The sequence below is a fragment of the Macrosteles quadrilineatus genome, unplaced genomic scaffold (genome assembly GCF_028750875.1).
Source record: "Macrosteles quadrilineatus isolate MER2022 unplaced genomic scaffold, UCM_ALF_1.0 Scaffold_7__1_contigs__length_78375512, whole genome shotgun sequence".
In the NCBI taxonomy this organism is placed as follows: Eukaryota; Metazoa; Arthropoda; class Insecta; order Hemiptera; family Cicadellidae; genus Macrosteles; species Macrosteles quadrilineatus.
In genome coordinates this window covers 27115932-27188020 of record NW_026542600.1, presented here as the reverse complement: position 1 = coordinate 27188020, position 72089 = coordinate 27115932, and the positions used below count along the sequence as shown (strand labels likewise).

The 72089-nt window shown below is 38.2% G+C and overlaps 1 protein-coding gene across 1 annotated transcript; it reads left to right on the top strand.

Moving 5' to 3' along the window:
- Window positions 1-34861: 34861 nt before the first annotated feature.
- On the top strand, window positions 34862-37455 carry LOC128998879 (THAP domain-containing protein 1-like). Its single transcript, XM_054425235.1, has 6 exons — window positions 34862-34933; window positions 35157-35218; window positions 35420-35657; window positions 36152-36310; window positions 36542-36684; window positions 37389-37455. The coding sequence occupies exons 1-6, from the start codon at window positions 34862-34864 to the stop codon at window positions 37453-37455; spliced, it is 741 nt and encodes a 246-aa protein (XP_054281210.1).
- The last annotated feature ends 34634 nt before the right edge of the window (window positions 37456-72089 follow it).

The following is a 72089-nucleotide window of genomic DNA, read 5'->3' as shown; positions in this document are numbered from 1 at the left end:
AGTCGGTTAGTGTATTGTTTATTTATTACATTAAAACTCTAATATAGTGCATTAAATAGAATTTTTGAACTATTAACAACTGAAACTATTATAATCAAATGCTTTTAGCGATTGTCAATCGCTATCAATCGTCACACTTCGTTAAGGAATGTGTAAAAGGAATTATATATTTTAAAATGGTAACATAATGTATACTAAAGGTAGACAAACGCGGCAGAAGCTGTCTCAATCAACATTAGACGACGTAAAGCTTGTCAAAACATTTACTCTTCTCAACGACTTATAAGTGGCTTTGAGAGCTCAATAGAAACTTTTAAAGGAAATATTTAAATTCCTTAACTTATTTTTACTTAAAGATTTCTTTTATATTATTTGACTGATATAGAACCAATTCGTGGCCTCGATATTAACATCAGAAATTGCAAATAAACTTAATTCATTGTGTTTAATTTTAAATTTGCAAATAAATTTTTAGACTAGTGTGCTTCAAAGTTTTTATGAAAACATGTTGAAGGTGTTTTAATAATAAGGATGTTATTATATGTTATGATTAACATATGTTGGCGTATTTACTTCTAAATATTTATATTTTTAATGTTCATTCATTGTAACTTAATCTCAGTTAAATAATATATTTTTGCATAAAGTCTAATCGATTTTCAATAACACACACATTAAAACAATTAAAACACACGACATTATAACAATGGGAAATACAAACATAAATTGATAAAAAAAACGTATATACTTATTCAGTTGATAAAGATTATTTGGTCATAATATCTTTCCCTTATTAGGTTTTGGAAATTCATTATTAACTAAATTACTTTCTGTCAATGTTTATCAAATAAAAAAAACTAAACGAATGCATCGTAACCCTACTCATTATTATAACTAGAGCATTTCAGTTCAAATTCGAAGCTTGATGAGCATTATTAATATGTCCACAGTTATGCCTGTATTGAATTTGTATGTAGATCTCTATATCTGCTAACTTTGTGGGATTAATAAATTTTGTAAGGAATTTCACAATCAATTACTGTTATATACTCGGGAAAGTGTCAATAAAGGCGAATAAAACCAGAGGATCAATGGATATTGTTTGTCTGTGAATACGCTTTGAATTTTAATTGAAATAAATAGCCCTTTTTCACGTAATTTTTAATTTTAATAAATAATAATATTATAACAAAGGAAAATATTATGAAAAAAATTCTTCTGTATCTTAGAAACATATGTGAAACATTTTTCTTTGAAAACCACCACACCAAACACAAGCCGTGTTATAAGAATAAAACAAAAAAGAAACTTTTTGCTAAAACAAAATCAAGCAAAGTCAAACATCAGAAGGACAAATTTAAAAAAAGCTACTACAGGAACTCAAATGGAAAAAACTGCAAACCAGTTTTCAAGACATAATATACATGATGATGAAAGTCGATATAGAATTTGTGAAGCTCGCGGTTGCATCGAAGAAGAAATCTTTGCCGCTTGCCCCAGATGCATAACTTTGTTATGTTGGGAGCATTTTACCAATTATGATAACTGCAACAAACACTACATAACACCATCAGTGTCACCCTAGGGTCATTGTACATAGTCTAGTTTATCAGCGAAAGTTGTCGCTCTTCATTTTTTCTGACAAAGGTCACGCCCGCAGTTCGGCTGGGGCTCCCAGCCTCCAACCGACATGAAAAATTCAAAGGAGGAGCTTCAGAAGCTCTTTGGCAAATCAGCGAGGGTGCGTCACTCGCCACCTCACTCGCCTAGCAACATTCATGATGATCAACAACAGGAGGACGATGACATGGCAGGACGTGAACGATCACCGCTCAACGCTGCTGCGGATCTGGCAGTCAAAAAAGCTGCGGAGGCGGCTCGTGTAAATCTTGAAGCCAGGGAGGCTGAAGAGGAGTTAAGGCGCCTGCAACACGAAGAAGCTAGGTCAAGGATGTGGCAGTCTGGTGTGGCTTCTATCTCAAGCCAGTCTGGATTAAGTGAGACTTCCAGTTTCAAGAGGAAGAGGGACAATGATGAGGAAGGTCCGGATGACTTCAGGTACTCGGAGGGGCCAGGTGACCAGCCGCACTTTGAGGGTGCCGCTAGGGACATTGTCTTCCACTGCGAGAAGCTGACGGCACCAAAGAAAGCTGCCATCATGGACAGGTCCATCCATCATTTGGATTTGGATTTGGTGGAGGTTTCATGTCCTCCATCGTGAGCCGGCAGGCCAATGAGATAGTGTACCTCCGTGGGCTGGTTGATGGGAGGGCCTCGATTGAAGCTGAGATGAAAAAATAGCTGGTTCTCTGCCTATGGCTGCTCCTATGGTCGTTTGCGGATGCTGCCAAGGCCAGTCAAGTCACAAGGTCCAGCGCCATTGTTATAAGGCCAGGGATAGACGAGCAAGGTAAGCCGGCCTTGTCCTCAGAAGGCACCAGGAAGGCAATCGCAGCGGCCCTGAACCCGAGGGAAGAGAACATTAGGATTGCTAGGATTCGATCTGGCAAGGAGGGCTCCATCATTGTTGAAGCTGCGGACAAAATCAGTGCCACGAGAATTCTTAACAGCAAGGCAATCTCTGCGGCTGGCCTTACATCACGGAGGTCGGAGGGCAAGAAGCCAAAAGTTACTGTATACGTCGTACCCATTGAGGATGGTAATGGGGATGAGGCACTACTCAGCATCTTCCATCAAAATATGGAAGGGATGGAACTGGACCAATTCAGGGCAGGGTTCGTTGTTGTTAAGCGGTTAAAATCCAGGAGGGAAGACAAAGAAAACTGGGTGGTGGAGCTGAGCGTTCCCTGCTTTAGGGCTTTGTCAGGAAAGGAGAGACTATTCATTGGCTTTGAGTGTTGCCGTATTAAAGATTACATTGAGGCCACGCGGTGTTACAAATTTTTAAAGCTATGGGCACGTGGCTAAGTACTGCAAGGCGACATCCCCTACCTGCGGTCATTGTGCCGAGGATCATGAATTCAGGGATTGCCCTAACAAGGACCGAAACCCAACATGCGCACCTTGTAAGAGGGCCAAGCGTCTACATGACCACAACATCGTCAGCAATGCGTGCCCCGCCAACTTGAGAGCTCTGGAGGAGAGCAAAACGAGAATCGATTATGGCCCAAATCCGTGAGAAAGTAAGGTTGCTCATCTCCAGCGGAATCCTGATCAGGCATGGGAGAGTGGTTGAAGCTCGGGAAGAGGAAGATGACGTAGTAGAGGCCAATGTTCAGCCGGGGTTGGCTGAGGGAATCTCAGGGACGAGGTTCCTGAGACATTCGCAGATGCCGCTGCGGGTGAAGCAGTGGAGGTGTCATTCAACACGGGGGCAGACATGGCTGCCGCCGGCCTTCAGGGGCATTGGGAGGAGGATCCTCGTGCAGCTTGGCTAAGGAAAGAACCAAATTCGGACTTGGCTAGGGAGCTATATGCCAAGTGGGCAGCTGAACCAGTGCTTGACTGGGATTGGATTGAAAACCTTATCATGAAAGTAACATCCGCAGTCATGAGTCAGGCTGATAAAGGCAGGGATCTGAGAGGCAATGGAAGAGGTCGGAGTGCCAAAGGGCGTAAGAGGCAAGAGTATGTTGAGATTCAGGAACTATACAAGGCAGACCTAGCTCGATTGGCTGAGCTCATCCGCACCAATAGGCTTGAGAGGGCGCTTCAAAGGCAGGGGATCGAACCTCCAAAACATGAGTTGGAGGGAACATACTTTTAGCTCTGGGGTGCCGCCCAGTGTGATCCGCCTGCCAGACCTGTTTTTGATGTGGAGATATTTTCTTTGAGTCCGATTAAAGCCTCAGACATTAAGTTGAGGATTAAAAAGATGAAGCCTAAGGGAGCGCCGGGTCCGGACGGGATCAGAAAGGAACACTTGACCAAATTCCAAGGGCTCACCCACATATTGGCTGGAATTTTCAATGCAGTTCTTCTAGCGGGGAAATACCCCAATGCCTGGTCAGTCAACACCACATCAGTCATCCCCAATGAGGGAAAGGACCTTGCATGGTCCAGTTTGGCTGCAGCGGTGCTTGACATCTCCAAGGCCTTTGATTCGGTTCCGCATTGGGCAATTTCTGAAGCGTTGGAGGGAAGTGGCGCTCCACCAGCTCTCATCAGGGCCATAGACGGGATGTACGGCAGCTCTAGGACCATCTTCAAGAACTGTGGCGAATTTCAAGTAAACATGAAAAGGGGAGTCAAACAGGGGGACCCACTGTCACCGCTTCTCTCCAACATGGTCCTGGATCCATTGTTGCGGATGCTCGACCAGTCTGGGCTCGGCATGGATGTTGACGGGATGGGTGTTGCTGCCCTGGCGTTCGCCGATGACATGGTATTGTTAGCCAACAACGAAATTGATCTGCAATCGCTTCTCACCATGACCTGTCGGTTTTTGAATCGATTGAACATGAAGCTTTCTCCGGAGAAATGCTTTGCATTTGGAGTCAAGGCGGTCAACTAGTCTTGGAGAATGTGTCAGCCGACAGTCAACATTGATGGCCACCAATTGCATTGCGTGGATCATACTGAATCCTTCAAATATTTGGGGGGATACTTTTCAGTGAATAGTGGGTTGGAAAGTTGGAATAACGGCATGAGACTTGTCGAAGCGGTTGCTCGAGCACAGCATTTGCTCCTGAAGCCACGGCAAAAACTTGAACTCTTTTGCAAGTTCCTGATTCCTTCTTATCTTCATCTGTTGATCGGAGATCCTCCGGGACTGGGAAAGTTGGAGAAGCTTGATCTGGAAATTAGAAGGATTGTCAAGGAAACTTTTCATCTGCCTATACATACATCCAGTCAATTTTTGTACCGCTCAAGAAGGGATGGTGGCATGGGCGTCCTAGAGCTTAGGGATATTGTCAGGGCGGCTAACCTCAAGGGCCTGGCATCTTTGATAAATTCTGACGATCCTTTGGCTGAAAGGCTCTTCAGAGGACGGATAGAGACAATAGCTGTCAGAACGGCAAGATCGATGGGACTACAGTGGCCTTGCACCGGTGCTGAAGTAAACAAATGGAAGGAGAGAAGGAAAAAGGAGTGGGCGCTTGATTGGGCAAGGCAACCAACCCAGGGCAAGGGAGCTCAGTTCTTTCGGGGCAACAAGATTGGCAACAGGTGGCTTGTCAGGCCCGATCTAGCTCCGGGAGAAGAGATTGATATGCTACGCATGAGGACTAACACCTTCCCAACAAGGGAATATCTGGCGAGACATGAAGAGATTGACGCCACATGTCGTCGCTGCCGTTCTGCACCAGAGTCTCTTGGTCATGTTTTGGGGGCGTGCCCAGCAGGGAGAGCGGCCAGAATTGGGAGACACGATGATATAGTTTCGTCGATTGAAAATCACCTCACCGGTTGCGGCCTGACCTGTGCGAGAGAACAACTGTTTGCCACCAGCGAGGCATTGGAAGGTGATGAGGATGAAATGGCGAGTTGGCTGCGCCCTGACCTGGTGGTCAAGACACCGGGGGGGGGCATCATACTCGATGTCACCGTTCATTTTGAACAAAATGAATCTCTCAGAGAAGCTTCCAAGGAAAAGAAGGACAAATATAAACGCATCGCTGATGCTGTGAAGAGAGACATGGGAGTTGGCAAGGTATCGGTATTACCAATTGTATTCGGTGCCAGAGGCTGTTTGCCAGCGGAAACAGAAAGGAATTTTGTTACACTCGGCATGGGAGACTTAAACACGTTGAGTTCCCTAATGACTGGAGTTCTCAGAAGTTCGGTAAGGGTAGCCAGGGCTCATGTTGATTTGGCGAACCACTGAACCAAAGGGGTTCACTCCACATGAACTGCACATTTTGTTATGTTTGCCACAGTTATAAAAAGGTTAAGAAAAAGAAAAAGAAAGGAAAAAAAAGCATGCAAATGATCTCACCGCATGCCTTCTTCATAGTTACCAGCACCAAAGTTACCATCATTCACAACACACCGTCATCAACACCAAGTTAATTCTACAGTTGTTAAGTTTGCTACGTTATAATTTATCCTCGTCATTGTTATTGTTGCCAACAGACTAATCTATTAAAAAAAAGGGGGGGGAAAAAAGAAAAACAAATTTTTGCATGGGGAATCATCAGATTGCATGTGCTTTCACAATCATCACAACATCATCGTCATAGCACCACAATCATTCATTGCAACGTCACCACATCATTCAGTTAGGTTGTCCACATCATCCCATTCATCATCAATCATTCAGCATTAATCATTTATTGTTGAGGATCAAACTCATCGCATTGCATATTTTTCTCAGTATTAATCAACATTCACCACCAAGACCACAAACATTCATCAATGTCACCAGCTGTCAAGGACATTCATTATTGCATGCGTTTTCTCACAAGCACCAAAACACCATCACTCAGCTCATCACAATCAGCATTGGATCTTCACCACTCTGTCAAGTCATCCACATCAGTCTCAATCATCATTCATCATCCATCATCCAGCATTTTTCACAACATTCAAGATCATGACATCGCATTGCATGCCTTGTGAAATCAGCAGTGCCACCAAGACCACAAACACTGATCAAAGGCATCAGTTGACCAGTCACAACAATCAAAGGAGGGAACCCACCCCACCAGTGGCGTGAGAAAATCACTGGTACCGAGGGTGTCAGGAGCCCAACACTGGATTCTCCAGCCAGTGTCCTGACTACATGGTGTTGGCTTCGCGGGGGCAGTGGTTGCTCCCTTTGGGCGCTATGGTAGGGATAGGACAGATAGGAAGTGCGTCAAGATCTGCACAACATGCGCGTCACTGAGTCCGCCACGGCGGCCATTTCTCCACCCAGCTTGCTGGGGAATCAACAAAACTCAAACACTCACCCAAGACGGGGAATTGTGGGCTATTGCCCCCTAGGTTTTCGTAAAATTGGGCCTTTAGAGAAGACAAGCTATACACCAGGAAGAGCACCAAAGAAGGAAGGATGGTGGATCCAGCGATAGTTTGGAAGCTCTGTGTCAAGCCTGCCGATAGGGATTTGGTCCTCCATCAAAATCACGACCTCGAGATCGCCGGACACCTCTGGGTACGGAAAAATGCCAATCAAATACAACAGAGATACTATTGGATCGGGATGTTGAAGAGTGTACGATCCTACGTAAAGAGTTGCAAAGTATGCCAAGCTCACAAGGCAGAACAAACGAAGCCTGCGGGCAAGACGGTCTTCCGTAAGCCACAGGGACCGTGGTACACGGTTACAGCCGACTTGATCGGGCCCCTGCCATGTTCAAAGAAAGGGGCAAGATTTGTGTTAGTTGTTCAAGATGTTTTTACGAAATGGATAGAGCTGGCACCCCTCCGAGCCGCAACCACTACCGCTGTCTCCAGTGCGTTTTGAAATATCACATTACTAAGATATGGTGCTCCCGAGATAGCGATCACTGATAATGAATCCCAGTTTACGTCAAGCATTTTATTTGGTGAGGTTTGCTCAACGGTTGGAAGATCAAACCACAGGCAATGGAAGAAACCCTATGTCTGTGATCGAACACCAACTCACGGTGCCATATACCCCCCAGGAGAATCCGGTGGAACGCTCGAATAGAGTACTCAAGACCATGATAGCACAGTACGTAAAGGAGGATCACCGGACCTGGGACGAGTTTCTCAATGAATTTCGATACGTGATAAACACGGCAACGCACGACGCCACTGGTCTCACGCCAGTTGAATTTTGGTCGGGAGCTCAGGACTCCTAACGCCTTTCACGGTCCCGTTGAAGTTTCGTCAACAGACGAAGATACGGACCCAGCGGTCATCTATCCGACAGAAAACCGTAAAGAATGGAACGTTTCCAGCACCTCGTGAGGAAGTGTAGGGTTAATATAGAAAAAGCGAGCCATCAGCATGCGAAGTATTATAATTTACGCTTCAAAACATGTATTTCACTTTGACTCTCTTAAGTATACCAACTCAAACACAGCTAAAGAAGTTGCAAATAGGCCTTTTTCTGAACAATGTATTTTTACAGAAGTGACTTGCAATCAGCAAAACAATGCTTTTGAGTGTGGGCTTAGTGTACTTTTTAATGCTAAGTTTATTTATGAGGGGTTTTGTAAGAGGGAGAGTCCCTGTCATTTTCAGTTCCTTGAATGGTGCAATTGTATTATTGGGGAATGTGTTGGTTGTAAGGTGATGACAGCCAATGTGAACTCCTTTCAAGGGAAGGAAAGTAATGCCGAGTGTGGTATTAGAGGTGGCAATGGTGGTACTCCTTCTGAGTCCACAGATTTAGTACATATTGATATCATGCCTGTAACAAATATTCTAGCTGATAGTGATGCAGACAATGTTAGTATAAGTGGGTCACCTAACAAAGGGTTGAATCAAGGTAAAATTTATTCTTCTGATGATAACTGGAATGTAAATCATAACAAGCGTAAGAGCAAGAGTAAGAATAAATCAATGAAGAGTCAAATGTATCAGAAGGGGAGGGTTAGAAATAATACTAGCTTAAGAAAGAAAAATAATGTAAAAAGTAAAGTACACGTTTTAGCAAAAAACAAGGGTAAGCCTAATCTTACAACTTCTGATGTCCATGTAAGAAGAGACAGTGCTTTTGGTCAGCGGGTGGGTAATGCCAACAAGGGAGTTTCGCTGGCAAACACGTTGATAATTGGGGACTCACTTTTGAGATTTTCAGGGTTAAAATTAGCTGACAATGGGGCTTTGATTGACGTATATCCAGGGTCAAAAATTAGACACATAAAAGAGAAACTCATGAATTATGTTACTCGTCAACCAAAATGCATTTATTTTCATGTTGGTACGAATAATCTGAGGTATGGCTACAACGGTGGTCCAGGTTATAATGGTGGCTCGGGCAAGCGTGAGGCCTTGCATGAAATGGCAGATCTCTTAAGTACAGCTAGGCAGAATTTCCCACGATCAAAACTTATTGTAAGCAGTGTCCTTTGTCGTAGGGACATAGGCAACTCATCACTTGCTTATTTCAATGATCAGCTTTACCTCATGTGTAACAACTTTGGAGTAGTCTTTGCTGATGGAAACACATCAATTCGCAGATACCATCTGTCTCGTGATGGGAGGCATTTGAATAGAGTAGGTGTAAAAAGATTGGGAATTTTGATATATAACTGGGTTTCAAAGGATGGGCTTAGGGAAGTAGGATGTGAAGTAAGTGATGCGGAAAATCGTGTCAAACCAACTCAATGTAAGTCTGGTGAACCCCAGCAATCATGTGTAAACACTGAGTCAGTGCCTCAGGGGCAGTCTGTTTCGGGAAACGGGGAAAACGTCCCGTTGATGGTTTCAGGATAGGACATGTAAATATAAGATCCCTAAATGCAGGTTTCCCTGAGTTCAGTTCTGTTTTTCAGGATTTTGACTTTGACATGCTTGGGGTGTCGGAGACTTGGCTTAACCCAGAAATTAACTCAGACTGTTTTGAATTACCGGGATATACATTTCTGAGGAGCGATAGGAAGTCTCACACCTCTGTATCCGGTCAAGGAGGAGGTGTTGCAACCTATGTGAGATCTAAAAAAAATGTAAACCTGATGCAACTAACTGATATTGATAATCGTATGGACTACATATGCATGAAAGTTGATATTGGCAACAAAAAGATTTGCGTTTGTTTTCTATATAGATTCCATATAGTTACCTGAAATCTGTTTTATACTCACTTTTTATTGACACTCTCCCACTAGTGGACTCTGTAATATTATTAGGGGACTTGAACATAAATCTATTCGGAGAAAAAAAGAGCGATGGCAAGTTTTTAAGTAATCTGTTGGAATACCTGAGCTTATCGCAGTTGGTAATGGAGCCAACTAGAGTAACATAAATGTCATCGACACTCATAGATCACTGAAAATAGTAAGGAGATAAACAAGGTGGGAGTGATTGACACTTCCCTAATTTTAACGAGCTTTGGTAAAAAACTAACTGACCACAAACTTGTTTATTGCGACTTTCCGTGTAGCAGATTAAAGCGGAATGCCGAATATATTTTTTTATCGAGACTTCAAAAAGTTTGACATGCCTCACTTCATTTCATTAGCTTCAAAAACCAACTGGGCAGCGATCGCTAAGATTGATGGTTTAGAGGAAATCTGTACCAAACTTACTAATTCAATAATTCAGATTTATGATGGGTGTGCGCCTGTAGTTAGAAAAAGAGTTACGAAACGGAAAGCTGCGTGGAGGAATGACGAAATGAAATATCTCACAAAAATAAAAAATAAATATAACAAGGAGCTTATCTATGCCAATTCTCCTCAGTCTAAGCGGCAGTACTGTGGAGCTAGAAATATGTTAAATGGTGCCATCAGGCACGCAAAGCAGAACCATTTCAGTAATAATATTGAAATGAAGAATTAAACCAAAAGAATAATAATTCTTGTAAGCTTACTCCAAATGACATGAATATATTTTTTGTCACCATGGGAACTGGTTACACATTAACATTAACCTTGAAGTTCTAAGCCCCGACAAAGATACCATTGCAAAACACGTTTCAAGGACTTTTAGTTTCACTGAGGTAAGTGAAGCCCAAGTATAAATGGCCATGAATAGTATAACTTCTGCATCTGCGGGAATAGACGGAATCACCATTCATATGATTAAGAACCTAAGCCCTTACTGCCTCCCTGTAATCACACGCCTAATAAACATGTCACAAGAATGGGAAGTTTCCTAGAATGTTGGAAACATAGCCTTGTAATCCACCTTCCAATGCATCAATGGTTTCACACTTTAGATCTGTATCATTGTTGCCTACGTTATCAAAAATACTAGAGAAGGTTGTAGTGGACCAGATAACGCACTTCATTGATACAGAGCATATTTTGGATGTTAACCAATCTGGTTTTAGAAGGGGACACAGTACATGCACAGCTTTGCTTAATGATTGACGAAATTTACAAAGCCAAAAATAACAAGCAATGCAGCGTATTGTCGTCATTAGATTATACACAGGCGTTTGATTCTGTAAACCATAGCATGTTAATTTCAAAGTTAAAATACTTCAGATTTGACGGTATGGCTCTAGAGTGGATGACCACATATTTGAGTGGGAGATCACAGATTACAAAGGTGGGAAATCAGCTCTCATCGTCACTGGCAAAGACAGTCGGTGTTCCCCAGGGAAGTTGTCTTGGTCCTATCTTATTTAATATGTATATAGTAGGTTTTGAATCTGTATTGGATTTCGGGATTATGTATTCTTATGCTGACGACTGCCAAATCTTCTTATCATACCAGCCTACTTTGGTCGGGGAGGCATTACAACATATGAGTAGTGACCTTTCAAAGGTTTGTGAATGGTCTAGGGATCATGGGTTAAAACTAAACCCTGAAAAATGCTCCGCTACGCACTTTGCCAATGCAGCAATCTATGAGCAGTTGGAAAAACACAGCATCAAAGTTACAATTGATAATTCAGAGCTATCAACTTCCATAAGCATTAAGATTCTTGGGGTGACGATTGACTCACAGCTGACCTTTTCTAACCATGTCAAACAGATAAGCAAAAGTGTTGTTGGAAAATTAAAAGTTCTTAATAGGTTTAGAACATTGCTCCCAGCAAACATCAAGTTGAGGTTGGTCAAATCCCTGATTTTCCCTACCTTAAATTACTGCCTACCTGTTTTTGGATACAGTTTATCACATTGCTCTCTAAGGTTCGTATACAACCTTAAAAAGTATGACCATATCACAAGTCACCGTAGGATATCGAATACAATGTCCGTCCAGGAGAGCTGTGATAAGCAGGTTGTCTGTATCGTCCACAAGACACTTATCACTGAGGCACCGCAATATTTAAAGGAAAAACTGAAAGCGAGGTCGGCCGTGAGGGAGCGCAGAACTAGACAGGACTTGTTGCTTGACATACCAAGGGTTGTTCTTGATGCTGGTAGAAGGGGGTTTTCTTACTTCGGACCGGCTCAGTACAATGCAGTCCCTTGTACACTAAAATCACTGTCTTACAAACAATTTAAAACTCGCCTGAAGAATTTGTAATTACATTTTTATTTTGTTTTGCAGTGTTAAGAATTTTTGTTTAGTTTTAGTCCTGACTTGAGTCAATTTGTAAAACAGTATTGTTACTGAAATTCGCTCATGAATAAAGACCTTATTTATTTATTTATTTATTTATTCATCGCTGACAAACGTCTCTCAGACGTCACGGTAGTGTGTATGTTATTTTTAAGTTACAATGGGTTGTCTGTAGGACGTTCGGTAGTAATAGACGTTGGCTTTTTATCATAATAGTGTATCTTAGACGTTTGTTAGTAATAGTTGAAGTATTAATTTGTTTTACTTTATTTTATTTTATATTTTTATAAAATGGCCGGTAAACATTGCACACCTTCAACTTCAGAAGAACCTTCAACTTCACGACAGTTACGCACACGCGTAAGGCTAAATGACAGACATTATGAAAAGTCCGTGGAGCATATGCTAAACGAAATCATTGGTGGTGATGATGACAGTTTGTCAGATTTTAGCAGTGACGACACGGACTCCGATCCTAACTATGAACTTAGTGACCACAACTCAGATAGTGAGCAGGAAATGGACTTGCAGCATGATCATGGACAGAACTCAAAACCAGAAGAAGAAACCATAGAAGAACCACTTCCGTACGACAATTCACAGATTGAGGACGATCAAGTGGACCAGCTGATGGACCAAGAGAACCAACTGAGAGACGACATGTTCAATACAACCGAGGAGGAAGGGATGGATAATATTCCGTTGAATGAAGTAGTATCCCAGTCACATAGATGAAATTATCTCCAGTGTGATTGCTGGAGCTGGCCAACTGCGTCAACATATTAACTATAATGGTAAGGCAACCAAGAACAAACCAGCTTTCAAATTGAGAAAAAACCGCCTCCTTCCAACGTTAGGACAAGGAATCACAATATAGCTATGAAAGTTCCCACCCTAAAAGATAGAGCCAAAACTTTTGGCGATAGCCCAACTACGTGACAGATTTTTGAACTGTCGATGACTCAAGAAATCTTGTGTTGGACTAACATAAAAATAACCAAACTCGTGAAAAAAATAAGAGGGAAAATTTGTCATTTATTAAAGATGTTGATATTATTGAGTTGAGAGCCCTTATTGGCTTATTGATCTACTCTTCTGTATTCAAAGCAAACAACGAGTCTGTGTTGTCATTTTACGCTACGGACGGAATGGGTCATGAAGTATTCGGATGTACGTTCCCTAAAGAGAGATTTCTTTTTTTGAATAGTGCCTTGAGGTTTGACAACCCTGCCGTAAGACAAGATAGAGCAAAAGATGACCCAGCCGCTGCTATCTCAAACATCCTTCAGAATTTAATTGACAACTCTCAACAATGTTATTCTATTGGAGAAACAGCTTGCGTGGATGAAATGCTAATTGCCTTTCGTGGTAGATGTCGCTTCCGCATGTACATGCCGAACAAGCCAGCAAAGTATGGCATAAAAATTATGGCCATGACTGATGCCCGCACTCAGTTCAGGCACAATGCTTATGTCTACAGTGGAAAAGATTGTTATGGCAAAGGGCTATCTGCTTCTGACAGAAAACTAGGCAAACCAACACAGTTGGTCCTGAGATTAGTGAAACCTATTGAAGGATCACACAGAAACGTTACTGGTGACAACTGGTTCTCATCCATCGAACTTCCTAACGAGTTAAAGAAGAGAGATTTGACCTATGTACGGACGATGAAGAAAAATAAGACGGAAATTCCTGAGGACATTTAAGCCGAATGCTGAGCGGGTCGTGTCTTCATCTATTTACGGATTCACCGATGACCTCAATCTTATGTCATATGTGCCCAAGCAAAAAAAACTGTTATTATGATTTCTTCTATTCATCATACCCAACATGATGACCCTGACACTGGAAACCCGGAGATGATCGAATTTTACAACCACATAAAGGGAGGAGTTAATGGCCTGGATTTCTATTCGTCCAACAGAAGAACGAAGAGATGGCCAATGGCCGTATTCTACACAATCGCCCGTAGATGTGTCATCCGGTGATAATGCATTTGTCATGCACCAATCTTTCAAAGACACTTCAAAGAAAATAACAAGAATGGAGTTCATGAAAACTTGGCAGCATCCTTGGTCCAGCCTCACATGCGCAGGATACTCCACAAAGGACGTCTAGACAAGAACCTGGTATTCTCTATCAGAAGAATTCTTGGAATTCGTGATGAACTTGAACCCGACGTTTTGGAAAAGAGGAAGAAGCGGCAGACAAGATTCCCTTGCAAAAAGTGTGGTGTGCCCATATGTTAAGAGTGTACGAAAACAGTGTGTTGACACATGTTTATTTAGGTTTTGCTTCCTGTGTAAGTTTTTTTCCTTCCTGAGCTTTTGAGTAGTGATGTATAATCTCATTTTGTTCATTTAAATTTGTACATTTTTTATTTAGATGTTGTAATAGTGTAGATTTGTATCATTTCTAAAACTCTCATATGCACTCTATTATACACTCTTACACACAAACTGAAGTTCGTGTGTTGTGATTTCCCCTAAATATTCCAAACAATATTTTGTACGATAGATACATTTTGCATATATCTCCATTTGTTCAAATTTCATATACCAAAAATCACTAAAAGGCTGAAAGATTACAATTCAATGCACTAAAAACAGAACAATAAGGAAATATCAAACAAAAGTGAATGACGTCTGTCAGACGTCACCATAGTGATGGGTAAGTTTTTACTTACTATGTGTGTTACGTGTTATTTGTGTGTTTGTAAAGTAGAAAATGAGGGAAAATAAAACAATTATTTTAAAAACAAACTACAAGCAAGTTAAATCAAACTAATGATAAAAAGGAATCATACAAGATTTGGTCATTTGCAAAATCATTTCTAACCTAAAACTTTAAACAAAAAATTATGCCAAAAAAGTGTAATGTTTTTTTTAAATAAATAAATATGTTTCACAGTGCATGGGTTTGAAGGTACGTATTTTAAAATTTTAATTAAAGACTAAAGAAACGGTCGAGATAACACACAGACTCGTGGAACAACAATTATAGGTCGAAACAAAAGTTGAAAAAATAGACGTCTGACAGACGTCAGATACAAATGGTGTACTTTTTACCACGTAACTAAGGGTGAAAAAAACACAGCTCCATTAGCTTATTATCTTTAGATTGTTATTATGACGACACCTATTGTCTATTGTATATTTAACGGTGTATACATTCTTGATTCTTGATTCTTGTTAGCAGAATAATAAATCAGAAAATCGCGTGTATTAATTATTCTTACCGTGATAAATTTAAAGTATCAGCATTATTCTTCTAACATAAGTGTGTTCTGATTGATAAGAAAGTTATGGATTTGCCGAGGAATGGACTACAATAATTGTAGATATTCTTTGGAAACGAAATCATGAAAGCGTATAACGAAACTACTGAATAAGTTCATTAATTCTATTAAGGTTGCAAGAAAACATTAATTATTTATCTTATTTAACTAAACTGTGCAGTTCAAGCTGGCTTTGTGTAAATGATCCCACTTAACAGGCAGAGGTGTGTTTTTATGTCATTGAATATCATGTTTTTTTATCAAATATGAGCTAATTGATATGGCGCTTCTTCTTATCCACATCCACCCATAAAGTAATGTAAGTTTGCCCATCATTAGATACTGCTTGCATCAATACTGCTTGAGGTGAAAGGATAAAAGCTTAATTTAATCATGTGTTAAAAATATATAGGCTAACACATTAAGTAACTGTGATTTCGTTTCATTTATAATTAATTCAAAACCTACGATTATTAAAAAAGATAATAGTGTGTAAACTTTATAGTCGATAACAGTTGTTATCAACTGTTAATGTTAAAATAGATACATATGATACAAGTACATAGACTTAAGTAACTTTTTTACTTAATCATATTCATAAAACCAGTAATTACTAATTCAAGTGCACATAAAAATGCAATTCCAATATCTAAGTGGTTAGTTTTAATAATAATCATTTGTATTCGGTATGTTTGGGATAGAAATCTCTACCATGAAAATCCACTTTATTTATTAATAAAACTATTTACTTGTTACTTACATTTGAAAAACAACATCACTGACCAAAAATAGCTAAATTAACTCAAAGGTTGGTGCGGTCACACTCAGTTCAAATTCGTGTAAACGCAAAGTAAACTCACACCAACATCATTACAGTAATGAGCTCTCCCTCACAGGGTAAACGTACACAGCTTGAGTGTTGCAGCAAACTGTCAAGCGGTAACAAATCTGAATTTTCTCCCTCTGAACTCTACTGAACAATCTTTAACCTGATGATTTCTCATTTTACTTTCTACATTCTAAATACCTTGGACTATATTGCGAAATATAATTTCCTATAACAGTTTTTACACTTTCAACTAATTTAGTAATCATAACCTTTCATTATCTACATGTCTAAGTGGTTTTGAACAGCTCAAAAGAAATATATGATTAAACAACTAATCCCGAAAGCATGGAAAATTTATGGCAGAGTAGTGATTGTTTGAAAATGAACCTTAAAATGCTACAAAAGGTTTAAATTTCCATTATTCGTCAAGTTATCCTCGATTGTAGTTGTTTGACCACAGCTTTTTTCGTGTTTATAAACACATCTTCAGGTCAATGCTGCATTGATTTATCCCAACCATGTATTGGTCGTCATGGGGTTGAAAGTTCACAAATAACATACGAGCACAAAACATTAAACATTAAATTGGACGAAATACAAATACATAAAAAACTACATCGGACACGTGCGGCGCCGGTAGAAGGTAGGTGTAGGGTGACTGTAAGGTAGTCAAACCTTACAGCCCTAGTCAAACAACTACAATTAATTGAAGGTCACTTGACGGATACAGGTAGTTTAAGCCTTTTGTTGTAAAAATCAGTTATCCAGAGGCTATACCATAAAAATGAAACTTAAAATGTTATAAACTGCAGCAATGAACTATAAGCCTAAACTTCAGAACTATACTTAAACGGTTATCCATACTGTCTTTCAAGATCAGTTCATGCGCAGTATAGTTACGCAGTATAGTAGTTAGGTAGTATAGTATGGAATTTAATACAGTATAGTTCATCAGAAGAGGAGTGGAGTGCAAGAATAATTCTCTAACAAACTTTCCTACTGTAGTTTTTCATCTTCTAGGAAACTTTAATTTTTAGTCATTTTAATCTTATAACTGCATTATAATCTTTGAGGGGTTAAAAAATAAATGAGTAGGAACCTAACTAAGTACGAATGTTTGACCTGAAGTAAACTCCTCGTCTATTTTTGGTTCTAACTGTAATTCTGAAGTATTATACCAGGTGATAATGCAGATTATGTAGACCACAAATGTCGGAATAGCCAAGCTATTGATTGACATTCAGTTACCCATAAAGCTGTTGATTGGTCCTTGTATAATTCAAGTCGGCTTCACAGTTGGGTCGATACAAGTACATATTGTATCAACACAGATCATTGTGACCTTTGGTCTCAGTCACCAGTCATACATATTTGTCATTGCAGCAAATTTTTCAATTTGTTTATAATAGGGACAGTTTATACATATACTTTGTTAAAAAAGAATACAACGGCTAGCAATAAACATACCATGGAGTATGGAGTAGGTAAGAAGTGTAAAGGCTTAAAAAATAAACTAGAACACTTTTTAATTCCCAATTAGTCAATAGCTTTTTAGTTGTAGTTATATTGAGTAAATATTTTAGACTAATAGATGTTCAATACTTTCATATTTAATATTAACGCTACTTACTAGATAGAAACATTGTAATTTTATACCAAAACACTCTTGCAAACCTGTATTAGTATCTACCTATGTTGTATTTAATTATTATATTTACAACCGTTCCGCAGTATGTGTAATAAGTGTATCAAGGTTTATTCGATCTTTTGAAACTATTTAAACTAGCTGTTTAAATAATTACGAGCTTATTACCCCATATATATATATATATGTTATATATTATATACCTTGGGCTTCACCCCGTTTGACGTCATAAGTATTAATAAAACTATTGATTGGTTAAGTTAACCTGAAATAAATAAAATACAGTAAAAGAAACAAATAAACACACCTGATTTTAATAAGGTAATAAATTGAAACAATAACAAACAAATAAGTACAGCTGAGGTATTTTTAACATTAGGTATAAAAGTTCCCTAGGTATATAAGTTCCCTTTAGAAAGGAATTACGACCTTAAAGGGCAATTTATGACATAATGGATAGTTTTGCGCAAGGTTGCTCGTTATGACGAACATTTTAAGTATATGATTTATGGGGTTGTGACTTGTAGTTTTCTCAAAAGTTCATGGGTACTTTTGGCTTTATATATAGATATAAGGTTAAAAGAAACCTTACATCACATTCAAACGGTATAAATTTAGTAAGGTACAGTGGACAGATAAATGTTTAACGTTTAATAGCATTTTAAAAGTGAGCTATCTTCTTTAAATTAATAACCTATCTAAGTAATCAGAAAGTGATATGTTATCGATTAGTCCCATAAATATCACTCAGCGTACTAAAAGTGCATTATAGTCCTACATAACAACGCAATATAAATACAGGCCCCAATATCTAAGCCTAATTGATAATGGATTTTACCAGTTTTCTTTCTGCATTAGTTCTGTTTGGGTGAAAAATATCAACCGATTTGAAACAACTTTGTATCACGAATTTCACCTGTATTAATGACATTTGAGATATTTCCAATTTTTATCTGTATAAACGTGTTTTGTTGAATCATAATTTTACAGTATTTAAATCACACTTTATTATTACTCAAATTTCCATTTTTCTGGTTTCACCGTAGGTGGTGTTGTATCGTATGTGCTGGTTTTAAATAAATATTCAATAGATCAAGTTTTGTTGATTACTTTTGTCTGGATACTCAAAACTCGACAGTTTAACCCACTATAGTTCAAAATATTGGTTTAAAATAAACATAATTCTTCCTTCAATTTTTTAAAAGTATATAGAAATCATCACATTTCACCTACACTCCTTCATTATCTTAATGAAAGTGTGAGAATATTTACTCCTTTTATTGGTTTACTTAAATACAATCAACTGGAAAATCACTATTTGAACACTACTGCACTACTATAGTAATAATATATAATAGTTCAAGGCAAGGCACTCCTTGTAAGATTCAGTTGTTTGGGTTTTAAAGTACCTAGTTGACAAATCGTGTAAAAATGAATGCTTTAACAAATATACTCTCATTATTAGTACTTTGAACTCGTTCAAAATTTAACTGTAATTACTTATTTCGTTTGCACGTCATTTTATTAGGAAATTTCTTTTAAATACCTGGAGTAAAGTTGATTACCCTATATGATTGTGATTGTAATAAACATACAAAGTCCCGTCAAAGTGTAATGTGAGTTGGTTAAATGTAATAACGCTCTGTGGGTGGACTGTGTAGCTGTAATGTGTTGGGTGCACCATGTTTATGTCTACTTTCCATGAGAAATTGTATTAGTACATCGTGTTACGTGATATACATACAAATTGTCACTCACCTTAATATTTATTAATTCCAGTTTGTTAAGTTTTTTTTTTTTCTTACAAGAATAAATAACAGAAAATATTAAAATTATCCGTTAAAGGCCAGTCTGACACATAATATTGACGTACATGACATTTATTTTACATGTATCATTGTATTTCTAGAAAATCGTGAGAATCCGGAACACCTAAATGCTCCCAAGACCAAAATGCTCCAAGGACTATAATATAAATTTAAGATCTTATCTTTGATTTTTTTTAAGGGCATTAATCCTCTAGCTAAATGACCATAAATCTTTTAACAAAACCATGCTTGCAAACTAGGATTTTATATTCAAAAGGTTAAAATGTCACAACCATCAGCATGTAACCGAGCCGGGTTACCCTAATGGCGGTATGGTTGTTATTTTTCTCTGCGCTGGCAGTTATTTTACCAATCGTAATTGTTTGTTGTAATGGTTTGTCTTGTTAGCTCCTGTATTGTTAGCATGTTAACATCAGTGTTTTTGGAAACAAAACAATTTTGTTAATTCTAACCCAATAAAACCCTATTACAATGTTGCATCAAGTCTGCAGATAACACGAAAATTCAATTTAACACGCATGTTATTAGAATATTTAACTCTTTTAACTGTTAAACAAGTATGCCAGTAGTTATCATAAACTATTATTACATCCACGAGCACTTTTGCACAAACATATATAACACTAATTAGCACTGAACTTTTCATATCTTATTTAGGCATGTGTGGAAGGCAAGCTGGGCTTTATGCAGATTCGTGGCTGTATTAAGGGTTTTGAAGTTAGGATGGATTAGGAAGGTAAAGTGTAGGTTATAGTGAACCGAGTTGATAATTTTTACTACACACAGGCTGTTTTGTGATATTGAAATAGTGGGTTGAACACAACAAAATAACAATTTCAAAAATGCTAAAAATTGCAAAATCTGTATCTCAGATTTCATAAATCAGGTATCCGATGGCTTCGATAGGTCGCAGAGCACATCAGCAGTGTTCTGTGATCTATCAAAGGCATTTGATTGTGTAAATTACGATATATTTATGAGTAAACGTCTTGGATGCATTCATATTTAACTAACAGACAACAAAGAACAATAATCGTAAAAAAAATTTTAAAAACGCATTTCACATTGGCTTAACACTAAATGCGGGGTTCCGCATGGATCAATATTAGGCTCCTTGCTATTTCTAATATTCATTAATGAATGATTTACCTTGAAACATATCATCATACCTTATCTTATATGCTGATGAAACTACGGCAATAGTTAGTCAAATAATTTGCAAAATCTTAACAAAATAAAATCAGTCTTTCTATTCTTAATTTATCTAATTGGTTTACAGCCAACGGGTTAAAGCTTAATAGTTCTAAAACACATGTAATGTTATTTAAAACAATTCAGAATAGGAAAATTTTCACTGTTGAAATCTTATGATAATATTTTATCCTTTACTGAAAATGAAAAATTTGTAGGCCTAGATATTGGTAAGAATTTAACATGGACAACACATATAAAATGGTAGTGGTAAAGTAAATACCACTTCCATTCAAATGTACGTTAGATTTAAAAACTAAACTCACAATTTACTATGCAATGTTCTATTCTGTCTTTCAATACGGGATTGAATTATTGGAAGCAACTTCTTATTCTAAAGCAATTTTCAAAATTTAGAAATTATCATTCATGTCTAAAAGAACATCATGCTAAGCTTTGTTGGCTAAATATGATAAATTAACTTTGCCTTCACTTTAGATATTTAAAATGATGGTGAATTCTAAGATTAATTATCAAACGTACAATGATAAACAATTTAGTTATTCGTATCCTAAACGTTAAAAAAAGTTTTCAATATACAAAACATAGTCTATGTTGATAGGAAAAATCACCTTATTATATGGGTTGAGGCTTTACAACAGTCTACTTACTAAATTCAAATAAATTGACAGTGTTTCCAAATTAAAAAATGATTATAAAGAATACCTTATAGAGAAAAAGTATTATTCAATAATTAAATGATGAGTGAATGCATTTTAGTTTAAGTAGTTTTTAGTTTTATTTGTATTGATAAATATCTGACAATGTCGCCCGTTCGACCAGCTACGCTAGATTTGTGAAATGTTTTGTGACAATCAAGTAGTACTATATTTCATTTCATGGCCATAATTGCTAGTTTCATGTTTCTTAAGACGTACCAGGTTCGTAACAATAATTGAAGACGAGCAAACAGCACAAATTAAATCAAATCAAATCAAATCAAATCAAATACTCTTTATTTTGCACAGAAAAAAACTGTATAATAGCGTCACAAGAATATATAATAAAACTAAATTATAAATGCTGTTAGAACTAAAACTTAACTAAACAGTACGCAAACGTAAACTGTCCCATTTTTTTCAACTTGGTCTATCGATGAATTTATAGAGGTCTAAAAACTGTGGTAACTATAGTTTAAGCCAGTAACTCTTATGTTACATCACAGACTAAATAATGATTAGCCTCTAACAGTTTATGTAGTAGGCCTATTCGCGGATAAAAAATATGTTTTTAAACAGTAGAATTATAGTAATACTAAAATCACCGTTCTCAACCATGTAATGTGTTAATGAGGGTTAGTAATGTTAATTGAAAAATATTTTGTTTGAAACAAAATTATATATTTTCTATTTATGTTTCATAAACTGCCAAAATATTGGTTTGTGATTCGTGCAACTTAAAAACAATAAACAGATTATGATTATAGTTAGTTAGGGTAAATGGTTTTCTCGTTTTCGAGGCATTAAAATAATTGCTATGAACAATTAAGGAAGCAAATAGCTTAATCATGAAATTATGATTGATGCATAAAGCATGTAAAATAGATTTTTGATTAGCTTTCTTATTTTAAGATGTCCTTAGCATGCTAATAAATAATTTATGGTCACTCTCTCGTGGCATATTATAAAAACTCCCCTCTCTCATATCAACCACAATATTCCCTACTGACGTGCAAGAAACATTTGTCTTGCCGTTTCATAAGACAACTCAACAAAAAAAGTAACCAAATCTGACCACTAGAAAAGTGAAAATATTTTAATATTTGATAATGTATGAAATTGTTATATTAATTAGTCGGTTTGTGTATTGTTTATTTATTACATTAAAACTCTAATATAGTGCATTAATTAGAATTTTTGAACTATTAACAACTGAAACTATTATAATCAAATGCTTTGAGCGATTGTCAATCGCTATCAATCGTCACACTTTGTTAAGGAATGTGTAAAAGGAATTATATATTTTAAAATGGTAACATAATGTATACTAAAAGTAGACAAACGCGGCAGAAGCTGTCTCAATCAACATTAGACACCGTAAAGCTTGTCAAAACATTTACTCTTCTCAACGACTTATAAGTGGCTTTGAGAGCTCAATAGAAACTTTTAAAGGAAATATTTAAATACCTTAACTTAGATTTACGTGAAGATTTCTTTTATATTATTTGAATGTTTATAGAACAAATTCGTGGCCTCGATATTAACATCAGAAATAGCAAATAAACTTAATTCATTGTGTTTAATTTTAAATTTGCAAATATATTTTTAGACTAGGGTACTTCAAAGTTTTTATGAAAACATTTTGAGGGTGTTTTATTATTTTAAGAAAATGTTATGATTAACATCTGTTGGCTTATTTACTTCTAAATGTTTATATTTTTAATGTTCATTCTTTGTAACTTAATCTCAGTTAAATAATATATTTTTGCATTAAGTCTTATCAATTTTCAATAACTAATACACGACATTAAAACAACGTGAAATACAAACATAAATTGAACAAAATAACTTATATACTTATTCAGTTGATAAAGAGTATTTGGTCATAATAACTTTCCCTTATTAGGTTTTGAAAATTCATTATTAACTAAATTACTTTCTGTCAATGTTTATCAAATAAAAAAAAAACTAAACGAACGCATCGTAACCCTACTTATTATTATAACTAGAGCATTTCAGTTCGAATTCGAAGCTTGATGAGCATTATCAATATGTCCACAGTTATGCCTGTATTGAATTTGTATGTAGATCTCTATATCTGCTAACTTTGTGGGATTAATAAATTTAAAAGGAATTTCACAATCACTGTTATATACTTGGGAAAGTGTCAATAAAGGCGAATAAAACCAGAGGATCACTGGATATTGTTTGTCACTGAATACGCTTTGAATTTTGATTGAAATAAGAAGGCCTTTTCACGTAATTTTTAATTTAATAAATAACAATATTATAACAAAGGAAAATATTATGAAAAAAGATTCTTCTGTATCTTAGAAACATATGTGAAACCTTTTTCTTTGAAAATCACCACACCAAACACAAGCCGTGTTATAAGAATAAAACAAAAACTAACGTTTTGCTAAAACAAAATCAAGCAAAGTCAAACATCAAAAGGACAAATATTTAAAAACAGGCTACTACAGGAACTCAAATGGAAAAAAACTGCAAACCAGTTTTCAAGACATAATATACATGATGATGAAAGTCAATATAGAAGTTGTGAAGCTCGCGGTTGCATCGAAGAAGAAATCTTTGCCGCTTGCCCCAGATGCATAACTTCGTTATGTTGGGAGCATTTTACCAATTATGATAACTGCAACAAACACTACATAACACCATCAGTGTCAAGCCAAGCCCAAATACAAAGTCGAACTCCAAGTTTGTAAGATCGAAGAGGCGTCCCCGGGAGATAAAGTACACCGGAAGGACTGGTATGGACGAATGTTATCCAGAACCAAGCGAACCCCTAGGTTTTCGTAAAATTGGGACATTAGAGAAGACAAGCTATACACCAGGAAGAGCGCCAAAGAAGGAAGGATGGTGGATCCAGCGATAGTTTGGAAACTCTGTGTCAAGCCTGCCGATAGGGATTTGGTCCTCCATCAAAATCACGACCTCGAGACCACCAGACACCTTGTGGTACGGAAAACTGCTAAACGAATACAACAGAGATACTATTGGCCCGGGATGTTGATGGCTGTACGATCCTACGTAAAGAGTTGCAAAGTATGCCAAGCTCACATAGTAGAAGAAACGAACCCTGCAGGCAAGATGGCCTTCCGTAAGCCCCAGGGACTGTAGTACACGGTTACAGCCGACTTGATTGGGCCCCTGTATTATATTTTGCGCAGGCGTGACATCCGATATAGTCTTGGGGATCGAGTCTGGGTGAGGCAACATCATCTTTCTTCAGTCACCAAGGGGTTTGCGGCAAAGTTTGCAGCCCGTTACGGTGGACCCAACGTTGTTAGGGCAAAAGTGGGAACCAACGTTTACGAACTCGAAGGGCAAAACGGAAAGACAAACGACATGGGCCCATGTTAAAGATTTAAAGAAATGGGTGTCAGCAGTTCAATACCACACACCCGCTGTATACGTGGGCACGCCTGCGACGCCTGCTGAGTAAGCAGTTGTTCCAGGTTCGGTAGGCATGTGACTATCCTAGAAATAAGTAGTAGGTAGCTGAGTCTAGCATGTATCGTATCGTTGCTTGCCAAAACAGATCACTAAGCATGTGTTTTGTTTCCAGAGTTGCATGCTAACTGCTTGTTGCCAAATCGCACCCTGTATTTGCTTTACACTGCCATAATCACCCCGTAGCTTTCTGTAGTTCATTCCCCGCTTCTTGCACGTTCCTCATTAGTGTGCTTGTTTGTTCATTTCACAGCCCTTGTAAATAAATCATCGAATTACGACATGACCTTTGTAAAAAGACAGCTCCGTCCTATGGAGAAAGTCGCCTCGGAAGACCAAGAGTGCCTATTCCCCGCGCGTTTGGTGGATGGGGATTTGATCAGTGCTTTCCTACGCCTCGTGGAGCGGATGAGTTGCAACCGACCTTCGTTGCCTCACGTGATGGCAGTGAATACTTATTTTTCCCCCGTTTTAAAGGCATCCCCGGAACGTCAGCGGGAAGGATTTGATAAGGTGCAAAGACACCATTAAAACTTGAATCTTTTGGACTTTGACATAATCCTCGTCCCAGTCCATGAACCTCGATTGGGCCGCGATGGACATTGGGTGCTGATGGTGGTGGACATCAGGACAAACACGATCAGTGCCTACGACTCTGTGCCAGCGCAAGACCAGACCAAGGATTTGAGGGTCATGAGGGCCTATTTAGATTTTCAAGCCGAAGTCGCCGCCCCAACTCGGCCCAAACGGGAATGGCTGTTGTGGAAAGGGCGCGCTTGACCAGCCCAGACGAACGCCACGGATTGTGGTATTGTAGTATGTACAGTAGCGGCAGAAATTTCACAAGGAGGGCCGTTGGTAAATTTCACAGTAGATCCGGATGAGATACGATGGAAAATATCCAGGGTGCTGCGAGCTTCAGCCATCTGGGGTGACGAACTCATGGAGGAAGATTTGTTCCCAGGGGAGGTCAATTTGGACTTTGAAATGTTAGCGTGGGAGAACGCATTGCACCGCCTGTCCCGATAGGAATTCTACCTGCAGAAACCAGTAGCCAAGGCGAATGGGACGATTGTGCCCTGGACGACCCTTCGTCCGCTATCACAGCCACACCCGTGACAGAGAGAAGTAATGAGGATACACAGAACAAAGAAGAGGGTGCAGAGACAAACCCGAACTTACTGGAGATGGATGGGATGACGAAAACAAGAGGACAGCATGGAGCACATGCCAGTGTCCCCTACACTGTCAATGTCACCTGGGAGCAGTGTTGCCAGGTGTACGATAATTAATTATCGTATTTGTACGATATTTTTGCCCCTTCCCCATAAAAAATTATTTTTAAAAATTGTATTATAATTTTGACGATGTGTACGATTATTTGTTATAAAATACGATAATTTTTTGGTGCCAAGAAAAAAAAAATATTTTATATTGATTAGTTTACATTTATACAAGTTTGGAACTTGCAATGTAAAGAAAACGGCAACATCGCTTCCTTGCTGTGACTGTTCAATCTGACAACGTTGCAAAGGCATCAGCTGCGCAGTGTCCGAGCAGCGAGCGGCAGGCGGCAGATGATATGATAGTCGATTGTCTAATTCTAAATAGTCAAAAGTCAACACATAAACATAATAGCTTAGTAGTAAACAGTTAGCAGACAAAACGTAACTCCAACTCGTCTGTTGTTTTGTATACCTCTACAACACATTGATTGTAGGCCTGGGTTTTATTTGTTAATTTGAGTTTGTTTTAAATACTACTCCATCAAGTGAAGTTTAAAGAGTGTATAAGTGGACATTTTGAATACGTTGCGTTTGATGATACATTGAATAATGGAGAGTGATAGTGATCCTGACGTTCCTGATGCTATCGACAGGCCTAGCACCAGCAAAGATGCTGATGGTACTTTGACGAAAAGGAGGAGATTATGTACACCTGAGAAGAAGTTGCAAGCTAGAGGTGAGTCATCGAAGAAAAAATCCCATAGGATCCAGTATTATAGAAAAGAATGGGAAAACAACCCAGCATTTAAAAATTGGTTAGCTCCAGTATCAAATGATAAATGTAAAGCATATTGTAAAGTGTGCAAGTCCGAGTTTTTATCAGAACTAACAGTGATTAAACAACACAGTAAAGGTCAGAAACACCTTAAAAACGTAATTTCGGCCAGTCAAAAAAGTCTCCCCCAAGTTTTTGTACAGCAATCAGTTGCTAGGTTAAAAGAGGACCAAGTAACTGTAGCAGAAGTAAAGCTTTATGGGTTTTTGACAGAACACAAAGCAGCATTCAGATCCGCTGACCATTTGGTAGGTGTTTGCCAATCAGCCTTCCCTGATTCAAAAATAGTTGAAAAGGTCAAACTAGGCCGTACAAAAGCTACCAACATTGTAAAAAATGTCATTGGGAAGTATGAGGGTGAAGTTTTGGCTAAAACCCTTAAGGAATGTAAGTTTAGCATAATCATAGATGAATCAACTGATATAGGTACCACAAAAAACTTGGCAGTGTGTGTCCGCTACTTCGACAATGTCGAATGTAGTGTCGAATCAAAGTTTTGGCAACTAATTCCAGTATTTGATAGTCCTGATGCAGCCAATATTGGAGCCACAGGTGAGAGGTTGTTTAGTCTTCTTGTTGAAGCGCTTAACAAGGAAGAGATTCCTTTTGAAAATGTTGGATTTGCTTCGGATGGATGCAACACCATGATGGGGGAGCACGATTCTGTAAGTAGCAGATTGCGACAAAGTTTTCCTGGCATCACCATCATAAAGTGCATTTGTCACTCTCTGTGCATTTATGTGCCAGCGAAGCGTGCAAAAACCTACCTCGAAGATGTGAAGACTTGTCCAGAGACGTCTAGAATTTTTTTTAAACAAGTTCCTAGCGTCAGACAGAGCTAATTAAGTTTCAGGTATTTTGCGATGAAGAGCCTCACAAAGTTTTGAAACCTTCTCAAACAAGATGGCTCTCCTTATTGATGGTTGTGAAGAGGATTTTGGAGCAGTGGGAGCCGTTGCGATTATACTTCACAAGTAAATGGGCTGAGCAACGACTTATTGCCGCAGAAAATGTTTATCGCAGCCTCAATGATGACCACATCAAACTCTTCTTTTTGTTTTTGGAATGGGTTTTGCCCAAATTCCACAACTTGAATGCCTTTTTCCAGAGTGACCAGGTTGTAATAACCGTACTTCATGAGAAAATGGAGTTGACGTTTAAGGATCTCATCCTTTCCTACATGAAACCTGAGTACGTGAACAGGACAAAACTTTCAGAAATCGACCCTGAAAAGGCGGAAATGTTCTTGATGCCTCAGCAAATGTACCTTGGGATTGGAGTGCTATCCATGATCAATCGACCGGTATCAGAAGGAGTTGAGAACCTGCCTCAAGACAAGCTCACAGATTTTTACATTCGCTGTAGAAACTTTCTAATAACAGCTTGTAAAGAAATAAAGAAGAGATACTCCTATGATGACCCGATCCTCAGCAAATTGCAGTTTTTTAACATAAGCAATGCTACTTCGAGTGCCAGTCGAAAAGAACCATCACTGTTCCCTTTAATGAAATCCCTACCAAGGTTAGTGGTGGATAGTGAGATTATGCAGAAGATTGATGACCAGTGGAGGGCTTTGTCAGGATGGGAGTTCCCCCCTAAGACCGAAGAGCAAAAAGTTGACAAATTCTGGCATATTGTAAGAAACACAAAAAATGTGTTAGGGGAAAAAGTTTTTGCTGACCTAGGAATATTTGCTCTCAATACTCTGGTATTGCCACACTCAAATGCTGCTTGTGAGAGATTGTTTTCTCAAGTCAATCTCATTAAGACAAAATCCAGGAACAGACTGGTTACAAACACTGTATCAGGATTACTGTTGGCTGGTCAGCATGTAAAATACTTTGGTGGCTGTACACAATTTCAACCTTCGTCAGAAATGCTGAAGCTGATGACCTCTGCCAATCTGTATCCACAAACCTCAAAGAAAAATAAACCGACCCAAGCTGGAGATGATGACAGCGATGTTGAATTTACATTTGACTGAATTGCCTAGTCATCAAAACAGACTGATAGTTACAGACATGTTTGATATGCCTAACTGATTTCAAAAACTTGATAAGTTTTACTCCTATAAGAAAAAGACTTATTCCAATTAGTGTGTATTACAGTATGGACATTTGTAAATTTATTATAATATTTTTGATACATTAAGCACTAAAAAACTATATTAGTCTTATAAAGTACACTTTATCATAAGTTTTGTCACTGAAAGGTGGGTTTACCACCTGTAACAATGTAACTGTTCCTAACTTAACAGGTTTGTTAGAATGAGTAGGCCTACATTAAATCAACAAGTGTTTTTACCTGTCTTTGTTTTTATTCTTTAAGTGATGTCTTGTCTGTGTTTTATTGTTGTTGTTTATGTTTGTTAGGTTAGGCTATGATTTGTAAAAATTGTTGCTCTCTGTTTGAGTTTTATGTTGTTGATATGAGATAATCTAGTATAGCCGCCTACTTATTAAAACTGCTTTTCAGGATTATTTCTGATCTCTTGTATAGAGATTTTCTTTTGCTTTGTAAAAAGAATTTGATGTGTTTTGGTAAACTGTGTTAAACTGTTTACTGGTAGACCTAGTATGGGTTTAATATTTTAAGTGATTTCTTGTTACCTTAAAGTTTGTATTATTGGAAGATTTACTTAGGCTATGATTTGTAAAATACAGTTGCTCAATAAGTTTGTAATACAGTATATATAGCATTCTAGTCCACCTATCCTACCTATCAAAACTGCTTTTAGGTATTGTTCTGATCTCTTGTTAAATTATAATATCCTTTGCATTTGATGTGTATTTGTTAAGTATGTTAAACTGTTTATTGGTTGTGTTGGTTTAATATTTTAGGTTATTTCATGTTACCTTTGAGTTTTTACGATTTAGTTCAGGCAATGATTTTTATAAAACTGTTGATTCATATAATATGTTTATAATATATATAACACTCTGTACTAGTCTACCTCATGGTGGAACCTTCTCTTGTTTAGTTATTTCGCTTGACACTATTAGCCTATAGTTTTCTAAAATAAGTTTGATTATCGTTTAAACTTTTCATGGATATTATAAAAGGTCAATTTAGTTATTACAAAAACATAAAGGCCCTCTTGCAAGGTTGTTAGGTAGGTTATCTTAGTTATATTTTTTTACTATTTGATTTTGATTATTCACACATATAAAAAAACATAGTTTTGTTAAAATATTACAGTAACTTAATTAAAATTTAGTTGTGATTCTCGTGCAGGATTTTATGTTATTTTAATTTTACAATCTCTCAAAAAAAGTCTCGTTACGAATTGTGTTACCTACTACAGTACAACAGTAGTTTGAATCAATACATGTAACATCTTTAAGAATACTCTTTTCTATCAATCAATAGTGTTTTTGTAACCGTAACAATCCATTGTATTATTTTTATTTATTGTGTTGTTTTGTAACTAGGTATAACTCTTTTGGAAAAAAACAATTTTATGCACAGGCCTACATGGCTTATGTTAATCATCCATATATGAATTTGTGTTAGGCTAAACAATTGATAAGTTAAGTCCTTCCAACTAAATAGTATCACCCCCAAGGACATGTGTTTTTTCTTTAATTCTAACTATAATGTACTGTTTATAAATTAAATAAACTGCATCAAGTAATCGTGATGAAGTATTTTTTTTATTTTATAATTGACCATATTTTTTTGAACATAGATTGCATTGCACTTTAATTGAAATTAAGGAAGTTAGTGTGGAAGAAGCATTATAGTTAGTTAGTTTTATGTTTGCAAAAGAGTTATTGAGTTTATAAACGTTAAAATGAAATATATTGACAGATGAGAAAGATTAGAACAACAAACACATAGTGTGCAATACCATGGATGCATTGCTTTTTTACTTATTCTCTTGTCACATTTGAGTTTAGACACAAAGTCAATTGGTCTGGTAAGTTAACAAACTAATCTTGCAGACGAAACTAACTATATCAAAAATCCAAATCAACCGCTCTCAATTAATACTCCAATACCAACAGGCAACAGAACGAAACGGGAAGTCGTTGAGTGTTAAGTTGGCGGTAGCAGCTGCTGCAGCTTTCGGGGATAACAATTATTACTGAGCTACTGATGGGATACAAATGCGGTAGATACTGAGATAATTGAACAATTGAGAGACGTTAACCACTATTTGTATGTACTAGGGGCATAGTACTTTGTAGACATTTTACTTGGTAAATTGGAACTAGGGGCTGTATAGGGAATTGTGTGTGGGATTGTAATATATCCATTAGCTCTGGCCAATGTGCTGGTTGATTCTTCTAACTGGTGCCAACAAAAAAAAACACAAAGTTTCGATTTTCTAGCCTAAGTGTCGATTTCTAGTGCCACCTCCTGTTGTATTCCTAGCTAGTTTCGAGTTATAATTGTAAAACTGCAGTACACCAACAACTTTTCAATAATTTTATCGCTGAATTGCATGTTATACATAGTATTATAAAGTATGTGATGTGTACGATAATTTTGCCCAAAATACGATAATATTTAAATTTGTTGTGTTTAATTTTAAATTTGCAAATATATTTTTAGACTAGGGTGCTTCAAAGTTTTTATGAAAACATTTTGAGGGTGTTTTATTATTTTAAGAAAATGTTATGATTAACATCTGTTGGCTTATTTACTTCTAAATGTTTATATTTTTAATGTTCATTCTTTGTAACATAATCTCAGTTAAATAATATATATTTGCATTAAGTCAAATCAATTTTCAATAACTAATACACGACATTAAAACAACGTGAAATACAAACATAAATTGAACAAAATAACTTATATACTTATTCAGTTGATAAAGAGTATTTGGTCATAATAACTTTCCCTTATTAGGTTTTGAAAATTCATTATTAACTAAATTAATTTCTGTCAATGTTTATCAAATAAAAAAAAACTAAACGAACGCATCGTAACCCTACTTATTATTATAACTAGAGCATTTCAGTTCGAATTCGAAGCTTGATGAGCATTATCAATATGTCCACAGTTATGCCTGTATTGAATTTGTATGTAGATCTCTATATCTGCTAACTTTGTAGGATTAATAAATTTTGTAAGGAATTTCACAATCAATTACTGTTAAATACTTGGGAAAGTGTAAATAAAGGCGAATAAAACCAGAGGATCACTGGATATTGTTTGTCTGTGAATACGCTTTGAATTTTAATTAAAACAATTAGGCCTTTTTTACGTAATTTTTAATTTTGTAACGAGCCTTTTTCCTAGGGGGGTAAATATTTGCTATTTGGCCGCGCACCGATTGATGAGGTAAGCAAGCGGTGGCGGCGAACCTGGCTAGCGCCCTTTGACCCGGCTTATCAGTTTGGATAAGCTTGGGTATCCCGGGACTACTGGATAGCCGAGAAGGACATTCTAGTCGTGGATCCCGGGCAGTGAAGAGCGAGCGTTTGTCGAGTGAGACGTGGAGTGTTTTGGTGACATCGGTGTCGTGTGAGATTGGTGCTCAAGGAGTGAGTGTCGGCATTCAAGTTGGGTAGTGAGACAGTGACCCACTTGTGGTGAGTGGACGACGTTTTATTATATTTTGGTTTAAGAGAGTTCGAGAGTTAGAGTTGTAACCGTGCTGGTCAAAGCCTGGCGGTAGTTAGGATTTATTTACAGGTGTCAGGAATAAAAGTATATTCCTGACGGTTCTAGGCAGGTGCTAGAGCGCAAATAATATAATTTATTGACTGTAGTAGTTATTATTTTGCGTTGTACCAAGAGTTAGTTATATTACTAATAACTCTGAGGCCCGACAAACCTAGGCTGCACGATTTAGCGTGCGTAGTTGGAAGCACGAGGCCAGTAGGCTAGTAGCTAGTTTTATTAGCCTATTAACAGAAGCCCGGCTAAGCAATATAACGTTGATATAGTAGCAGTAGTGGTAGTATCAGTAGGGTTGGTATTGATTAATCATTTAATTATTTTAATTTAACCTGAACAGCTTGCTTAGTAATCCAACACGTTAGCTTGGTAGCTTGGATAGCGGAGTACCGGCTATCAGATAATATATTTATCTAGTGTTTGGAACGTAGTTAATATTTATTTATCTGCTACTAAGTAGCTCAATGTTTTAATAGTGCAATTGCCATTTAGTTTTGCTTGTTTGGCTTGGTATTTATTGAGACCAGCTACTAGTGGTGTAGTCACTCTACCTATAGTGTACTTGTATATTATTATGTGGTACGATTATTGAGTGAACTGTTTGATTCTTAGCTTGGGCATTAGAGTTGTGTATTGGATTATAGTGGCCTAGTAGACCCCGCCTGGTGATAACACGCGTTGTGGTTTTTATTGGCAAGTCGTCGTGTTACAACTCACCGTGTTTTAGGCACTCTGGGCTTAACTATTGGATGGTTAGGACGAAGCCCGAGTTGCGTAGTCAGCAACGACCCCCTAGGAGAGTGGAGAATCGGCGTAGGCCTGGTAGTGATTATTGCACGTTTGTTTTGGTGACTTGTTTTTGACTTGTTCACAGTGCCCGTGTATGAGCCAGTCCTATACCGGTTGGACCCGGCTATTGGCCTAGTGGTTTCCCTGACCTTATCGCAGACCCTGGAACTTTACCCAGCCATTGTAGGCTGAGCTATCCCCGGCAAACGGCGACGACTGCACGCACTTTTAATTTTTTTTTCCAGTGCATTGTAGGCAGCGTCGCAATTTTAATAAATAATAATATTATAACAAAGGAAAATATTATGAAAAAAGATTCTTCTGTATCTTAGAAACATATGTGAAACCTTTTTCTTTGAAAACCACCACACCAAACACAAGCCGTGTTATAAGAATAAAACAAAAAAGAAACTTTTTGCTAAAACAAAACCAAGCAAAGTCAAACATCAGAAGGACAAATTAAAAAAAAGCTACTACAGGAACTCAAATGGAAAAAAACTGCAAACCAGTTTTCAAGACATAATATACATGATGATGAAAGTCAATATAGAATTTGTGAAGCTCGCGGTTGCATCGAAGAAGAAATCTTTGCCGCTTGCCCCAGATGCATAACTTTGTTATGTTGGGAGCATTTTACCAATTATGATAACTGCAACAAACACTTCATAACACCATCAGTGTCACCCTAGGGTCATTGTACATAGTCTAGTTTATCAGCGAAAGTTGTCACTCTTCATTTTTTCTGACAAAAGTCACGCCCGCAGTTCGGCTGGGGCTCCCAGCCTCCAACCGACATGAAAATTTCAAAGGAGGAGCTTCAGAAGCTCTTTGGCAAATCAGCGAGGGTGCGTCACTCGCCACCTCACTCGCCCAGCAACATTCATGATGATCAACAACAGGAGGACTATGACATGGCAGGACGTGAACGATCACCGCTCAACGCTGCTGCGGATCTGGCAGTCAGAAAAGCTGCGGAGGCGGCTCGTGTAAATCTTGAAGCCAGGGAGGCTGAAGAGGAGTTAAGGCGCCTGCAACACGAAGAAGCTAGGTCAAGGATGTGGCAGTCTGGTATGGCTATTATCTCAAGCCAGTCTGGATTAAGTGAGACAATGATGAGGAAGGTCCGGATCACTTCAGGTACTCGGAGGGGCCAGGTGACCAGCCGCACTTTGAGGGTGCCGCTAGGGACATTGTCTTCCACTGCGAGAAGCTGACGGCACCAAAGAAAGCTGCCATCATGGACAGGTTGAATTTCATGTCCTCCATCGTGAGCCGGCAGGCCAATGAGATAGCGTACCTCCGTGGGCTGGTTGATGGGAGGGCCTCGATTGAAGCTGAAATTGAAAAATAGCTTGTTCTCTGCCTATGGCTGCTCCGTCATTGAACAAGAGGTCGTTTGCGGATGCTGCCAAGGCCAGTCAAGTCACAAGCATCGATGTATATAACCTAACTGGATCGCGCCCTGCCACGAGAGCACAGCGCTGAAAACGAGCCGGCGCAGAGTAGGCTCCCCCCACCACTGGTGGGCAACCACGCGGCGCCGGCGACTGTCTCGTGCGTTGACTGCACTGTTTACATCCCATGTAATCACTGTCGTACTCGTGATGTTAGTGGTGGTATTTTTTGTTATGTCTAATGAAAGTTCTACATCATGCCACAGAGGTGTGTCGCATTCAACTGCAACAAAAGTGCCAAAAAGGGATCGGGAATATCCTTTTACAAGTAAGTACTGTTCTCTTGTATAGTTTATACTATTTATAGTTTCGTGGCATTAGCATAGGTCATTAGAATGCTGTGTTGAAAAATATTTAAGATTAAGTACACAGTAAAAACCTGTATTTAATTTTGTCAAATAGATTAAATATTTTATTTCCACAAAATAAGCATATCTTGTTAAGTCTCTGATTGAATACGTTTTTTTAGCTTTCCGAAAGATCCTGAGCTGCGAAGTAAATGGATATCTGCAACAAAAAGGAAAAACTTCAACCCTTCCAAGCATGCCCGTATATGCAGTTTACATTTTACCCAGGACCAATTTCAAATCCGACCAAACAGCAATTTTGAATTGTTAAAACCTGACGCTGTGCCATCAGTATTCGACTTCCCTCCTCATCTAGCTTCAGCACCACCAAAGAAAAGAAGGATTATAATTAAAAAACAGGTAATTATAACATCATGACATTCATGAACTGTGATACTTTTTAGGTGAAATCGTAGATATACAAAATGTTTGTAGCCTAATTTATTTCCTTACATATAAATGTAAAATATCCAAAATACAATCATTGTTCATAAAGTGGTGATGATAACAAAGTACAAAAGAACACGTAAATTAAGTAGTGATTGCCCTGTAATGGATTTTACGATGAAAGTTTACTATCGATAAATCTACGATAGCCACACATTTTATTGGAGGTCATGCTGTTTGAAAATTAATAAGAAACATTTCACTAGGACGAAATGAAAATAAAACATGTTTTACTACTAGGACAATCAAAATAGAGATTAAAATGAGTGTAAGTGCTATTATAAGCTATAAATAGTTTGTTGTTATAGATTGGGTTTTGCCAGTTTCACTGTGACCATTATGTGTTTATGTTGATAAACATTATAATGTTTACCTATTACCACATGATTAATATAGGCTATTTACAGGACATCTGTGTATCTGATGACATCTGTGTATCTGATGATATCCAGACACCAACTGCTTTGTTGCCGAAACATGACGATTCCTCTCCTAGTACATCAATTATCATTCCATCATGTGAAAAACCAGATGAAATCCAGTGTATTAGTATTACGAACAAACAGGTAAGGGTTTTTTTTAGAAAGTAGGGTAGAATATACAAAGATTCAACACTTAGTTAATATAAAGTCGATAACTTTACTCAGTCATACGTCTTTTGTATTAAAATTTACGTCTATACGAATCTTCATCAATGAACATATTAACCATAGAAACAACATGGAAGCTCTTAGCACGTTATCTGATTATCTTAATGCCTAATACTTTAATTTAACTCTTAATTTTAATATTTTTAGACGCCACAAACACCAACCAAAAATTTGCTTCGACGGAAAATCAAGATTCTACAACAACGGTTAAAGAGGAGAGAAAAGAAGATAAAAACAATGAAAGATGTGATTATTTTATTAAAGAAAAAAATTAATGCTCCAGATAGACTGTTAGAACTATTAGAAGATAAGTTTTCTGGGTTTCCTCTTGACTTAATTGTACATAGTATTAAGAATAAGAATGCTAGGAACTGCAGAAATTTTTCAGATAAAATGAAAGAATTTGCTTTGACCATGTATTTTTATTCGCCAAAGGCATATTCATTTCTCAGAAAAAATAACTTTCTATTGCCTCACCCTGCAACACTGAGGAAATGGATTGCAAGTTTCAACTGCCTGCCTGGTTTTTTGGAGGAGGTATTGAATTATTTAAAAGCAAACTTGGAATCAAAGCCTTTTTTAAAGAATGTAAATCTTACATTTGATGCCATGAGCATCAGGAAGCAAGTAATTTTTGACCATAATTTAGGGAAGAATTTCGGTTATGTTAACCTTGGCAATGAAGTAAATGTTGGTGAATCCGAAACCTTAGCTTCTGAAGCTTTAGTTTTTCAAGTTGTTTCACTAACAGGTAATTTTAAATGTGCAGTAGGCTATTTTCTCATTGATAAAATAGGTTCCGATATTTTGTCTAAGTTAGTTAACATGTGTGTATCGAAGTTGCTAGAAATCGGAGTTATCGTCCATAATGTAACATTCGATGGTGCCAGTTCCAATATAACAGCTGTGAAAAAGTTGGGATGCCAATTGCCTGAGAAACCTTATTTCTTTGTTAAGTGTAATGGCGTATCTCATAAGATTTGTGTCATGTTAGATGCATGTCACATGCTGAAATTAGCCAGAAATACTTTGGCGGACAAAGGTACCATTCAGACAGATGATGGAAATGTTAGTTTTAAGTATATACAAAATCTTAATTCTTTGCAAAAAGATGAAGGATTATCATTGGCTAACAAGTTGTCTGACAAGCATATATGCTATAAAAACAGAAAAATGAATGTAAAAATTGCAGCTCAAACGTTGAGCTCTGGCGTTGCTGACGCTTTACAATTTTTGTTAATGAAGGAACATCCCAATTTTGTAGGTTGTAAACCAACCATAGATTTCATTAGAATAATTGACCAGTTATTTGACATTTTCAATAGTAGAGACCCGTTTGGGAAAAATTTCAAATCCCCCATAAAGAAAGAAAACCTTATGTACATTAAGACGATCTTAGACAAAAGTTTAAACTATTTAAAAAGTTTAAAAATTGAAAACGTCCCCATCTTAGAACACCCTAGAAAGACATTTGCTCTCGGTTTCATTACTAACATCAACACAATTGGCATTTTAATTGATAAACTACTAATTGATCTCAAATTGAATTACATACTAACTTATAAATTTTCTCAAGACCACCTGGAGTTGTTATTTTCATGTATACGAGCTAGAGGAGGAAATAATAACAACCCAAATGTAAAGCAATTTCAGTGGGCCTTGAGAAAACTTATGTTCCGTAACAGTATCCAGCCTTCTGCAAAGGGGAATTGTTTGGTTTTTGACGAACACCATCAAAATTCGGTCATGAGCTTTGGAGAAGCAGCGCGGTTGCATAGTAATGAAACCGAGGACAACGACGACGACTTTGAACTTTTGATTAATCTTTACGAGGATACTAATAGTACATTTAAGGACAATGCATTGTACTATATATGTGGTTTTGTGACAAGGAAGATTATAAATAAAATAGAATGTGAGGAATGTACAAATCTATTGATTGATGACGAACACAACTTAAGCCCATATACACATTTTACAGATCATGTAAACAGGGGTAAACTAGTCAGAGCCTCGTCAGATGTGTTTAAGATTATAAAGTTTTTGTTTAATCAATTCAGAAGTTTTGCTTCAACCAACTGGGCTAAAATGAATGCCTATAATATATGTGCTTTGGCATCAAGGATGTTTGCTGGCAATGTATTCCGAGGCCACAAATCAAACGGAGATCTTGGTGAAGACAATCATGATCTAATGCTCATTAAAATGATAAGCATGTTGTTTTCTAAAGTATATTGTCATAAAGTGTCAAAAGAAAAAACCTTAAAAAGTAATGTTTCAAACCTCGGCGTTCGGCAGAAACTAAATAAACTTATTTTGTTTAGCCACGTCTAGCAAAATATTGAAAATCTTTCAAATGTATGATTGTTGTCTAGCAAATGATTTCTATTTGTAAAAGTTGTTTTTTTTTTGTTAGATTAATTAAAGTTATATCAGAACTACAAAAGTTAAGTTTTATTTCCTTTGATTATTCTACACTTGGGAGTTCAATACCGGTAGGCCTACTGAAGTTTTTCTCACTACTGTGAGAGTGAACAATTAATGTTATATAATATAATTTAACGTCAACTGATGTACTATATAACCCAACTGACTGAATAAAATAATCCATATCGATGCATAAACATAACATCAAAACTGTGTTATAAATCCAAGACTACCAACAAGAAAGTTCAATTTTAAATATGTGTTCCGGGTCCCTATATTATAGTTTAGATAATGTACCTATGAGAAAAAATTACATACAATACCATACACGAAAAGAGAAATTCATTTAAACATTTTGGTGACAATAAGGAAGTAAAAAAGTGCGATGTGTCGGTGGTCACAATGCTACTTCAATGCTATGGCCCACTGCGGTTGCCCACTTGTGGTGGGGGGAGCGGCGCGGCGGCGGCGGACCGTTTTCGTTTACCAGCCGAGCGCGATCCAGTTAGGTTATATACATCGATGGTCACAAGGACCAGCACCATTGTTATAAGGCCAGGGGTAGACGAGCAAGGTAAGCCGGCCTTGTCCTCAGAAGGCACCAGGAAGGCAATCGCAGCGGCCCTGAACCCGAGGGAAGAGAACATTAGGATTGCTAGGATTCGATCTGGCAGGGAGGGCTCCATCATTGTTGAAGCTGCGGACAAAATCAGTGCCACGAGAATTCTTAACAGCATGGCAATCTCTGCGGCTGGCCTCACATCACGGAGGCCGGAGGGCAAGAAGCCAAAAGTTACTGTATACGACGTACCCATTGAGGATGGTAATGGAGATGAGGCACTACTCAGCATCTTCCACCAAAATGTGGAAGGGATGGAACTGGACCAATTCAGGGCAGTGTTCGTTGTTGTTAAGCGGTTAAAATCCAGGAGGGAAGACAAAGAAAACTGGGTGGTGGAGCTGAGCGTTCCCTGCTTTAGGGCTTTGTCAGGAAAGGAGAGACTATTCATTGGCTTTGAGTGTTGCCGTATTAAAGATTACATTGAGACCACGCGGTGTTACAAATGCCAAAGCTATGGGCACGTGGCTTAGAAATGCAAGGCGACATCCCCTACCTGCGGTCATTGTGCCGAGGATCATGAATTCAGGGATTGCCCTAACAAGGACCGAAACCCAACATGCGCGCCTTGTAAGAGGGCCAAGCGTCTACATGACCACAACATCGTCAGCAATGCGTGCCCCGCCAACTTGAGAGCTCTGGAGGAGAGCAAAAGGAGAATCGATTATGGATTTTGAGCTTGAATCTCCTGAGCCCATCCAACCCCCCAGAAGCCCGGAGGTCCTTGAGGAGGCCTACATCATTCCTTGGGTCCCAAGTGAATGCAAGTTTTGCCCGAGTTGGCACCAAAGGCCAGGTGCCCTGGTCAAGCATCATCGTGCAGTGCATCAGGAAAAACGACTCTCGTTCCAATGCTTAAGATGTCGCAAGACCTTCAGTGGGCCACATGCGGCTGCGTGCCACACCCCGCGGTGCTCTGGCGACGCACCAATCCCAAAGCAGTTTCCTTGCCATTCATGTCAACAGCAATTTGACACAGAAAGGGGGCGCAGTCAGCACATCAGACACAGACACCCGGAAGCTAGATTTTTGGTGAGAGAGGCTGATGGGGACGGTGCCAGATGGCCCGGCAGTGGCCATCACATGGTGACTTGGACTCAGGACGAAGTTGAAGTTCTGCTGGGCAACAGACAACTGTTGGTGGGATCTAGATACACATCCAACTTTTCCGAGTTACTTCCATTGAAAACTCCAGCCCAAATCCGTGAGAAAGTAAGGTTGCTCGTCTCCAGCGGAATCCTGATCATGCATGGGAGAGTGGTTGAATTTCGGGAAGAGGAAGATGCCGTAGTAGAGGCCAATGTTCAGCCGGGGTTGGCTGAGGGAATCTCGGACGAGGTTCCTGAGACATTCGCAGATGCCGCTGCGGGTGAAGCAGTGGAAGTGTCATTCAACACGGGGACAGACATGGCTGCCACCGGCCTTCAGGGGCATTGGGGGAGGATCCTCGCGCAGCTTGGCTAAGGAAGGAACCAAATTCGGACTTGGCTAGGGAGCTACATGCCAAGTGGGCAGCTGAACCAGTGCTTGACTTGGATTGGATTGAAAACTTCATCATGAAAGTAACATCCGCAGTCAGGAGTCAGGCTGATAAAGGCAGGGATCTGAGAGGCAATGGAAGAGGTCGGAGGAAAGGTGCCAAAGCGCGTAAGAGGCAAGAGTATGCTGAGATTCAGGAACTATACAAGGCAGACCCAGCTCGATTGGCTGAGCTCATCCGCACCAATAGGCTTGAGAGGGGGCTTCAAAGGCAGGAAATCGAGCCTCCAAAACATGAGTTGGAGCGAATGTACTCTCAGCTCTGGGTGCCGCCCAGTGTGATCCGCCTGCCAGACCTGTTTTTGATGTCGAGATATTTTCTTTGAGTCCGATTAAAGCCTCAGACATTAAGTTGAGGATTAAAAAGATGAAGCCTAAGGGAGCGCCGGGTCCGGACGGGATCAGAAAGGAACACTTGACCAAATTCCAAGGGCTCACTCACATATTGGCTGGAATTTTCAATGCAGTTCTTCTAGCGGGGAAATACCCCAATGCCTGGTCAGTCAACACCACATCGGTCATTCCCAAGGAGGGAAAGGACCTTGCATTGGCTGGAAGCTGGCGTCCAATAACCATTGGAAACGCATTTGCCCGAATTTTAAGCGGAGTGCTTGAACACAGGCTTAGGAAGAAGGTGGTTTTAGATGTCAGACAACGAGGTTTTGTGGCTGGCAATGGCTGTTTCGCCAACACCAGATACCTTGATGAATTGATTTGGAGAGGGAAACGGTCCAGTTTGGCTGCAGCGGTGCTTGACATCTCCAAGGCCTTTGATTCGGTTCCGCATTGGGCAATTTCTGAAGCGTTGGAGGGAAGTGGCGCTCCACCAGCTCTCATCAGGGCCATAGACGGGATGTATGGCAGCTCTAGGACCATCTTCAAGAACTGTGGCGAATTTCAAGTAAACATAAAAAGGGGAGTCAAACAGGGGGGCCCATTGTCACCGCTTCTCTTCAACATGGTCCTGGATCCATTGTTGCGGATGATCGACCAGTCTGGGCTCGGCATGGATGTTGACGGGATGGGTGTTGCTGCCCTAGCGATCGCCGATGACATGGTCTTGTTAGCCAACAACGAAATTGATCTGCAATCGCTTCTCACCATGACCTGTCGGTTTTTGAATCGATTGAACATGAAGCTTTCTCCGGAGAAATGCTTTGCATTTGGAGTCAAGGCGGTCAACAAGTCTTGGAGAATGTGTCAGCCGACAGTCAACATTGATGGCAACCAATTGCATTGCGTGGATCATACTGAATCCTTCAAATATCTGGGGGGATACTTTGCAGTGAATAGTGGGCTGGAAAGTTGGAAACACGGCATGAGACTTGTCGAAGCGGTTGCTCGAGCACAGCATTTGCGCCTGAAGCCACGGCAAAAACTTGACCTCTTTTGCAAGTTCCTGATTCCTTCTTATCTTCATCTGTTGATCGGAGATCCTCCGGGACAGGGAAAGTTGGAGAAGCTTGATCTGGAAATTAGGATTGTCAAGGAAACTTTTCATCTGCCTATACATACATCCAGTCAATTTTTGTACTGCTCAAGAAGGGATGGTGGCATGGGCGTCCTAGAGATTAGGGATATTGTCAGGGCGGCTAACCTCAAGGGCCTGGCATCTTTGATAAATTCTGACGATCCTTTGGCTGAAAGGCTCTTCAGAGGACGGACAGAGACAATAGCTGTCAGAACGGCAAGATCGATGAGACTACAGTGGCCTTGCACCGTTGCTGAAGTAAACAAATGGAAGGAGAGAAGGAAAAAGGAGCGGGCGCTTGATTGGACAAGGCAACCAACCCAGGGCAAGGGAGCTCAGTTCTTTCGGGGCAACAAGATTGGCAACAGGTGGCTTGTCAGGCCCGATCTGGCTCCGGGAGAAGAGATTGATATGCTACGCATGAGGACTAACACCTTCCCAACAAGGGAATATCTGGCGAGACATGAAGAGATTGACACCACATGTCGTCGCTGCCGTTCTGACCAGAGTCTCTTGGTCATGTTTTGGGGGCGTGCCCAGCAGGGAGAGCGGCCAGAATTGGGAGACACGATGATATAGTTTCGTCGATTGAAAATCACCTCACCGGTTGCGGCCTGAGCTGTGCGAGAGAACAACTGTTTGCCACCAGCGAGGCATTGGAAGGTGATGAGGATGAAATGGCGAGTTGGCTGCGCCCTGACCTGGTGGTCAAGACACCGGGGGGCCATCATACTCGATGTCACCGTTCATTTTGAACAAAATGAATCTCTCAGAGAAGCTTCCAAGGAAAAGAAGGGCAAATATAAACGCATCGCTGATGCTGTGAAGAGAGACATGGGAGTTGGCGAGGTATCGGTATTACCAATTGTATTCGGCGCCAGAGGCTGTTTGCCAGCGGAAACAGAAAGGAATTTTGTTACACTCGGCATGGGAGACTTAAACACGTTGAGTTCCCTGATGACTGGAGTTCTCAGAAGTTCGGTAAGGATAGCCAGGGCTCATGTTGATTTGGCGAACCACTGAACCAAAGGGGTTCACTCCACATGAACTGCACATTTTGTTATGTTTGCCACAGTTATAAAAAGGTTAAGAAAAGGAAAAAGAAAGGGAAAAAAAGGCATGCAAATGATCTCACCGCATGCCTTCTTCATAGTTACCAGCACCAAAGTTACCATCATTCACAACACACCGTCATAAACACCAAGTTATTTCTACAGTTGTTAAGTTTGCTACGTTATAATTTATCCTCGTCATTGTTATTGTTGCCAACAGACCAATCTATTAAAAAAGGGGAAAAAAAGAAAAAAAAATTTTTGCATGGGGAATCATCGGATTGCATGTGCTTTCACAATCATCACAACATTATCATCATAGCGCCACAATCATTCATTGCAACGTCACCACACCATTCAGTTAAGTTGTCCACATCATCCCATTCATCATCAATCATACAGCATTCATCATTTCTTGTTCAGGATCAAACTCATCGCATTGCATATTTTTCTCAGTATTAATCAACATTCACCACAAAGACCACAAACATTGTCACCAGCTGTCAAGGACATTCATTATTGCATGCGTTTTCTCACAAGCACCAACACACCATCACTCAGCTCATCACAATCAGCATTGGATCTTCACCACTCTGTCAAGTCATCCACATCAGTCTCAATCATCATTCATCATCCATCAACCAGCATTTTTCACAACATTCAAGATCATGACATCGCATTGCATGCCTTGTGAAATCAGCAGTGCCACCAAGACCACAAACACTGATCAATGGCATCAGTTGACCAGTCACAACAATCAAAGGAGGGAACCCGCCCCACAAGTGGCGTGAGAAAATCACTGGTACCGCGGGTGTCAGGGCCCAACACTGGATTCTGTAGCCAGTGTCCTGACTACATGGTGTTGGCTTCGCGGGGGCAGTGGTTGCTACCTTTGGGCGCTATGGTAGGGATAGGACAGAGAGGAAGTGCGTCAAGATCTGCACAACATGCGCGTCACTGAGTCCGCCACGGCGGCCATTTCTCCACCCAGCTTGCTGGGGAATCAACAAAACTCAAACACTCACCCAAGACGGGGAATTGTGGGCTATTGCCCCCTAGGTTTTCGTAAAATTGGGCCTTTAGAGAAGACAAGCTATACACCAGGAAGAGCGCCAAAGAAGGAAGGATGGTGGATCCAGCGATAGTTTGGAAGCTCTGTGTCAAGCCTGCCGATAGGGATTTGGTCCTCCATCAAAATCACGACCTCGAGATCGCCGGACACCTCTGGGTACGGAAAAATGCCAATCAAATACAACAGAGATACTATTGGCTCGGGATGTTGAAGGCTGTACGATCCTACGTAAAGAGTTGCAAAGTATGCCAAGCTCACAAGGTAGAACAAACGAAGCCTGCGGGCAAGATGGTCTTCCATAAGCCACAGGGACCGTGGTACACGGTTACAGCCGACTTGATCGGGCCCCTGCCATGTTCAAAGAAAGGGGCAAGATTTGTGTTAGTTGTTCAAGATGTTTTTACGAAATGGATAGAGCTGGCACCCCTCCGAGCCACAACCACTACCGCTGTCTCCAGTACGTTTCGAAATATCATATTACTAAGATATGGTGCTCCCGAGATAGCGATCACTGATAGTGGATCCCAGTTTACGTCAAGCATTTTATTTGGTGAGGTTTGCTCAACGGTTGGAAGATTAAACCACAGGCAATGGAAGAAACCCTATGTCTGTGATTGAACACCAACTCACGGCGCCATATACCCCCTCCAAAAGAATCCGGTGGAACGCTCGAATAGAGTACTCCAGACCATGATAGCACTAGCACAGTACGTAAAGGAGGATCACCGGACCTGGGACGAGTTTCTCAATGAATTTTGATACGTGATAAACACGGCAAAGCACGACGCCACTGGTTTCACGCCAGCCCTGTTGAATTTTGGTCCGGAGCTCAGGACTCCTAACGCCTTTCACGATCCCGTTGAAGTTTCGTCAACAGACTAAGATACGGACCCAGCGGTCATCCATCCGACAGAAAACCGTAAAGAATGGAACGTTTCCAGCACCTCGTGAGGAAGTGTAGGGTTAACATCGAGAAAAAGCGAGCCGTCAGCATGCGAAGTATTATAATTAGCACAGTCGTGACATCTGATATAGTCTTGGGGATCGAGTCTGGGTGAGGCAACATCTTAATTCAGCCACCGAGGGGTTTGTGGCAAAGTTGGCAGCCCGTTACGACGTATCCTACGTTGTTAGGGCAAAAGTGGGAACCAACATTTACGAACTCGGAGGGCAAAACGGAAGACAAACGACACGGGCTCACGTTAAAGATTTGATGAAATGGGTGTCAGAAGTTCAATGCCACACACCCAATGTATACATGGGCACGCCTGCGACGCCTGCTGAGTAAGCGGTTCAGGTTCGGCGGGCATGTGAGTACCCTAGAAATAAGAAGTAGGTAGCTGAGTCTAGCATGTATAGTATCGTTGTTTGCCAAAACAGATGCTTCCAAACACTAAAGCATGTGTTTTGCTTCCAGAGCTGCATGCTAAATGCTTGTTGCCAAATCGCACCCTGTAGTTTGCTTTGCACTGCCATAATCACACCGTAGCTTTCTGTAGTTCATTCCCCGCTTCTTGCACGTCCCTCATTAGTATGCTTGTTTGTTCATTTCACAGCCCTTGTAAATAAATCATCGAATTACGACATGGCCTTTGTAAAAAGACAACTCCGCCCTGTAGAGAAAGTCGCCTCGGAAGACCAAGAGTGCCTATTCCCCGGGCGTTTGGTGGATGGGGAAGTGATCAGTGCTTTCCTACGCCACGCCTTGTGGAGCGGAGGAGTTGCAACCGACCTTCGTTGCCTCATGTGATAAAAGTGAATACTTATTTTCCGCCGTTTTGAAGGCATCCTCGGCACGTCAGTGGGAAGGATTTGATAAGGTGCAAAGACACCATAAGAACTTGAATCTTTTGGACTTTGACATAATCCTTGTCCCCGTCCATGAACCTCGATTGCGCCACGATGGAGATTGGTGGCTGATGGTGGTGGACATCAGGACAAACACGATCAGTGCCTACGAATCTGTGCCAGGGTGAGACCAGACCAAGGATTTGGAGATCATGAGGGCGTATTTAGATTTTCAAGCCGAAGTCGCCGCCCCAACTCGGCCCAAACGGGAATGTCTGTTGTGGAAAGGGCGCGCTTGTCCAGCCCAGACGAACGGCACGGATTGTGGTATTGTAGTATGTGCAGTAGCGGCGGAAAGTTCACAAGGAGGGCCATTGGTAAATTGCACAGTAGATGCGACGGAAAATATCCAGGGCGCTGCGAGCTTCAGCAATCTGGGGTGACGAACGCATGGAGGAAGATTTGTTCCTAGGGGAGGTCGATTTGGACTTTGAAACGTTAGCGTGGGAGTTAGAACGCATCGCACCACCTGTCCCGATGGGGATTCTAACTGCAGACACCAGTAGCCAAGGCGAATGGGACGATTGTGCCCTGGACGACCCTTCGTCCGCTATCACAGCCGCACCCGTGACAGAGAGAAGTAATGAGGATACACAGAACAAAGAAGAGGGTGCAGGGACAAAACCGAACTTATAGGATGACGGAAGAAGAGGACAGCATGGAGCACATGCCGGCGTACCCTACACTGTCAATATCACCTGGGAGGCTACGGGATTGGGTCAGCGTGACATCTTCAGAGAGTTTCGAGGTTATCAGCGAACCGGAACTGCCGTCGAGTAGTCAACTCAGCGAGACGGGTCAGCTACCTACGACCCAACCCATGGATGTTGACTTCCAGTGGACAGTGATTCTCCAGAGACACCGATGCAAAAAGCATCAAGAGGAGGCGAGAGTGCGAGCACACCGGCTACGAAGCCCAAGGAAGGTGCCACCAACCGCCCTGCAAGGACGCGAAGGAAAAGAAGAATAACGAAGGTGCGAATTCCGGGGAAAAAACACGTTCAAGAGAATTAATATCCGGAAGTAGGGACTGGTGCCCTACATACGGTGAACCCACTGTAAGGGTGAAGAGTTTTGATTTGTTTTGAGAGAAGTTTTATTTTCTTTGCCTCGTAGAAGATTGCGGAGGTTTTCAGATCCCAAGGGTTGGATCCTAACAGCGAAGAAGATGGCTGAAGACGATAAGTTTGAGTTAGAAGAATTTTTATTTTTGATTTAGAAGAAGATAAAAATTTTTTTTCCGTAACTTCTTATTTTGTTTCCACGAACTGAGTGGAGGATGTAAGCGTTGTTTTTTTACACCTCACATTTTTAAAGAATATCACAATTGGAATCGGAAGAAAATTTTTTCGTCGAAGACCGAAAGTAGTACGAAAGACCAAAGATTTTGAGGTTAAACATTGTGAGGCGAGGCTCAAGCAGTTAGCGCGAGCACCGATGGAGCCGCCACCGAGGCCGAGACAGACTGCCAAATAACTGCCGGGTCATGCGCAGAAACCACTTTTGGCAGTTTATACCACCCTACGCCTTCAAGCCATATTTCATCAAAATCTAACAAACATTTCTCAAGCAAGTTATTACATTTACGGACACACAAATATACAGGGTTAGTAAAAAGTGTGGAGACCCCCTGTTATTTTTTTAACGGCCCATACTAGAAAAACTAAACTCGGCACACCTTTATGGCATGTTATGAAGTACTTTTTGGGCATAACCGTCACTCTTGGTGTACATCCCCAAAATGGGGGATTTTGGGGGAAACTAAAAAATTTCAAATACAAAGACCTATCGAGTGACCTCTCATTTTGAAGTCCCAGGTAAAAGAAAACCAAAAACGCAAACTAGAGGTCTTTATCTCAATCCAGTAAAAAATGGCAGCCAATTGAAATTCTCAGAAGTTGAATTTAACTTGCAGCTTTCCAAGTCTGGAGACCCCCTGTAAATTTTGTAGCGGCTCACACTAGGAAAACTAAACTCTACACACCTTTTTGGCATGTTACTTTTTAAGCCTAATAGCCACTTGCTTACCAAACCCAAAATGGGGGATTTTGGGGGAAACTCAAAAGTTTTTAACGATAAGCCCCATCAAGTGACCCCTCATTTTGAAGGTCCTGTTAAAAGAAAACTAACAACGCAAACTAGAGGTTTCTATCTCATTTCAGTAAAAAATGGAAGGTGATTGAAATCTTTAAAATCGGAAATAACTTGCAATTTTATATTGCACTGGCTGCCATATTTTACTGTGTTAAGATAGAGACCTATAATTTGTGTTGTTAGTTTTCTTTTATTATGACCTTCAAAATGAGGGGTCACTCAATGGGGCTTATCATTAAAAAAAATTTGAGTTTCCCCCAAAATCCCCCATTTTGGGTTTGGGAACTTATGAGAATTTCAATCGGCTGCCATTTTGTACTGAACTGAGATAGAGACCTCTAGTTTGCGTTGTTGGTTTTCTTTTACAAGGACCTTCAAAATGAGGGGTCACTCGATGGGTCTTTGTATTTCAAATTTTTTAGTTTTCCCCAAAATCCCCCATTTTGGGGATGAACACCAAGTGGCGGTTATGCCCAAAAAGTACTTCATAATATGCCATAATGGTGTGCCGAGTTTAGTTTTTCTAGTATGGGCCGTTAAAAAAATAACAGGGGGTCTCCACACTTTTTACTAACCCTGTATATATAAAACTTAAACATACGCAATATATATATATATATATATATTGGGGTGAGTGTGTGTGTGTATCCAATTATAACATTTTGGACGGATGATGTTTTAGCCTCTGGGGACATCAAAATAAAAAGTATATCAGTCCTGGGCCTAGGTCTTACATTGAACAGTCAGGTCTTACATTGAATTAGGTAAAAGCTAATTCCCTAAAGAGAAATTCGCTAAAATCTTCCTCTACTTTGGAGGTCCTAGGTGTAATAAGGTGAAAAATAAAACTGTGAGGTGCAGTATTTGGAATCGCTACATTCTTGTAGCTCTCCTCCCAGCTACACTCTCAAACGAGCTAGGTTGGAGCTACTAGCCTGTATTCTATAGGTTTTGATAGCTAGCTCTTGCGAGTTCACATGTGCTTGGTCTTATTTGTTTCAGGGCTTACAGTAGTAGTATAGGACCTTGATATGCTGTAATAGTAAATTGTGCGTTAACAGGTAAGTTCCAAAGGAATATTATGAACGTGAAAAATAAAACGCTTGATAACCCCCTAACCAAGCAATAAGGAAGTTAAGTCTGTTTTTACTCCAGACTGTATTTTTTCTGCGTTCGAAAAAATATATTCTTTATAAACTCATTTTTGAAATCGTTGTTATATTCCATATCCAGCTCAATGAAAATGTCACAATCCAGTCACTTAATGCTTTATTATTGTTGTCCCAAAACTGATGGGTCCTAAAAAAAATGTATTCAAATAAATCAAGTAAATTTAAAACGCTCAAAAAACGGGTTCCTTTACTTTCTGCACTTACCTAACTTGATTCTGTTACGCATCTTTCTTTCTAAAAATGAGAAACAGATATATTCATGTCACATAATGGCTGTCCTATTATAGCATACAATGCAAAGGAGAAATCTCCTCTGAGAAGATTGTTAGAACGTAGGAGCATTATTCTTGTTTGCCTTGTTATACTGTATTTTCCAAACTTAGGATATATTTAATACCACCCTCTGTTATATTTTTGTAAAGAGGTTGGTGGCCACTTTTAAAATTGTATTTGACCCTTAGAGGCCTGTGCATGAATTGTATTAAGCAAATCATGTAGTAAACCGGCACAGTACTTATAGTTAGAATGAACTGTGTGGATAATAAATATTACATAAATATTACAGGCAGCATACTGGGACTCCGTCTCATCTAAGACACAGGAAACATACTAGTAGTATGTTTTCTGTGTCTAAGAGCACGAACCTCCATGTAGAATACAAATCATTTAAGGGTACTACTGCCTGATAGATAAGTTTTAGTTTGATAGGCTTATTTTCCATATCTATGTTTGAAGTTCTATTTTTGTGAAGTTAAAACTATGTTATTTAAGGGTTACTGTAAAAACTAATGGTTAGGCCTATTCAGTTTTGACAAAATAAAATCAAATTATTTAGTATAGTTTTACCATAAATAATTTGTGATGACTAACCACATCTATAACCACGTCAGAGTGGACGTTGTGTTTAATATAAAACACAAAAGTTATATTAATGGTTAATAATGTATTATGATGCTACAACTTGCTCCAGTGATCGAGGCTGTTTAACATTTGTATTGAAACACGTATTTTTGTCGAACAAACACAACAACAACAAACGTTTTATAAATATCTTGTTGACATTTAGTTAATAGTTTTAATACTTAATAAGGCTCCACAATGTTTACATAAAACCTTCCTAGATTGCCAAGTTCCGACTGCCAAACAGTTAATGAATAAATTTATTTTGGCAACGCTCTTGTACCATGTTTTAAATTACAAAACATAAAACCATTCATATTCAAAACATAAAAAAATAAATACATTTATTTTACAGTGAGCAAACGAAGGTAGATATTTACTCACTTATGTATTATAACTTTAACTAAAATAACGTTTTTCCTGCGTATATTGACCACTTATTGTTGCATTGTAACTGTATTAAAAATCCCCATCCATTGTTAAAAGGAATTCATGACATTACAAGCATACACATATTCTTTATATATATAACCTAATGTTTAAACGGTAGTACCCATATTTTGACCATCCTATTTAGGCATTTCGCAGTGGATTACGTTCAAAAGTAGATAAATATATCCAAAAGTACATTACCAGTACATGTTGACCACAATGTTGAACATGTATAATACAACACAGCGTAGTGGACATTTATGTAAACCATCAGAAGGTTCAATACAAACTGATTTGCAGCTTGTTAAGAGATGTAATTGATAAAAAAATTTACATGAATTATGATGATGTATCTTGAACTTCTTCCCCAACGTTAAAACGGATAAAATTAATTTATCATCCATATTGTTGCTGAAGAACTAATTGACTGCTATTGGAAAAATATTAACACGGGTTCATAAAAAAAAAACAACATAAATGTCATGCTAAGGAAAGAGCTTAAAATTGGAACTTGCAAGCAAACGTACAGCCAATCAAGTGTTGGACATAAACAACACATACCATGACCAGAAGTGCAAGAAGCAGGTGAACATGGAGCAGTAGGAGAGAGACCGCAAAGGAGCTGCAGAACATTTGTTGGTACTATTAAATCTCGATATATGTCACAAATATTCTTTGTTTCACGATTTCCTTAAATTTTAAATAAATATTAAGCAGAAATTACATTATTTAGCTGATCATAATGTTAACAAATAAATTTGTAATAAGGATATCATGGGAACTTTAAAAGCCATTGGGTCAGAGCCCAAGGGTCTTTTTTCAAAAATGTGAGGTCAGTTTGCAATCCTAACCACCTAGACAAACATTTTGGTAAATAATATGTGGGGTTAAATCTTAAAACAAAAAAAACCTTATTGTTCACTAAGTTTCATGAAGCATGTTAATAATATACAAATTAACAAGTTAATAAGGGGAGGTCAGCATTTGTTCGAGGAAAAATCTAATCACTATAACTAAAAATATTATTTAACATAAGAAAAAATGTTTAAACAAATACATCTCAGTTTGTTTTTTCTTCAAATCAATCAAGGAATCCAAGTCAGCTGTTATTTGCTGCCAAGTTCTGTTTTTGTTGTATTTGCCAAAGTAAACAACATTTAGTTGGTGTCGTTATTCTCTATTTATGCATATTGTTAGGAAATGCAATTCAAGTAGAAAATTCACAGGCAACAGATTTACAAGGCCCAGTGCTGAAAGATGTAACATAGGCCAAACTCCTCCCTCTGCTGCTCAACCTGTAGGCCTACAATCATCTAGTTCGAAGAAACTTAAAAATTCGAAACTTCCTAAAGACTATAGTACACATGATGTAGATAATGTAAATATAGTTGTTAGTGTACCCATTTTATCCAGTTTAGTTTAAAGATTTACCAGATGTAAAACGTGCTCCAATACGGATTCCATTATTTTGCGTATCGATGAAAACTATCAGAATGGTTTGTGCCATAGGATTAATATTGAATGTAATACCTGTAAATCTAGCCATACACATTTAACTAGCAATACAGTTTTAAACCAGTCGAAGTTGAATATCAGGCATGCATACGCCCTTAGATCGATTTGTAGGGGAACAGAGGCAGGAAAAACCCTTTCTGTGATAATGAACAAAGTGATAATACGATACACAAGGTATTTAGGAGAGTACAGACCGGTCGCGCGGAGCGGTCAAACATCTGTCAAAACTGGCAGACCGGTTGCGCGGAGTGGTCAGTTTAGGGTAGTGAACGTTTGTGCGCAGCAGTCAGAATATTAGTCGGTTGAATGATTTGTTATTCCCGTTGTTATAACTACCTCTTAAACAAACATATCCTCCAACTTCTCAATAAACCAAAATTTATGAACTTAATATACTGGTTGTTCGAGTTTCAAACTACTGATGTCAAAAATATAAAGAAATATATCATGAAAAAATATCATGTTGTTGAGTTTTAATAAAAACAAATCAGTTGTTAAATCTGTTTTTAATTTAGCTTTTATTAACAAAACATCAACAAATAATTAGAAAAATCAAAAGAAATAGAAATCGATTTCAGGTAAATAACAAAGAAAGAAATAAAAAAATCTACCGAATAACATCTGGTAAGAAATTAATCGCACATACTTAAAAGTAAAAAAAGAATATCTGCTAAATGAAACTTTGTTGACCAGGATACCAAACAACCTAAATTCCACAAATTTAACAAATAGCGTAACATTAAAATTATAAGTTACAGAACCAAAGGAAACAGAATAATTAAGATTAAACCAAAGAATACGTCATATATACATAAAAATCTGAAGAGTCCTTATCATGTTTTAAATAGCTAAATTTCTAAAAACCTTCAAGAAAAGTTGTTGACAAAGGTTTGCAATTAGATAATCAAAAGTTTAAAATTGCTAAATTATGTAAAATCAAATTATATTTATCCAAAAGAAATAATGTAAATAAATTTGCCTATTTATTAAACTTTACATTTTACTTCAAGGAAAATAGTCCTATTAATTGTGCTCAGTGGTACGTATTACTACATTATGTACAGTTTTACAATTGTTATAAGTTTCTTTTACTGTAAAAAGAACATTTTCTAATGAAATCCAATCGTGACATTTTGTGCTCTTTGTACTCAATTTCAGTGAGGGCATTCATTTTCTTAACATATTTTGAATTGGTTTGTTTCCTTGGGGTGCTGGTGTTGGATTACACATAGGTCATTACTTGGACTCCCTTAAGTGCTTCGTTAACAATACAAATGTTTGGGCTCAATGCGTTAAATATTTTCCGAACGAGGAGTGGAAGGACTCGCATGCATTGGCAGGCCTGTGAAGGCAATGTTTGACGATGCCCACATTGTTGGAGGGAGGCGTCCATCTTCCTGGATATAGAAGTCTCTGAGGTAGTCTGCAGTGTGTGTGCAGTAGTGTGCGTGTGACATCGATGTCTTCGTTTTTGTAACCCTGACGATGCCGTATTTACGGCGAAACATGTAGGTTGTTAACCTCAAACAACATTTGGACTACTTGACGAGGTATAGTACCATTTTTATAGTCAAGATAATTGTAATAAGCTGCCGTAAATAGAACACTTGCAGCCGCTAGGTCTTCATACTTGGTGCCGTTCGCGAGCTACGCGCTCGCGTATCGACTCGCTGAAGCAGTAGCAGTCAATTTATATTAAATGTCAGTTTACATTTTTTCAGTTTTGATCACAAGATATACACATTAATTAAAAAAATATAAAATGAGAAATGAGAATTGATGTAATTTAGGTTAAATTAACTCAAAGTACGTACACTAGTACAGTGCTATTTACGGATCTAATATCACATCCCCCGTTCATGCTATTTCTGAGTTATATACATACCGCATAAATCAAATGTTTACCTGTATTTACCAGAAACATTTTGCAGGTACCGTAAAATCCAAAACTTGGGTTTGGTGAAAACCGTGTGCTCCCACTATCTCCGCGTTCCGATATCTCCGAACCCAAATCTGTCCCGCTATCTCCGAATTCTTGAGTGACCCTTATAATCCAGTCACTGACTGCGTTGTTAGCTGTCATTGCATCCACGGCTGCGAAGCCCCGTGGATGGAAGATTTGATGAAAATTTAACCCGTGGGTTAGGTTAGGTTAGGTCAGGTTAGGTTAGGTTAGGTTAGGTTAGGTTAGGTTAAGTTAAGTTAAGTTAGGTTAGGTTAGGTTTGGAAAGTCTAAAAGCAGGAAGTAACCGAGGATTATAGGGGTCACTCTGAAATTCGGAGATAGCGGTACACGGAGATATGGGGACGCGGAGATAGCGGGAGGTAACCGGTGAAAACCTATAGGAATGTCAAAAAGGAACACCATTTAGCGGAAGAATCATCTTGGTTGCGGCACATCTTTGGCTTGCCATTCTTAAGCCATAATGAAGTTGGCGACAGTTTCGCAGAAGACTTTGTATCAGACATGCCGGGAAATGATAGGATCCAGCAGTTTTCGGACTATTTGTTAGATACATATAACTCTGATGACGCCATATTCCCACCTCACATCTGGGCTTCTTTTACCGATGAGCCTGTTACAACAAACCCATGTGAGAGTTTTCACTCCCATTTCAAGAACAAGTTTTATCAGGCCCACCCAGATGTGTTCACGTTTACAAGGCAATTGTTGTCCACCCAGACCTTTGTTTATATTAAGCTCCAATCAGTTCACGAACCTCTTCAAATAACTGGGAACAAACAATATAGGGAAAGACGAGCAAGACTTCTTTCTTCAAAGGAAAAATACACTAATGGTGAAATAGGAAGGAAACAATATGTAGTAACGGCTTCAGTCAGTGGCAGAGTTTAAGAGAACACGCCGCTAAATCCGGTTATTGCGGACAATTTATGTGTTTCATGAATTTACTTATTTTTTCGTGTTTCCGATTGAAACTGTAGTATATTTTGTAAATATTTAAAATTGAAATGCGGTCTTGATGTACATCATTTTGTTTGCAGTCAAATATTATTCATATCTTGATTTTATATTTCATCACTGTTTACGTTCATTTTTATTTAATTTTTAATTTTGTTGTGTAATGCAACTTCTGTATACAATTTTTGATTTTAAATGAGATGTTTTGTTATAGCCTACATAGTTTTCACTGGGCTATAGCACTGGGCAATTTACGCATGTGTCCTGATTGTACTTATTTTTCGTGACTTCCATTTGTACTGTTTAGTATATTTTGTGGATATTTTAAATTGAATTGTGGTCTTAATGAAGATATTTTTTGTTCAATAATATACGTTTCTTACTTTTATATTGATATTGTTAACCACATAATGAACTTGAAACTGTTTCAGTTTCTTTATTTACACCTTTTTAATTACATTTTTGTTGTTTACTGTACTTTATGCATATTATAGATTTTGAATGGGTTTTTTTTTTATTACAGCAATATTATTTTTTTTTTTTTGTTCTTTACTAGTGCAAATTCGTAATTGCAATATTTTTATTTTTATACGTTTTGCTAACTTGTTTTGTTTACGATTTTATTTTATTGTATTTATTTATTGACAACCTTTATAACATGTACAGTTTGAATAAAATAAAATCCGCTTTTTGTATTACTAGATTTGATTTGTGATTATATTCAAATCTATCTAGGAATACATAAGTGGATATTGAATCGCACTGCTAGACGCCTAGGGATAAGCAACTGCTGACAATTCAACAATACAAATATTGACGGCGATTACAAACCAATTATATTCCTATGTACCTAGAAGGTTTATTTATTTATATATTTGTGTATTTATTGTTATCTGTACATTTCGTATATTTTTACCGTGCTATGTTTTTGTAGTATAGAATAGATCAAAATTGGTTTTACATAATGTACTTGTGTTATGTGTAATTTAATCAAATATGGTTCGGATTTCTAAAAAAAAGAATTATCATTATTTTGTACGTCTTACCAATATACGCGCACGAATTAATAATAACATCCCACTATTATGTATACTATTTATTATGTTCTGATGAATAACTGCAAGCTGAAACAATCACAGCTTAAACAGTACTATTAGGGCTAAGCAGTACACTCTCGACGAGACGAGACGGAGCAGGCGAGGGCAAACTATTCGGAGGGAATTCCTTCCCCGCCCGCCGGGAGAAATATCGTACCTGCTCCAGGTAGAAAGTTGGTGAATTTTGACATTAGAAACGACCCCAAAAATGTTGGTGAATTTGGACGTAGCCGCAAATTCCATTGCCTCAGCCTAAGACATCAGGTCGGTGAATGCATATCTCAATTCTTTAGCATCAAGGAGACTGAGCCCAAACACTGTTTGAAGCCACTTCCGACATTCCGTGTTATTCTTGTAGTGGTTCGTCAGTCCCAACTTTGTATGTGTCTGTACTACGCCTGTGACAAGTGGAAACGACATCCAGTTATTGCTGCCTGTGGCCGCGATGATTTAACTGCGTGTATTATAGCTTCCTCAAAATCAATCACAATCTTCGTTGGTTGTAGGAGAGCCTGCAGTTCCAAGCACTTTTTATCGATGTGTTGATAAGCCTAAAAAAAACACAAATAAATAAACACTGAAAACATCTAATCCCTGTTCGTTCATTAATGGCATGTATATATGTCATGAATATGATACATTGAGATATATATATAGTTTAGTATAGCGAAACACGCCCACTTCTTAACTTTGATTACTGATTATAACCATAGACTAAGCAACACATTATAGCGTAATTAAAAGACGTAACAGAAAAATATTCAAACTTTATTGAAAACTTAGTACCTAATACACTAAAATATAGGTTTGAACACAGTAAATAACTTTATAGAGGGGTTGAAACGAACGTTCGCAAGTATTTAGGTCAAAAGGAAGTGTAAGGGTTACCAAGATTTCCACTCCGGGTCAGCAATTAGAGTCAAAATAAACGAGGGTTCAGTGAAATATCATGAGAAATTGAGCGACAGCATGAAATTAAAAATTCTTCCAGTAATGTGAAGGGACAGAATTAAAAACCTTTTTGATAATGACGACAGTCTCATTTTATATGGGAATAAAATGAGTGAGGGCAGTTATGAGGGAATTTGCAAAGGAGTGTTGGTCAGAGAACTTTAAACTTCTCACGGGAACCAGACTGTGAAAACAGCTGGCAGCAAGCCTCAGATACCTTAACCCGACAGATGAGGATTTGAGACTTTTTGTCGAGTCCATGGGTCATACATACAAAACCCATATAACCAAATACCGTGTGAATGATCCTGCATTTCATGCTGGCCGAATAGGAAAAATGCTAATTGCGATAGACGAAGGAGCAATTAGCCAATATGCTGGAAAAACCATAGATGACATAGATGAACAACCTTTCCCAAGGTCTCCTGGCCAAGGGTTGGTCGTAAAATATTTTTGCTGGGAACCTGTCCCAGGGTGCTTGAGGATTACTACTGGGATAGGTTGGCCGCCCTAGTCAAAATATTTAATGGTCGACCCTAGACTAGTAGAACCTGGGAAAGGGGTTGAAAAGTACGTAATCATAAGATACTAGTACTTAACTAAAGCATGCATAAACTTGTTATTTCTAAGCTGAAACATAAGTTTCGAATACAAATAACAACACTTTTAAAGAATATCTTTGCGCTTCCGGGATCATACATGGAGAATTCAATTATGTCCCATATTAAAAAAAATGCTACATTTGGTGCATATTGATAATATTTCGGCTTCATTATCAACATTCTTGTTATTCTGTAAAATATATATTCACGTATCCACTATATTATACATTTTCTTAATTTTAGAAACACTAGTATGAATATTAAGTTGACATAACATCTTAATCTGTTAAAACACCCATGAAATCATAATACTTATCAATTTGATCAATGCAAAATTTTAATAACATATCTATTGGTTGTATCCTATGCCAAAGAAGTAAGTGGCAAAGAAATACCATCACCTCAAAATACCTGCAGGATAAGCGAATTTCCATGTGCCTCGTAGGATTTTCAATTAAATCTATTTAAGGTAGATCTTACCATGAGACCTACGGTAATAGCTACTTCCCTATCGAGAATTTCGCTAAAACTGCGGGGCACTAAAGTTTAACAAACTAATTTAATGACAAAGATCAGGGGCCGCCAACCTGTCCCACCCCAACCCCTAATTAGTGACGGGAAAGGTTGTCAATCCCTGCAAAACAGGTCAGCAATTCGCAGGTCAATTTTAACCCTGGGAAAGGATGACCGTTTCCCCACCTAAGTATGGGGGTTGAAAGGATTATACACGGTTTGATGAGCAGAGTGACCGCTGCGCGCGACTGGCCTCTACCCTTGAAGGGCCATAAAACTAACCCTCGTCAAAAATCTTACCACTCCGCGCAACCGGTAGGTGCCCATTTAGGAGGCGGAGATTCCAAGGGTGAACAAACAAAGATCTTTGCCTAATCTTCCTTTGTTTCAGTTATAGAGAGCAAACCTTATGGTGATAATGTAGAGATAAAAAACTAGAATATGTTGGGCACGTACAGAAGAGACTAGGCACTAGACTCAGAAGCTTAAAATTATCGATGGAAAAACTAAGTGATGTAAAAGTAAGTGGTGGTAAAGGTCGGTGAACTTATGTTGAAATTGGCAATCTCCAAAGATATCATAGCCTAGATATAAGGAGGATACAAAGCATGCAAAATGCAGTTTAGGCCACATACTTACATTAGTGTCAACTGACGACAACACCCAAACCATTTATATCCAGAAAATGAAGGGACGTGGTGTAATATAATCTATCTAAATACACCAACAAACACAAAAATCCCTACCAATGGCTGTGATGAATGAGATCGAACACATATATGAGAACTTGACTGATGAAAAACTTCTCGAACGATGTTTACATGGGAAGACTCAAATCCCGAACCAGATTTTTAATAACTGTATTTGGAGGAGAGTCCCTAACACTGACTTTGTTAATCTAAACACTCTAAAACTAGGAGTCATAGGTGCAGTAATTTGCTTCAATTGAGGATCCATATATAAGGTGAATGTTCTACAAAGGTTAGCCATCAATCCTGGGATGTTCTTGATTGAAGGCATAGAATTAATCGATCGACGGAGGATATTAAACCCTGAATAAGATACCAAAATCAGAACAAGGAGGGGAGGATCAGAAGAAGGTTATTAAATAAGTCAAAGGACGAGGTGGACTTAAAAAAACAGCACTATTTGCCAGGAGGATTTTACAAAGGTAAGCTGAATGAACATGATACTCGGTTACGAATACATAGGTACATTTATCTCATGAACTATTATTCCTATTCACTTGAATCTTTTTACCATGTCTTGTTTTGTGACAACAATAAGTAAAAAAAAACATGTCATAGCGCTGTAGTATTGCCCATATTTTGCTAGCGCTTCCTTGTCTGCGGCTATAGAACCACGAACCATGATATTAAAGACTTTAAAACTGCAAAGCTCAACTTAAAGGCACACGTCATGAGCACGTATCACCTGTTTGTGAGGCTATTGCGATTTTGGGTATTTTTGGAACTGCTTGAGGCTGTGGTACCAACGCATACGATTCTCAACGAGCCTGCCTTGTCGAAGAAAAATAGGTGGCCACAAAAGGTTGTTGGCCTTTGTAGCACCTTAACATACTGGCAACCAGTAGCCTTAAGAAAACCTTACAAAGTTACTTACGAATAATACTGATTTGTTTACATTACCATTGGCTTTTGTCTATGATATTTGTCATGTTATTTGTTATAAACTATGCATGTTTATAAGCAAGCTAATGTTTTCGTAGTTTTGCCTTGTAGTTTCAAAACTAAGATTTTGATCGTTTTAGTCTATACCAGGAGTCGTCCAAAAACCAATTTGTAACGCAGGAGTGCTTGCAAATAAAGATATTGACATTCATTTTTGTTGTACATATACCGGTTTATGGAATACATCATGAAATTAAGTATATTGCATTTTTTATATAGTAAAGGGTGTGTTACAATTTGTAATAAAGATCGGTCCTTAGCTAGAGCATGGCTCAATTTCGAGAAATGAAGTAAACAACTGTCTTCTTGATAGAGAAATGGGGTTAAGCTCCCGCTTACTCTAGGTGTTTTCATCGTGTTCTTCAACGTGAATTAAGGGCAGTGGTGTGAATTATAGGTATCAACGTGAATTATAGGTAGTAGTGGTGACCTGGTGGAAACGCGCGTAACAGCTGTCGGGCAGATGTTAGCAGATGTTACAAAGTTAATTAGTTGAAAGGGTATTCGGAGGAAATTACGTAAGAGCAGGTGGTTTTGATCGTACGTCACTTGTGACGTATGTGGGTACTGTTTTAATTGTTTAATGAGTAAAACACAGTTTATACAATTAAATGATGGATTTAGTTAAATTCATAGTCAACAGTACTGTGTAGTATTCTAGTAAGGTCAGCGGGGCGCGGCGCGGCGCGGCATGGGTGACTCACTGGTCGCCGCGGAATTGGGTTAGTTGGACGGAGGAAAGTTTGGTCAGGGTCGCGGCCACGCCCGACCTTGTTACTCAACCTTCGCGGAGCTGTACCCAGATTTGGATAGTATCCACACAGTTCGCGTTTGGACGTAGTGGCGGAGTGTTGCTCTCTGTACGGTGCTGTGTCTACCGTTAGCTGTATCGTTAGCTGTATCGTGTGCTCGTGTGTGTTTTGGAACTATGTGATATAGCAGCTTCATCTTGTACCCACAAATGAGGTAGGCCTAATGTAAAACCAAATATAATTCTTATCTTATGTTAGAGGTCCTAAAAATAACGTAAAATTAAATATTGTTTATATATCTTTAGAAAAATTAGTAGTAGTAGTATATTACGGGTTTTGGAGACCATGTTTATATTTTGTTAAATAGTTTGACAGATTAACCTTTGTGGTCAAAATATCTTTATATAATGGAGTCTTTAGAAAGACTGATACCTTTTGTACGTAAATTATACCCAATTCCATGTGTCCTGACTTGTGTGAATCAAATAAATTAGCTTTCCATCTTCAACGTCAGGAGGATTTGATACGTTTAATTGTGTCGGAAAGCAAACCTCTAAAAACTTGTTGTCATAAAAGAAAATAAATGTTTTACCATTTTCATTTTGTCTTTGTTCTACTAATTGATAATGTTTGTTTTGTAACAGATATTTAAATGTTACTTTTTCTGTTTCTATTGGACTTACTAGTTGAGGAAGCTTCATTTCTTGACATATGGCTTCGGGTGATAATTGATTAGAATAATTTGATCCTGATGCATTCCAATGTAGTGGTAATTTAATTTGCTTCTGAAACTTTAGACGTAGTGAAATTGACTTGCGAAAATTGCTAGTTTTAGAAGTAGTAGATTTCTTTAAATCTTCTTTTATTCTCTTTAGTTTATCTTGTGTGATTGTACTTGGCTTATCCATAGTTAACATCAGAACAGAGCTAGCATATGTGAACAGTCTTCGTTGAAGGTTCGACACTGAATGATGTGATGTTGGAGGTTTGGAGACTTCCTTACTTAGTAGGTAGAATTACCCGACAGTAGGGAAATTTACCCGCGAAGCAGGGTAAACCTCCCAACCGGCCCCCCTCCCAACTGGCTTGCGGATAAAAGTAGTGGCAGCGAACGGACTGTAGTCAGTCTCACCCAACTGGCACAGCTGACTGGTTGAGTGTAGACTGACTGACTTTTGATTAAAACCTTTTGTTAAATTTGGCCAATCTAACTTAATGTTTTAGTCAATAGCATGTGCTGCATGTTGTTTTTTAGCTTGGATCTTAGATGGTTTTACTTTATGGAGTGTATCGTGTCTTTGGTACTTGAATTGCGCAGAGTGTTGTATTTTTCTAATCATGTGATATTTCAGCTAACAAAGGAAAAAGAAGTCCCCCCCCCCATTACAATGAACACTCTTTTGTGACTGTAAATATTCTATATTTAAAATTTAAGTTGACCATTTTGTAATTAGTTGAGAGGTCCAACGGCCTGCATACTATTCTGCATTTGGTTAAATTAAATTTTAAACTTCTGTTGTCATTGGTAGTTTACTTATGTCAGCTAGCAATGAACACTTTCTTGTAACTGTAAATATTCTATATTTAAAATTTAAGTTGACCATTTTGTAATTAGTTGAGAGGTCCAACGGCCTGCATACTATTCTGCATTTGGTTAAATTAAGTTTTAAACTTTTGTTGTCATTGGTAGTTTACTTATGTCAGCTAACAATGAACACTTCTTTGTGACTGTAAATATTCTATATTTAAAATTTAAGTTGACCATTTTGTAATTAGTTGAGAGGTCCAACGGCCTGTATACTATTCTGCATTTGGTTAAATTAAATTTTAAACTTCTGTTGTCATTGGTAGTTTACTTATGTCAGCTAACAATGAACACTTTCTTGTGACTGTAAATATTCTATATTTAAAATTTAAGTTGACCATTTTGTAATTAGTTGAGAGGTCCAACGGCCTGCATACTATTCTGCATTTGGTTAAATTAAATTTTAAACTTTTCGTTGTCATTGGTAGTTTACTTATGTCAGCTAACAATGATCACTTTCTTGTGACTGTTTTATTCTATATTTTAAAATTTAAGTTGACCATTTTGTAATTAGTTGAGAGGTCCAACGGCCTGCATACTATTCTGCATTTGGTTAAATTAAATTTTAAACCTTTGTTGTCATTGGTAGTTTACTTTTGTCAGCTAACAATGAACACTTTCTTGTGACTGTAAATATTCTATATTTTAAAATTTAAGTTGACCATTTTGTAATTAGTTGAGAGGTCCAACGGCCTGCATACTATTCTGCATTTGGTTAAATTAAATTTTCAACCTTTGTTGTCATTGGTAGTTTACTTATGTCAGCTAACAATGAACACTTTCTTGTGACTGTAAATATTCTATATTTTAAAATTTAAGTTGACCATTTTGTAATTAGTTGAGAGGTCCAACGGCCTGCATACTATTCTGCATTTGGTTAAATTAAATTTTAAACTTTTCGTTGTCATTGGTAGTTTACTTATGTCAGCTAACAATGAACACTTTCTTGTGACTGTAAATATTCTATATTTAAAATTTAAGTTGACCATTTTGTAATCAGTTGAGAGGTCCAACGGCCTGCATACTATTCTGCATTTGGTTAAATTAAATTTTAAACTTTTCGTTGTCATTGGTAGTTTACTTATGTCAGCTAACAATGAACACTTTCTTGTGACTGTAAATATTCTATATTTTAAAATTTAAGTTGACCATTTTGTAATTAGTTGAGAGGTCCAACGGCCTGCATACTATTCTGCATTTGGTTAAATTAAATTTTAAACCTTTGTTGTCATTGGTAGTTTACTTATGTCAGCTAACAATGAACACTTTCTTGTGACTGTAAATATTCTATATTTTAAAATTTAAGTTGACCATTTTGTAATTAGTTGAGAGGTCCAACGGCCTGCATACTATTCTGCATTTGGTTAAATTAAATTTTAAACCTTTGTTGTCATTGGTAGTTTACTTATGTCAGCTAACAATGAACACTTTCTTGTGACTGTAAATATTCTATATTTTAAAATTTAAGTTGACCATTTTGTAATTAGTTGAGAGGTCCAACGGCCTGCATACTATTCTGCATTTGGTTAAATTAAATTTTAAACTTTTCGTTGTCATTGGTAGTTTACTTATGTCACAATGAACACTTTCTTGTGACTGTAAATATTCTATATTTTAAAATTTAAGTTGACCATTTTGTAATTAGTTGAGAGGTCCAACGGCCTGCATACTATTCTGCATTTGGTTAAATTAAATTTTAAACCTTTGTTGTCATTGGTAGTTTACTTATGTCAGCTAACAATGAACACTTTCTTGTGACTGTAAATATTCTATATTTTAAAATTTAAGTTGACCATTTTGTAATTAGTTGAGAGGTCCAACGGCCTGCATACTATTCTGCATTTGGTTAAATTAAATTTTAAACTTTTCGTTGTCATTGGTAGTTTACTTATGTCAGCTAACAATGAAAACTTTCTTGTGACAGTAAATATTCTATATTTAAAATTTAAGTTGACCACTTTGTAATTAGTTGAGAGGTCCAACGGCCTGCATACTATTCTGCATTTGGTTAAATTAAATTTTAAACTTTTCGTTGTCATTGGTAGTTTACTTATGTCAGCTAACAATGAACACTTTTAAGCTTTTGTTGTTATACCTAAACACAGACTCTTTCCTCACTACAACAGAAGGAGAGATAGAGCATGTTTGCTCCATCTCTTCTTTTGGTATTATTTTAAATGACCTTGACCTACTTACAGGACTTTGAAAATATTTTGGAAAAAATATAAAAACGGTAGTAATGGATCTTGTATATGTTTGAATCCGACCGGGCATATATTCTAGCTAGGGACCTACTATCGCTAGTTAATTTACATAAGCAGGTGCAGCGTTGTTCTACCCCCACCACTCAACCCGAGCGTATAAAAGGGCTGCGAGCAGACGGATGATTGTCAGTCTTGCACAACCGGTGAAGCTGACCGGATGGGCAAACTGGCTAAAGATGAGACCCTTAGTTTAGAGTTGGTACCACTCTAACCTAAGGTTCTTGTCACTTAGTAGTTATATTAGAAGCATGTTGATTGTAGTATTTGTTGGCTTGTAGTTAGAGGGTGTTTTGCGTATTTGTATCTTTGGTAAGGGTGTTGTATTTCTTAATTATGTGATGTTCTATTTCAGGTATCAAAATAATAAAGTCCCTATTAGTAATTTTATTTTCAATTTGAGTTGATCATTGTATGTTACAAAGTTCTAAGTGACATTAGTAAGTTGAAAACGTTCACACAAAACAAAAACATGAAACCAATAGTAAATTCATGACATAGAGTTCTCTTTGACATACACACATTTTTATGGGGACAGTTCGTTGACTGCGCTGCTCCGGCTATTGCTAATGAGTCTTTGATCAATACCATGAGGACAGTCCTTTGGCTGCGCTGCCTCTGATCAAAAAGACTGATACATTGGTCTTTAGCCAATTCAGACTTACACACAAACATGAAAATAAAACAAACACTAAGTTCCCCCACTACAACAAAATGAGATAGATGACATTCACACATTTTTATGGGGACAGTTCGTTGACTGCGCTGCTCCGGCTATTGCTAATGAGTCTTTGATCAATAACATGAGGACAGTCCTTTGGCTGCGCTGCCTCTCATCAAAAAGACTGATACATTGGTCTTTAGCCAATTCAGACTTACACACAAACACGAAAATAAAACAAACACTAAGTTCCCCCACTACAACAAAAGGAGAGATGGAGCTTATTTTTGCTCCATCTCTCCTTTTGGCGTTATTTTGAAATGACCTTGACCTACTTACAGGACTTAGAAAGCTTCCCTTAAAATACATAACAAACACTAAGTTCCCCTATTACAACAAAAGGAGAGATGGAGCCAATTTTTGCTCCATCTCTCCTTTTGGCAATATTTTTAAATGACCTTGACCTACTTACAGGACTTAGAAAGCTTCCTTATAGTACATTATTGGGAACCGAGAACAGTTCTTTTAAGTTAACACCAAAGGACACAACATTTCCCCTCCAACCACAAGCTTCTCCCCTCCACCCACAAGCTTTCCCCTCCACTTGAGTTTTGCTATAAAAGGAGGTTTGCTTCGCAGGCAATCATCATTCAATGGTCTGAAGTAGTCCTAGCTAGCTGAGTCAGCACCAGTTACTATTCACTGTTTCATTTGCTATCATGGCTTACCTTAGAATTCCCACTAGACCCTCGAAAGTAGTTTCTTCATCTTCAAAGTCTCTTCCTCGATCTATTTTAATTTCATCACATGCGTCAGATCCAAAATCGGTTCTTCGAGAAATACTGCAGTCAGAAGGTGCAAGTCCTGGAGCAGAAGAACAATACACCTTCCGAGCCATTGGTGATCAATCTCCTCCACTGATTGAAATATTGTCTTCATCTTCATCTTCACAATCAAGTTCGTCTTGTTCATCTTCTTCGGAGTTAACCTCATCTGATTCATCTACAAGCTCTTCCTCGTCCTCTGACTGCACTGTTGCTGATATTCTATCAACACCTACTGCTACTAGAACTGCATCTCCACCTCCAACTTCTACACCATGTATTTCTCCCTCGACAACTCCACCTTTACAATTCACTATTCCACCACCCATCATATCTCCTCTAAAAGACTCCCTACCAGCCACTTCCAAATCCTTTGACCACCTTCACACTTCTCCTTCAGATAAGTGTAAACAATTAATTGCTGACAGGAGAAGAAAATTTGCACACACCCTCTCTAAGTGTCGATATGTTTTTAAAAAGGGTGGTAGTAAGGGGGAACACTGTGAAAAGGTTTGTGTTTTGAATAGTGATATGTGCTCCATTCATTCAAAACACAATAAAACCACAGAGTCTTCCAATAAAATTAAAGAACTTCCCAAAGCAATCCGGGTAAGAAGGATGAAAAGGTGTACGAAATATTTCTTTGTCAGATGTGTATGGTTTAATAACATCATTATAAAACGTAACGATACAGGAGAGCATTTTTCAATTAGATTACCAAGAGATGTTGTAAACCCTGAACATCCGAAAAGAACTGACTACCTTATCCGGGATGCTAAAGGAAGATTGTCTTGGAAATCTTCAATTTCCAAGATCAAAAAGACACGGTAATTTTTTTCCTTTTAACATTTTACATTACCAAAGATAACACAGTAAATTCAATTTTTCCAAATTCTTAAAAAAAATGTGTGAGCAATTTGTTTAATTCTGATACATCATGTGTAAAAACATGATGCAGAATTAAATGAATTGTTCACACATTTTTTTTATTATCTTACAATGACCTTGACCTACTTCTTAAACTTAGAAATTTCTGCAAAATTTTAAAATAATGATAATATCAATTTCCCCCACTACTAAAAGTAAGGTGGTTGGTTTAAACCCAACCCTCACCCCCACCAGTACATAAATGTATAAAAGACGTGAAAGTTGAAGAATAGCCTGTATTTACGCTAGATTATAAAAAAATTGGGGATTGCGGTGATTTTATTAATTTAATAGTAGTAGTAGAGGGGAGAGAGGGGAAAGAGGGGAGGGAATGGTATAAATAGGGGTGGATGTTCACATCTTTCATCAGTATGCTGCTGCTTCTTGAATAGAGAACATCTACAACATGCTACGCTGCGCCATTTGTCAAGCCACATTCGAGGATGAAATAGATCTTCTACTTCATGAAATAGTCGATCATCCTACAAATGAAGAGGAATTAGAAGGATATCAAGACTTGATTGAAGAATTGAATAAAATAGGACAAGGAGAAGAAGAAGAACCGAAACCATCTACTTCAAGAGATCGAGGAGAAGAAGAACCAAAACCATCTACTTCCATGCTACGCTGTGCCATTTGTCAAGCCACGTTTGAGGATGAAATAGATCTTCTACTTCATGAAATAGTCGATCATCCTACAAATTATGAGGAATTGGAAGGATATCAAGACTTAATTGAAGAATTGTATAAAATAGGACAAGGAGAAGAAGAAGAACCCAAACCATCTACTTCAAGAAATCCAGGAGAAGAAGAACCGAAACCATCAACTTCAAGACCAAGTGTTATTCATTATGCACCCAAACGCCCAACTTCACCTTCAACTGATGCATCTCCAACAAACGTGGAACTACACGCTCATGCTCTACCGGGTAAAGTGGTAACACATTTTAAAATTGACAATGCTACATTAAAACTGGAAGAATTTATGTTTAGTGCAAAAGGACTAGTAATTGAAACGCTACAAAATGAATTACAAAGATTAAATTTTATAAAGTTTGGACTATTGCTGGACACTATGTTTACCAACATGCAAAATGAAACATCGCCTAGAGGGTTTTTAACAAAAAACAGAACTATCATGTTTGGCTCAGATATTGAATTAATTGTAGATGAATGTTTTGAAGAACTTTTGACAAAATTGCAAGAACATGAAGGCAGGGGATCAGGATGGACTGTATTGAGCATATCAGGTTTGGATATAAGAGTGCATAAACATGGATATGGAATGAGAGGAAGTAGCTATATTCCTCTACCCAAGAAAATTGCTAATACTCTATCTTGCATAAATGTACAAAATGATGATACAGAATGTTTTAAATATTCAATGTTAGTAAAACATATCAAAAACAATCACCCGGAAAAGGTAGGAAGAGAATATAAAGAAGTGCAGCACAATTATAATTTTCAAGGAATGAGCTACCCTGTAAAAATCAAAGACATCACCAAGTTTGAAAAACAGAACCCAACTGCTTCTGTAAATATATATGGTTTAGATTCATCAAACAATGTATATCCTCTACGTATAAGTGCACACGAACTAAATAATCACACTGACTTGTTATTAATTACGAAAGGTGAAATATCGCACTATGTATATATTAAGAACTTTAACAAACTCGTTACTTCCCAGATTTCAAAGCATGGGGGATGTAAAACAATTTGTAAAAGATGTTTCTGTCATGTGAACAAATCTATGAGAAATGGAGGGTCTGAATGGTTGTTAGAACATAAAAGGTTATGCAATGGAAATGAAGAAGTTAAGATTAACCTACCACCAGCTGATAGAGCATTTGTACAGTTTAATAATGTAGTTCATCAATATAGAACTCCTATTGTCGTGTATGCTGATTTTGAATCTACTCTACTACCATTAGAACATCAAGAGGAGGACACATCAAGAAGAAACAAGTACCAACTACATTCACCCAACAGTTTTTGTCTACTCATCAAGTCAACACTTTCCAAAGAATATTTACAAGATTATGGACTGACAGCTGAACCAAAAGTGTATCGTGGTGAAGATGCAGCTAAACACTTTGTCGACGAGCTGTACAATATAGCTGAAAAAGTAGAGGCAATTTATACACAGGTAAAACCTATGACACCTATGTCACCCGATGAAGTTCAAGAATACGATTTATCAACATCATGTTATTTGTGCAAGAAAACATTTACAGAAGATAATCATAAAGTGCATGACCACGACCATCTGACTGGAAGCTACAGAGGTGCTGCGTGTAACGCTTGCAACTTAAACTATAAAATTCCTAACTATATTCCAATTGTAATGCACAACTTAAGCGGCTATGATGGACATTTTATAATACCTGAATTAGGAAGGGACAATGGTAAAATTGATGTATTAGCCGTAACGATGGAAAGGTTTATTAGTTTTTCAAAAAAGGTTGGTAAAATGAAACTCAGATTTCTTGACTCCTACAGATTTATGCCTTCTAGTCTTATGAAACTATCAGAAAATTTGACAAGAGAAAATTTAATAGAAACAAGTAAAATAGTAGACAACAACAAATTGGATTTAGTTCTTCGAAAAGGAGTTTTCCCCTATGATTACATCGATGGATTGCACAGATTTGACGAGACATCACTTCCTCCACCAGAAGCCTTTACCAACAAGCTGAACAATTCAGAAATATCACCAGAAGATTACCAACATGCATGCAGAGTTTGGAACGAACTTGATATGGAAACATTAGGGGATTATTCAGATTTTTATGTTAAACTCGATGTAACTCTGCTTTGTGATGTGATGGAGGAATTCAGAAACACCTGTTTGGGAGCATACGGATTAGACCCTCTTCATTCTTACACATCTCCAGGATTAGCTTGGCAGGCGATGTTAAAAGAAACCAATTGCAAACTTCAACTTTTAACAGATATTGATATGGTGCTGATGGTTGAGTCCGGTGTCAGAGGAGGATTGACTCAAAGCGTTGTAAGACATGTAAAAGCCAACAATAAAGATCTGCCAAACTACAACCAGCAAGAGCCATCAGTTTATCTTGGGTATTTTGATGCAAACAATTTGTATGGATGGGCAATGTCCAACCCCCTTCCATATGATAACTTTAAATGGATCGACCCAGAGTCAATTGGAGATATTGTTCAAATTCCAAAACATGGTGACACAGGATATATATTAGACTGCGATTTCGAATACCCAGAACATCTACACGACCTTCACTACGATCTTCCTCTTTTACCAAAAACAGAAATTTCACCAACTGGAAAACATCCTAAATTAATGATGAATTTAAATAACAAGCAAAGATATGTAGCGCACTTTTGGACTGTACAACAAGCACTTGAATTAGGACTTCGTCTAACCAAAGTACACAGAGTTTTGGAATTTTCTCAATCTTGCTGGCTGAAACCCTACATCGATTCCAACACTACAAGAAGAGCAGCAGCAACGTCAGCCTTTCAGAAGGACTTTTTTAAATTAATGAATAATGCCATATTCGGTAAAACTCTGGAAAATAAAAGGAAACATAAAAATGTAAAACTTGTAACAGATGCTAGGAAATTGGAGAAACTTGTACAGAAGCCCAACTTTGGATCATCAGTAATCATAAATGAAAACCTTGTTGCCGTATCTATGAAGAAAACTAGTATAAAAATGGATCGACCTTTGTATATAGGAATGTCAATACTAGATATATCAAAAACGCACATGTACGATTTTCACTACAACAAGATGGTTGCACATTATGGAAGAGAGAACATAGTTATAACTTACATGGATACAGATGCTTTTATTTACAAGATAATTACTCAAGATATGTATAGAGATCTTCGCACATTTGTATATAAAGATGAATTTGATTTTTCTGACTATCCTAAAGATCATCCGAACTACGATCAGGACAGAAACAAGAAAGTATTAGGGAAATTTAAAGATGAGGCTAACGGAGTGTTACTTGAAGAAATCGTAGCACTTATATCAAAATTGTATGCTGTGAAACTACATGATGACAACATTATAAAAAAGGCAAAAGGTGTAAAGAATTTGTATTTGAAGAAAAATGTACTTTTTGAAGACTACAAGCAAGTGTTGTATGAAGATAAAGTTATAACTGCACACTTCAACACAATCAGGAGTTATAATCATCAACTGTACAGTGTGACAGAAGTTAAGAAGGCGCTCTCCTGCAACGATGACAAACGACACATCCTACCAGACCGGATCCACACACTTCCATTTGGTCACTATTCCCTTAACCCTATCGACTAATTACCTTTTCATCGTCCTACACCACTTATCCTTTCTCCTTTCCGTAAAATTGGGGGAACACAGCATTGTCCGCTGTGTTCCCCCTTTTTTACACAAGGTTTGAATGACCTTGACCTATATAAGGAGATGCAAGAAAAAATGAAAATCATTACTTTGCCAACATTGACAGTGAAAACAACATAATGGCTTTTAAAGAAAACATTGTAAATGAGCTACACAAACCTGCAAGAGTAAACTTTCCAAGAAGAAATACAACTGTAAAAGGAATAAATGATTTGTATCAAGCAGATTTGATTGAAATGCGGCCATATAGTAAAATAAATAAAGGACATCATTATATACTTACAGTGATTAACTGTTTTACCAAAGTTGCAGATGCATTACCATTAAAGGATAAAACTGGTAAAAGCGTAACACAAGCCATGGAAATCGCTATAAAGAGAGATAAAAACAAAATG

Coding starts and splice junctions, on each gene's coding strand:
- LOC128998879 (XM_054425235.1), top strand. CDS start 34,862: ATGGCTGCTCCGTCATTGAACAAGAGGTCGTTTGCGGATGCTGCCAAG. Junction 34,934..35,156: donor GTCAAGTCACAAGCATCGAT/GTATATAACCTA, acceptor ATCATGCCACAG/AGGTGTGTCGCATTCAACTG. Junction 35,219..35,419: donor TCGGGAATATCCTTTTACAA/GTAAGTACTGTT, acceptor ACGTTTTTTTAG/CTTTCCGAAAGATCCTGAGC.